This window comes from Geotrypetes seraphini, chromosome 2, assembly GCF_902459505.1.
Source record: "Geotrypetes seraphini chromosome 2, aGeoSer1.1, whole genome shotgun sequence".
Lineage (NCBI taxonomy): Eukaryota > Metazoa > Chordata > Amphibia > Gymnophiona > Dermophiidae > Geotrypetes > Geotrypetes seraphini.
Window position 1 is genome coordinate 476,704,735 of NC_047085.1, and position 72,089 is coordinate 476,776,823.

The following is a 72,089-nucleotide window of genomic DNA, read 5'->3' on the forward strand; positions in this document are numbered from 1 at the left end:
CATGGTTTACCTTTTTATCTTGATCAACTTTATTGTAATGTTTGTACTTTTATTCTGATCAATTTTATTGAAATGTATGCATTTCTTTTTATTGAATTTTATCGTGATTTTCATTGAAAATCTATATATATAAAATCGGAGGTATGTATGTGTGTATGTATGTATGTGTGTATGTGCCGCGATCACGCAAAAACGGCTTGACCGGAACGAAACTTGGTATACAGATCCCTCACTACCTGGGATGATATGTTCTGGGGGTCTCGCGGCCCACCTGCACACGTGGGCGGAGCTACAAACATAAATTCAGATTTCACCCATTCATGTCAATGGAAAAAATGTAAAAAGCTGCCATTCTCACAGTAATTCAAAAACGGCTTGACCGATTTGAACGAAACTTGGTATGCAGATCCCTCACTACCTGGGGTGATATGTTCTGGGGGTCTCGCGGCCCACCTGCACACGTGGGCGGACCTACAAACAGAAAATCAGATTTCACCCATTCATGTCAATGGAAAAAATGTAAAAAGCTGCCATTCTCACTGTAATTCAAAAACGGCTTGACCGATTTGAACAAAACTTGGTATGCAGATCCCTCACTACCTGGGGTGATATGTTCTGGGGGTCACGCGGCCCACCTGCACACGTGGGCGGAGCTACAAACAGAAAATCAGATTTCACCCATTCATGTCAATGGAAAAAAATGTAAAAAGCTGCCATTCTCACAGTAATTCAAAAACGGCTTGACCGATTTGAACGAAACTTGGTATGCAGATCCCTCACTACCTGGGGTGATATGCTCTGGGGGTCTCGCGGCCCACCTGCACACGTGGGCGGAGCAAAAAACATAAAATCCGATTTCACCCATTCATGTCAATGGAAAAAATGTAAAAAGCTGCCATTCTCACAGTAATTCAAAAACGGCTTGACCGATTTGAACAAAACTTGGTATGCAGACCACTCACTACCTGGGGTGATATGTTCTGGGGGTCTCGCGGCCCACCTGCACACGTGGGCGGACCTACAAACAGAAAATCAGATTTCACCCATTCATGTCAATGGAAAAAATGTAAAAAGCTGCCATTCTCACTGTAATTCAAAAACGGCTTGACCGATTTGAACAAAACTTGGTATGCAGATCCCTCACTACCTGGGGTGATATGTTCTGGGGGTCACGTGGCCCACCTGCACACGTGGGCGGAGCTACAAACAGAAAATCAGATTTCACCCATTCATGTCAATGGAAAAAAAATGTAAAAAGCTGCCATTCTCACAGTAATTCAAAAACGGCTTGACCGATTTGAACGAAACTTGGTATGCAGATACCTCACTACCTGGGGTGATATGTTCTGGGGGTCTCGCGGCCCACCTGCACACGTGGGCGGAGCTACAAACAGAAAATCAGATTTCACCCATTCATGTCAATGGAAAAAATGTAAAAAGCTGCCATTCTCACTGTAATTCAAAAACGGCTTGACCGATTTGAACGAACCTTGGTATGCAGATCCCTCACTACCTGGGGTGATATGTTCTGGGGGTCTCGTGGCCCACCTGCATACGTGGGCGGAGCTACAAACATAAATTCAGATTTCACCCATTCATGTCAATGGAAAAAATGTAAAAAGCTGCCATTCTCACAGTAATTCAAAAACGGCTTGACCGATTTGAACGAAACTTGGTATGCAGATCCCTCACTACCTGGGGTGATATGTTCTGGGGGTCTCGCGGCCCACCTGCAGACGTGGGCGGAGCAAAAAACATAAAATCCGATTTCACCCATTCATGTCAATGGAAAAAATGTAAAAAGCTGCCATTCTCACAGTAATTCAAAAACGGCTTGACCGATTTGAACAAAACTTGGTATGCAGACCACTCACTACCTGGGGTGATATGTTCTGGGGGTCTCGCGGCCCACCTGCACACGTGGGCGGACCTACAAACAGAAAATCAGATTTCACCCATTCATGTCAATGGAAAAAATGTAAAAAGCTGCCATTCTCACTGTAATTCAAAAACGGCTTGACCGATTTGAACAAAACTTGGTATGCAGATCCCTCACTACCTGGGGTGATATGTTCTGGGGGTCACGCGGCCCACCTGCACACGTGGGCGGAGCTACAAACAGAAAATCAGATTTCACCCATTCATGTCAATGGAAAAAAATGTAAAAAGCTGCCATTCTCACAGTAATTCAAAAACGGCTTGACCGATTTGAACGAAACTTGGTATGCAGATACCTCACTACCTGGGGTGAAATGTTCTGGGGGTCTCGCGGCCCACCTGCACACGTGGGCGGAGCTACAAACAGAAAATCAGATTTCACCCATTCATGTCAATGGAAAAAATGTAAAAAGCTGCCATTCTCACTGTAATTCAAAAACGGCTTGACCGATTTGAACGAACCTTGGTATGCAGATCCCTCACTACCTGGGGTGATATGTTCTGGGGGTCTCGCGGCCCACCTGCATACGTGGGCGGAGCTACAAACAGAAAATCAGATTTCACCCATTCATGTCAATGGAAAAAATGTAACAAGCTGCCATTCTCACTGTAATTCAAAAACGGCTTGACCGATTTGAACGAAACTTGGTATGCAGATCCCTCACTACCTGGGGTGAGATGTTCTGGGGGTCTCGCGGCCCACCTGCACACGTGGGCGGAGCTACAAACAGAAAATCAGATTTCACCCATTCATGTCAATGGAAAAAATGTAAAAAGCTGCCATTCTCACTGTAATTCAAAAACGGCTTGACCGATTTGAACGAACCTTGGTATGCAGATCCCTCACTACCTGGGGTGATATGTTCTGGGGGTCTCGCGGCCCACCTGCATACGTGGGCGGAGCTACAAACATAAATTCAGATTTCACCCATTCATGTCAATGGAAAAAATGTAAAAAGCTGCCATTCTCACAGTAATTCAAAAACGGCTTGACCGATTTGAACGAAACTTGGTATGCAGATCCCTCACTACCTGGGGTGATATGTTCTGGGGGTCTCGCGGCCCACCTGCAGACGTGGGCGGAGCAAAAAACATAAAATCCGATTTCACCCATTCATGTCAATGGAAAAAATGTAAAAAGCTGCCATTCTCACAGTAATTCAAAAACGGCTTGACCGATTTGAACAAAACTTGGTATGCAGACCACTCACTACCTGGGGTGATATGTTCTGGGGGTCTCGCGGCCCACCTGCACACGTGGGCGGACCTACAAACAGAAAATCAGATTTCACCCATTCATGTCAATGGAAAAAATGTAAAAAGCTGCCATTCTCACTGTAATTCAAAAACGGCTTGACCGATTTGAACAAAACTTGGTATGCAGATCCCTCACTACCTGGGGTGATATGTTCTGGGGGTCACGCGGCCCACCTGCACACGTGGGCGGAGCTACAAACAGAAAATCAGATTTCACCCATTCATGTCAATGGAAAAAAATGTAAAAAGCTGCCATTCTCACAGTAATTCAAAAACGGCTTGACCGATTTGAACGAAACTTGGTATGCAGATACCTCACTACCTGGGGTGAAATGTTCTGGGGGTCTCGCGGCCCACCTGCACACGTGGGCGGAGCTACAAACAGAAAATCAGATTTCACCCATTCATGTCAATGGAAAAAATGTAAAAAGCTGCCATTCTCACTGTAATTCAAAAACGGCTTGACCGATTTGAACGAACCTTGGTATGCAGATCCCTCACTACCTGGGGTGATATGTTCTGGGGGTCTCGCGGCCCACCTGCATACGTGGGCGGAGCTACAAACAGAAAATCAGATTTCACCCATTCATGTCAATGGAAAAAATGTAACAAGCTACCATTCTCACTGTAATTCAAAAACGGCTTGACCGATTTGAACGAAACTTGGTATGCAGATCCCTCACTACCTGGGGTGAGATGTTCTGGGGGTCTCGCAGCCCACCTGCACACGTGGGCGGAGCTACAAACAGAAAATCAGATTTCACCCATTCATGTCAATGGAAAAAATGTAAAAAGCTGCCATTCTCACTGTAATTCAAAAACGGCTTGACCGATTTGAACGAACCTTGGTATGCAGATCCCTCACTACCTGGGGTGATATGTTCTGGGGGTCTCGCGGCCCACCTGCACACGTGGGCGGAGCTACAAACAGAAAATCAGATTTCACCCATTCATGTCAATGGAAAAAATGTAAAAAGCTGCCATTCTCACTGTAATTCAAAAACGGCTTGACCGATTTGAACGAAACTTGGTATGCAGATCCCTCACTACCTGGGGTGATATGTTCTGGGGGTCTCGCGGCCCACCTGCATACGTGGGCGGAGCTACAAACAGAAAATCAGATTTCACCCATTCATGTCAATGGAAAAAATGTAACAAGCTGCCATTCTCACTGTAATTCAAAAACGGCTTGACCGATTTGAACGAACCTTGGTATGCAGATCCCTCACTACCTGGGGTGATATGTTCTGGGGGTCTCGCGGCCCACCTGCACACGTGGGCGGAGCTACAAACAGAAAATCAGATTTCACCCATTCATGTCAATGGAAAATATGTAAAAAGCTGCCATTCTCACAGTAATTCAAAAACGGCTTGACCGATTTGAATGAAACTTGGTATGCAGATCCCTCACTACATGGGGTGATATGTTCTGGGGGTCTCGCGGCCCACAACTCTATGTTGCTTGCTCAAGGGTGGGTTCACCCACTTGGTATGCAGATCCCTCACTACCTGGAGTGATATGTTCTGGGGGTCTCGTGGCCCACAACTCTATGTTGCTTGCTCAAGGGTGGGTTCACCCACTTGGTATGCAGATCCCTCACTACCTGGGGTGATATGTTCTGGGGGTCTCGTGGCCCACAACTCTATGTTGCTTGCTCAAGGGTGGGTTCACCCACTTGGTATGCAGATCCCTCACTACCTGGAGTGATATGTTCTGGGGGTCTCGTGGCCCACAACTCTATGTTGCTTGCTCAAGGGTGGGTTCACCCACTTGGTATGCAGATCCCTCACTACCTGGGGTGATATGTTCTGGGGGTCTCGTGGCCCACAACTCTATGTTGCTTGCTCAAGGGTGGGTTCACCCAAGAATTTATATGTTCTTGCTCCAGGAGGTGAAACTAAAATTGTTGTTTATAATCACGTTTTGCGTTAGTTGTATTGTATTCATTTTGTCAAATATTTCACATTATGATTTGAATATTGTATTTTTTATTAAGCTGTAAAAAAATAATTTCATTCACCACTATAAAGTATCTTTATTTGAATCCATTTACAGTGTTATTGCTATAATTAAATACCCGTGCAACGCCGGGGCATCAGCTAGTGTATGTATGTATTGTTTTTCTCATGCTGTGAGCCGCTTAGAACCTCCCCGGTATGGTGGCATATAAATAAATTATTATTATTATCATTTATTGCATCACTTTAGATGTCCTGCACCTTTTCTTTATAGTTGATTTCCCTACGCATCCAGGATGGGACAAAGCATTATTATTTAGTGAAATTATATATGTGTTTCTACTTTTATCGGTGAAAGAGAGGGGGGGAGAAAATGATTGTTTTAAAAATGTTTGTATATTTAAAGTGCTTTTCCTGATTGGTTTATGTTTAAATTCTTTGTAATGCACTGATAATATTTTACATAATTCTGAATTTATGTAAATCGCATTGGATTTGGATTATGTGAATTAATCAAAGAAATTAAATAAACTTGAAACTTGAAAAATAATAAAGATTTAAAAAAAAGCCACGTGAAGGGTACATTTGCAGAATAGCATATAGATGTGCTCATACACATATTAAGGGGCTGATTCTACAAACCCAGTTGTAGGTGGCATTAGGTGTCCTACCAGCCAATCATGATGCATGTTTTTAAAAAAATACAGGTGGGGAAGGACGCCTACATTGTAGGCCTATGTCACACGTCTACAGAGACATCTAGAGACGCTTATGGAAGCCTAAAGCATGGTGTGAGCACGGACTCCACCGGAAATGGCTTGGGGCGTCCGTAAGCGTCCCTATGTGTCTCCATAGGCGCGAGACGGATGCCTTAAATATAGGCATGTAAAATCTTGGCCTATATTTAAGGCGCCTGTTAGTAAAAGTAGATGCGATTCTCTACGGGACACTGACGTGTGATTGACCTGCGATCGTTGGTCACGTCATAGGCGGCTACCGAGATCAGAGAATCAGGCCCTAAGGGTGTAATATTCTGAACATTTGATAGGAAGGTCTAGGTTCTAGAGTACAAGATTAGCCCTAATGGTTAGTGCTGTAGTCGGAAAGCTGAGGAAACTGGGTTTAATTCCCAATGCCGCTCCTTAGACAATAGAAGGTAGAGTGGCATTCAGTGTTGTTTAAAGTACTAGATCAAAGTGCTTAAGTAAAGGTGAATGCAGATTTTGATAATAAAGTATAATAAAAAAGAAATTAAAAATGTACTCGAGTAAAAAGAGCCTAAAATAATACTTTGTGAGTAAAAAGTAAAGGTACCGCAAGTTCAATGTCTGTTCATCAAGAATTGGTACCAGCTTCAGCTTCATCTCCGCTTTAAAGTGACCCAACTTATCAAATGCAGGCAACTCCACTGTCCTTACACACTGCATTCACTGAACGGCAAAATTTAAGATGAAACGATCCACTGTTTGCACAAAAGCCTGCTCCCAGTTTTGATGTTTCACTTGGTTTGCTGAGGAATTGTCATTTATATCTCCCTTTCATTTTTTTTTTAACTTTTATTTGCAAGCATCAAATGTAACTAGGTAAAAACAGTAAAATGGGCTACAGAAAGGTTACTCTGACCTTGATTTTGAGACAATTAATGTAAACTCTGCAAACTGAAAGGCCGCGTGCAATCCAGATGGTCGCAGGATCTATGCCAGCATGGGCTTTTATCAGAGGGAGAGTGTGTCAAATGAATCACATAGATTTCTTTCGATTGGGCACTAGAGAAGGGGGGGGGGGTGCTCTAAATGTGCTTTGCTTGGATTTCAACAAGGCATTTGATATGCATCCAAACAGGAGGCTTATTAATAAGGTGAACAGCCAGGGGACGGCTTCCAAAGTGGTGGGCTAGATTAGACCCTGGTGGAGTGATAGAAAACGGAAGTAAATAGAATTAATTCAGAGGAGAGAAAAGCGATTACTTTTTTCCCCCATTTAAATTGTTTATTAATTTTATAAAAACACATCTTACAGTAAGTGTAACAGGTTATTCATAGATAGCATTCTTGAAAAACACTTATGGACTATACATGAATACAAAATAAAACAATCCCCTCCCTTCCCCCCTTTCTGGATTTGTATGTAGAATATGAAATCTTTAATATGGTAGGTACACAGTATTATTAAAGTTGTTTAACATAAGAATCTAATGGACCCCAGACTCCTATAAACCTTTGTGATTCATTTATTTTTTTTTCTGCAAGCATTTTCTCATATTGATAATACAGACGTGATAGGGGGTTCATAGACAACCTCCTCGAAAGACAAAGGTGCGCGCCGACAACTGAGCGCAAGACGGAGGCGCGCCCCGAAGAAAATTACAGTTTTTAGGGGCTCCGACGGGGGGTTTTGTTGGTGAGCCCCCCCCAGTTTACTTAATAGAGATCCCGCCGGCGTTGTGGGGGGTTTGGGGGGTTGTAACCCTCCACATGTAAACTTAACTTTTTCCCTAAAAACAGGGAAAAAGTGAAGTTTTCAGTAAAATGTGGGGGGTTACAACCCCCCAAACCCCCCACAACACCCCACAACGCGGCGCGATCTCTATTAAGTAAAGTGGGGGGTTCCCCCCCACACACCCCCTGTCAGAGCCCTAAAAATAGTAATTTTCTGCAGCGCGCACCTCCGCGCTGCGCTCAATTGTCTGCGCGCGCCTTTGTCCCGGCGCGCTTTTGACCTGACACCGTGATAGGGTCTCCCACCAAAATGGCATATTCAACCTATCCCATTGTTTCCAGTTCCTAGGGCTCCTTTTACTAAGGTGCGCTAGCGTTTTTAGCGCACGCAGGAAATTACTGCGCGCTACACCACGCGCTACGCGGCTAGAGCTAACGCCAGCTCAATGCTGGCGTTAAGGTCTAGCATGCGCGGCAATGTAGCGTGCGCTATTCCCCGCGTTAAAGCCCTAACGCGGCTTAGTAAAAGGAGCCCTCTAGTAATCATTTGCAAAGCCACACCTGTCCTGATGAGAAGAAGTTTGTCTTTGGAACTATTTAGCGGGCTTTCTTTCATAACCCAGGGTCCAAACGTTATATAATTCCATGTGATAATGGAATTGGGACTTCAAGAATCGAGATTATTTTATTCCATATGGAGACCTCCAGAATCCGAATATTAAAGGACAGTGAAATGCAAGATGAGAAAAGCGATTACTGATAAATGTACGGCGTTGCGTTTGCCTTTCAGCACCATAGAAATGATAAACAGTAGTGGCGGTAGTAGAGAGAATCAAATTTCTCTAATAATTGCAAGAGACAAGGTACCGAAGCATCAGGATTAGAAATATATAATAGAAAATCATCTGTGTAGGCAGAAAATTTGATCGAGTTTCCTTTATGGCTCTGAGCAGAGGTTCTTAAGTTGAAATCAATAATCATGGGGATAAAGGGCAGTCTTGCCTGGCGCCTCTCTACGAGTCGGAATGGCTTTCTCAGAGTGGAGTTTATGTATCCTCTGGATGTGAGAGAAGAGTATAAAACAGAAGCCGTGCCTAGAATGTTGCCATTCGATGTAATCAAAAGCTGTTTGGCATAAGATCTTTTGTAATGTGAAGAATATGACGGAAGACCTTAGTTTGTCGCTAATTGACCTTGTAGAAAGACGCTTTGTTGATGTTGATGTGACGACTGTAGATAAGCAGTCAGTTAAACATTTGGCGTATATTCTGAGATGTAAAGTAGGTCACTATCCCCCCCTTCCTTTTACTAAATTGCGATAGCGGTTATTAGCGCAGGGCGCCGCACTGAATGCGCCACCTTTCTCCCTGCGCTAATGGGGGGGGGGGCGTTGTTAGTTGACTTAGGGTTCCTTTTATTAAGGCGCGCTAACCGATATAGCACGCAGTAAATGTTAAGGTATCCATTATATTCTATGGCCGCCCTAGCATTTAGCGCGCTATATCAGTTAGCGCGCCTTAATAAAAGGACCCCTTAAGTTTTGTCAGAAACAGAATAAAGATCGCAAGATCAGAAGGGGGGGAGGGGCCTCCCAACAGAGGTGGTAGAGACCATTATGGAAGTACATTTTGGGCATGATGGAGAGGATATGGAGTGACAGGTTAGGGATGACAAGTTGGGTTAATGACGTGAGGAGAAGAAGAATTTGGGCAGGAACTCATCTGCACATCCACACATGTGTGTGGGGGAACTGGGCAGACTGGATGGACCAGTTTGTTTGTTTTTTTTATGCGCCATAACTCATTACATTATTATTCCTGTGTTAGTATCTGACAGCTTCAATATTACCAAGTATAAAGAACTGGTTTACGAGGGAGCCGACTGTCGAAAATCCGACACGTCAGACTGGAATTAAAAACGACCACGAAATACAGTTTCCGCTCTGAAGGTGTCCCGAGCAGCGCAGCGTTTCATATAATGTCTAGGGCGGTGCATTCAGCCAAAGGTGCTTTTGGTTCGTTTGGGCACCTAAGGATTTTAAGTGTATGCTAATCCTTATATTGCACATATCTATGAATTAACATGTGTACAATCAGTTTGTATCTTTAAGAAAGTTCTTGCTTGTATACTTTGCAGACCCAAGAGATGAGTAAGCCATGTCCAATTTTTCTTAGCCCCTGGCAAGATTTCAACCATTCTGTCCTCATTAAAAAGTGAATCTCTATTTTGGGGAAAGTGTCTGTAACAAAGAGCAGATCCAAATAAGCATACGGATAAAATCTTTTGTTCTAAGAAGTCCTTAAAAGTACCCGACATGGACTACATTTTGTCCTCATATGGGCTGCATCAGGGGCAGTGACGCAGTAAGGGCATCTTGGTGGTGGCACTGGCACATCTTCTACTCTCCGCCCCCCACCCCGGTCCTTACACGTGCCTTCCCTTCCCCCGTGCCTCTAACTCATCACCAGCACGAGCAGCCGCTCCGAACTGCTGTTCGAGCCGGCCTCGGCTCTCCCTCTGAAGTCGCGGGACCAGGAGGTGACATCAGAGGGAGAGCTGAGGCCGGCGCAGGCGGCAGGTCGGCGATGCTGCTCACGCCGGTGAAGTTGAAGAGGTATGGGGGGAAGGGAAGGGGGCGCATGTGGCGAAGGGGCGGGAAAGGAGCAGGGCCTCCCATCCTCGCTACACCTCCGATCTGTACCACATGTGCTAATCTTCAACACTACTGTGTGTTATGCTGCGGCTGTGAGAAGAGAAAGTCAACTAGAGGTAATGCTGAACATTAGCACATGTGTAGGGTTAGCATATGGCTCCAGAAAAAGGAGGACGGATTGAGACATCCAGGTTTTGCTTCCACAGAAAACAATGGAAGTCAGGAGGACAGATTGAGATATCTGGGTTTTGCTTCCACAGAAAACAATGGAAGTCAGGAGGACAGATTGAGACATCTGGGTTGTACTTCAGTTGAAAGCAATGGAAGGAAAACCTGGCTGTCTCAATCCGTCTTCCTTTTTCTGGAGCCATATGCTAACCCTACACATGTGGTAGAGTGGGTGTCATTGACACTCATCCTTGTGTATATTAACCCTGGTGCAGCCCATGTGAGGGTGAAACGGGGTCCAGGTCAGGTAGCTTTAAGGACTTCCTAAGATTGAATGAAAGAATTTTATCCATACGTTCATTTGGGATCTGCTCTTTTTTGTGCCTGCATTGCTTCGGATTTACTAGGTCTCTGTGGACTTTGTGCTTTTTGGGCAAACGTGACAAGGTAGTCACTAATTAGTGCTTGCGTCTTACTGGTATCTCACTCTCCTGCTGAAGGAGGGAAGCAGAGGGGTATGAAACACACTCTTCTCTTTGGTAATTTTTTCTTCTTAGCTATTTCTGGGCAAGAATCCAAAGCTTTACCCGGTACTGTGCTTGGGTTCCAACTGCCAAAATCTCTGTTAAGACTTACTCCAGCCCATCTACACCCTCCCAGCCATTGAAGCCCTCCCCAGCCCATCCTCCACCAAAGGCCATATACAGACACAGACCGTGCAAGTCTGCCCAGTACTGGCCTTAGTTCAATATTTAATATTATTTTCTAATTCTAGATCCTCTGTGTTCATCCCACACTTCTTTGAACTCAGTCACAGTTTTACTCTCCACCACCTCTCTCGGGAGCGCATTCCAGGCATCCACTACCCTCTCCGTAAAGTAGAATTTCCTAACATTGCCCCTGAATCTACCACCCCTCAACCTCAAATTATGTCCTCTGGTACTTTCCATTCTGTCTATTTATTTATTATGTCAATGGATAATTCCACCAGGCCTGCTCCATTCTCAAGAACGGAGATACAAGTTCTCTGTATGTATGTGTTGTTCTTGGAACGTAATGCCTAACTTGTGGTCTGGCTCCTGCTCCTGCTCCTAGGGAGGATCTTTGTTACTGTAAACTTTACAAAATTATAATAAAATACTCACCAATCAATGCCCCCAATGCCAACTCTCACCCATTAAAGCCTCCCCAGAGGAAAAACCCTGTGGCACACACACTCATTCTGCCAGTATAGGCCCCCATGACACACCAACAAGCCCTCTACGGCAGACTCCCCTGACAGCATACAACACCCCCTCCCAGTATAACCCAGCCTCTCCACTGTAGCCCTCCAGGAGGGGAAGCCCTATATGTGTGCAAGAGGCTGGCATGAGGCACAAACTCTTTAACCAGAACTCCCTTCAGAAGGCCTCCCCACCCTCCTACACCAGAGGCTAGAGGTTTTGGTGGCCATTTTGGATGGCTTGAGACAGAAGGTGGGAGTAAGTGGGCATCGCTCCCAAACCACTAAACACCAGGGATCTGTGGTAAGCCAAGGAAATAGGTCTGGGTCGGAGGACGGGGTGGGACATCTGGTGGAAGAGCTTGCCTGTTGGAGGGGGTGAACATAGGGGAGGCTGCCACATATCACGTTGCCTCACTTTGGAACTTTCGGTGGGGTTGGTACAGGGGCTTTTGGTTTGCCACAGGGGGAAGGATTTATACCAAAAAAGATTGTTGGTCTGAAGCATGGGGGTCTATACTGGGAGGCAGAATGTATGTACCATAGGGGGGCTTTAGTAGGAAGAAAGCTGTCATTGTTGGGGGTTCACCTATAGGGCTACCATGCTGGGATCAGGGTTCCTTAAAGAGGGAGCAGCAATTTTAGAAAACTGTTCCCATGTGTGTGTGCGTGTGTGTTGGTGGTAGTGGGTGGTTTTTACATTTGGTTTTCTCTCCTTGGCTTTCTAAAATCACTGCTCCCTCTGTTCATGTAGGGATTTTAATGTGTGGTCCTACACCTGTTTTATGAGAGGTTGTACATTTGGCAGTATGGGAATTCCTCATTTCCTGTCTTGGATGTGAGTTCCCCTCTCCACGTCTCCACGTTCTATGTAAAATTTGCCTCTTCACTTGAAAGTTTATGAGATGTGAAGAGAGAAAGAGCAAAGAATGTAGAAAAAGAGGGCCTGGAGTGAAAATACTCACAAAACTGCCATCATGTTGGCAGTTTTTTGTGTTTCAGAATTTTTTGTGCTTCATTCTGTGAAATCATAACATAACATAAAAATCAACTTATAGACCACATAACCGTGAAGATCTATGAGGTTTACACAAAATTAATCTAGGTCACAATGGGAATTTGAGGGAATTAGTTAGCCCAAAATTTGGAGAATAATTAAGTCTTCAATTGTTTTCTAACGTCTGGATAAGACGTAGATAGAAAAAATAGTTGTTTAAAGTCTTTATCCCAGAGGGCAGCCTGATAGGACAATGTACGTTCATTATATTTTTTAAACCTACATCCCTTAACTCAGGGGTGTCAAACTCCCTCCTCAAGGGCCGCAATTCAGTCGGGTTTTCAGGATTTCCCCAATGAATATGCATGAGATCTATTAGCATACAATGAAAGCAGTGCACGCAAATAGATCTCATGCATATTCATTGGGGAAATCCTGAAAACCCGACTGGATTGCGGCCCTCGAGGAGGGACTTTGACACCCCTGCCTTAACTGAAGGGTAAACGAAAAAAGCACACGTAATGTGAGAGTTTTTCTGGATTAGAAAATATCTCTAACAGGTATGTTTTGTCTTTAAACGAGCCTTTACTCTGACTAGTTTTGCAAGGTATGGGAAGATTAGGTCGCTGATTTGTCATTAATTCTATACTATAGGTCAGTGGTTCGCAAACGTGTCCTGGGGGACCCCCAGCCAGTCGGGTTTTCAAGATATCCCTAATGAATATGCATGAGAGAGATTTGCATACCTGTCACTTTCATTATATGCAAATCTCTCTCATGCATATTCATTAGGGATATCTTGAAAACCTGACTGGCTGGGGGGTCCCCTAGGACAGGTTTGGGAACCACTGCTATAGGTTTTCTCAAGAAAACATATGCGGAGCCGCTGAAAAGTTCTCAGCCCAACCAATAAAGTTGGGGCAGACTCCGTCAAGGTCTATACACTTAGGGCTTGTTTTACAAAGCCGCGCAGCAACAGCCCCGAAGCCCTTTAAATCTCTATGGGCTTCGGGGTCGTTACGCGCTGCAGTCGCTATCGCAGCTTTTTAAAACAGGCCCTTTGTTCAGTGATTTTCCACTTTTTTCATTCCGCATTTTTCCAATGGAACAAAAAAAAAAAGTGGAAAATCGCAGGACTAAGGCCCTCTTTTACGAAGATGCGCTAACTGATTAGCACACGCTAAACACTAATGCGTGCACGTTACTCTATAGACATAACATTTAGCGTACCTTCGTAAAAGAGGGGGTAAGTGTATAACCCTCGATGGAGACTGCCCCAACTTTGTTAATTGGGCTGAGAACTTTCCAGCGACCCCTCGCACATGCCTTAATATTGGCCCCTACCAATAATTAATCTTAGATAGCGGTAGGAATGTGAAATGAGAATGGTGAGGGCTAAATTTGCAAATTAGTTTTGGTTTAGTTATCATAATATTTCTTAAATAAGCAGGTTTTCACAAATAAAAAAAACATACCTCTTCACCTAACTCCCCCGCCCATGACTGATGGATTACAAAGAAAGTATGTTAGAAACATAGAAGATGACGGCAGATAAGCTCATAGCCCATCAGGTCTGCCCACTCTACTGACCCATCCCCAAGTCTACTATCCTAGGGATCCCACTCCTGGTGACAGGTTCCCTTGGCTTAACCCTCTAAGGCAGGGGTGTCCAATGTCGGTCCTCGAGGGCCGCAATCCAGTCGAGTTTTCAGGTTTTCCCCAATGAATATGCATGAGATCTATGTGCATGCACTGCTTTCAATCTATATTCATTGGGGAAATCCTGAAAACCCGACTGGATTGCGGCCCTCGAGGACCGACATTGGACACCCCTGCTCTAAGGGATCCCACATGGGCATCCCATTTGCTCTTAAATTCTTGCACGCTGTTTGCCTCGATCACCTGCACTGGGAGCTCGTTCCAAGGATCAACCACTCTCTCGGTGAAGAAATATTTCCTGGTGTCGCCATGAAATTTCCCGCCCCTGAGTTTGAGCGGATGCCCTCTTGTGGCTGAGGGTCCTTTGAGAAAGAGAATCTCTTCTTCCATCTCGATACGGCCGGTAATATACTTAAACATCTCGATCATGTCTCCTCTCTCCCTACGTTCCTCGAGTGAGTACAGCCGCAAATTTTTCAGCCTTTCCTCGTACGATAGATCCTTGAGCCCCGAGACCATCCTGGTGGCCATCCGTTGCACCGACTCTACTCTCAGCACATCTTTTCGGTAGTGTGGCCTCCAGAATTGCACACAGTATTCCAAATGAGGCCTCACCATGGTTCTGTATAATGGCATTATGACTTCAGGCTTCTGGCTGACGAAACTCCTGCGGATGCAACCTAACAACTGTCTTGCCTTAGATGAAGCCTTCTCCACATGATCAGCAGTTTTTATGTCTGCGCTGATGATCACTCCCAAGTCTCGTTCTGTTGAAGTTCTAGCTAAGGTCTCACCATTCAAGGTGAGACCTTAGCTAGAACTTAGCTAGTTCTGCACGGATTTCTGCTATGTTGGTACTAGATCCCGGTATGTGTCGCGTTAGAACAAAAACTCAAAAAATCTTCGACTGTAACTATGGCAAATTTAACCTGCAAACTGTACATTATAGATCCCTAGTGTGTTAAGATAAAGACTTGTATTAAAAAAAGCTTTGCACTATAATGATGACTATATCATTATACATCTGCATCATCAAATTGTAACCTGTTAACTGTATATTATATATGTTTACCTGTAACCCGTTCTCAGCTCTTTGGGGTTAACGGGCTAGAAAATGAAATAAATAAATAATTGGCAAAAACCACAGATAATCTGACTTCAGTTTGACCTCTCAAGGGAGAGAACTTCATAGTTCTGCTCCCTTTCCGAGGAGAGTTGCAGAAGGTTAATGCGGAAGGACTTACTGACTCTTATTGGGGAGAAACTGTGCGCCAATGGCATAGCGAGGGGGTGGCGGGGAAAGCAGGCCATCCCGGGCTCCGCCTTTCCTCCTCTCTGCACACCCGTCTGCCTCTATGAAATGACTGCCGGCAGCAAGCGGTATCTCTGACCTGCTGGCCTCGGCTCTCTCCCTGACATCACTTTCGGGTGGAGGGGAGGGGCGGCTGTGGGGGGGAAGAGTGTGGGGGGGGATGCACGGCGCTGTGATTGCTGGGCCCCACCACCCCAGGCGCCTCCTTCCCTCATGACGCTGCTGTGTGCACCTGTGCTAATCTTGAGTTAATATAAAAAACACTTCCCACTTATGATTGAGTGCAAAATCTGATCTTTATACAGGAGGCGGCCTCAGTAATGGAGCCTACGCGTAATCGTATTCAATGACTGGGGTATTCAGCGTAGTTGTTTTAGCTCCTTTTTCTCCAATCATTGGCCATACTCCAGTATGAAGCCTTTTATAAATAAAACCATACTAGTAGAAGCCTTTTATAAATAAAACGGGTTGAATTAAATGGTTTAAAATAAAAGATACTGGAGTATGGCCAATGATTGGAGAAAAAGGAGCTAAAACAACTACGCTGAATACCCCAGTCATTGAATACGACTACGCGTAGGCTCCATTACTGAGGCCGCCTCCTGTATATAGATCAGATTTTGCACTCAATCATAAGTGGGAAGTGTTTGATTTATATTATTTTGTGAAGTTTTCCCACTAGGGAATTTCAATTTAGTGTGTTAACTTAATCTTGAGTTAACCAGTTAGCGCATGCTCATTCTAAAATGCTAACCGGTTAACACTTCCACGCCCCACTCTCTACCCGTGACATACCCCCCCTCCAAAAATATCTTGGAAAAGCAGATAATGCACAAGTTACTAGATACATTAAATAGATTGTGAGCCTGCCGGAACAGACAGAGAAAAATGCATAAGTACCGAATAAATTAATGTTAACCGTTCTGAGCTCCCCTGGGAGAACAGTATAGAAAAAATTGAAGAAATAATTAAATAAAGTGCGAAGAGGCAAAATACCACAAAACATTTTAACACATTTTTGTAGTAGCCTGTTGGCATGAGCTAACCATGTAAAAGGGCTCTTAAGTTCCTTTAGTAAAAGGGCTCTTAAGTTCTTTCCATGCAAAGTTTAATTGCTGACGCCAGGGACTTGCTGAATTCAATGAAGAAGTATCTACCACTTTTTAAAAAATCTTGAAAGATTTATTGCAACACAGAAAGGGTGTTTTAAGAAATTTCAAGATGTGTGGGAGCCATTAACAAAATATTGTACTGATTAGAGGACATTTTTTCCCTTGAATTTACAAGTTCAATTGCGAGGGGGGGAGAGGGGGGTAATTTATTATTACAAATCATACAAGGTATTTGATTATATGATAAGAAAGGGAAGGGTGGGAGCTAAGAGCATATCATGTGTACCATTGATGATTATTAAGTGATATATTTATTGTTAATTTGTTTGAATATATTGTCACACTTATTGTAAGTTTGAAAATGAATAAAGGTTTAAAAAGAAAAATCTTTGACTAGGTGACTAAAAATTTTTGCATGCCTTTCGGTTTCCTGTTCTACATTACTCATACAACAAGAAACTTTGCCCCAGATGTTTCTACGAATTTTTGTGTGGTTTGAAAAGTTCCTGTGACTAGGCAGGTTTGCCAGAGTTGATTTGAATACCTTAGAGACAGTGGAGTAGTCACAAATTCAGAAATCAGGTACTCTCTGTGACATCGATCTCCATTCTGCTAGCCGTGCTTGCCCTTACAGTCAAGCCTATCTCTGTAGCCGCATTCTCAACTTATGGCTACGGGCAATAACACTCGGAGATCTGCTTACAAAAGGGCAAAGTTCTCGCTGCGTGTGAAATGTCATGAGCTTAGTCTTCTTGACTGGCAACCACTGTGCATTGTTTGAGCCCTGATAAGGTTCTGTGACATTTTCTGCCACCACTGACCAGGAGACCTACAATATGTAAGAAAAGTTATTTTGTTTTGAACTTAGAAACATAATGGCAGATACAGGCCAAATGGCCCATCCGGTCTGTCCATCCGCAGTAACCATTAACTCTCCCACATGCCTATCCCAGACTTTCTTGAAATCAGATCCGGTCTCTGTCTCCACCACCTCTACCGGGAGACTGTTCCACGCATCTACCACCCTTTCTATAAAAAAGTATTTCCTTAGATTACGCCTGAGCCTATCACCTCTTAACTTCATCCTATGCCCTCTCATTCCAAAGCTTCCTTTCAATGAAAGAGACTCGACTCATGTGCATTTACAGCATGTAGTTATTTAAACGTCTCTATCATATCTCCCCTCGCCTGCCTTTCCTCCAAAGTATGCAGATTGAGATCTTTAAGTCTGTCCCCATACGCCTTATGACGAAGACCACGCACCATTTTAGTATCCGTCCCCTGGACCGACTCCATCCTTTTTAAGCCACCAGAATTGAACACAGTATTCTAAATGAGGTCTCACCAGAGTCTTCTACAGTGACATCAATTCCTCCTTTTTCCTATTGGCCATACCTCTCCCTATGCACCCTAGCTTTTGCCGTCACCTAGAAGGATGCATAGGGAGAGGTATGACCAGTAGGAAAAAGGAGGTATTGATGTCCCTGTATAAGGCTCTGGTGAGACCTCAATAGATACCACATAATCTCAGGCAAGTGGTAGGAAATGACAGGTGTGAGATAGGAAAAAGGATTTGAATGATCTAGTATAAAGTAAAAATAAAAGCTGAACATAGGAAAAAGAAAGCCCTGTTGCCTGATAAATTCCCTGATGCAGCAGGAGTACATAAGAACATAAGAATTGACGCTGCTGGGTCAGACCAGTGTTCCATCGTGCCCAGCAGGTCAAAGACCAGTACCTTAACTGAGACTAGCCTTACCTCCGTACGTTCTGGTTCAGCAGGAACTTGCCTAACTTTGTCTTGAATCCCTGGAAGGTGTTTTCCCTATAACAGCCTCTGGAAAAGCATTCCAGATTTCTACCACTCTCTGGGTGAAGAAGAACTTATTTACGTTTGTACGGAATCTATCCCCTCTTGTTCTCCATACCTTTGAGATGGTGAACAACCTGTCTTTATCTACTAAGTCTATTCCCTTCATTATCTTGAATGCTTCGCTCATGTCCCTTCTCAGTCTCCTCTTTTCAAGGGAGAAGAGGCCCAGTTTCTCTAATGTCTCGCTGTACGGCAACTCCTCCAGCTCCTTTACCATTTTAGTCACTCTTCTCTGGACCCTTTTGAGTAGTACTCCAGGTGAGGGCGCACCATGGCCCGGTACAGCAGCATGATAACCTTCTCCGATCTGTTCGTAATCCCCTTCTTTATAATTCGTAGCATTTTGTTTGCCCTTTTCGCCGCGGCCGCGCATTTCATGGATGGCTTCATTGACTTGTCGATCAGAACTCCCAAGTCTCTTTCCTGGGAGGTCTTTCCAAGAACCGCCCCAGATATCCTGTATTCGTGCATGAGATTTTTGTTACCGACATACATCACTTTACACTTATCCACGTTGAACCTCATTTGCCATGTCGATGCCCATTTCTCAAGCTTCATTATGTCACATTGCAGATCTTCGCAATCCCCCTGTGTCTTCACTACTCTGAATAACTTCGTATCATCCGCAAATTTAATCACCTCACTCGTCATATCAATGTCCAGATCGTTTATAAAGATGAAGAGCACGGGTCCAAGCACCGAGCCCTGCGGCACCCCACTGGTGACGCTCTTCCAGTCCGAGTATTGTCCATTTACCCCCCACTCTCTGATTCCTATGCTCCAGCCAGTTTTTAATCCACGTGAGTATTTCACCCTCGATTCCATGGCTTGCAATTTTCAGAAGTAGTCGTTCATGTGGAACCTTGTCAAACGCCTTCTGAAAATCCAGATATACAATGTTGATTGGGTCGCCCTTGTCTAACTGCCTGTTTACTCCCTTGTCAAACAAGATCTGCCTTTGCTGAAACGCAGGCCATGTCGGTTGATGATAATGGAGCAGCAGGTTACTGCTAAGTAGCAGTGACATATTCGAAGTGAGCTGGTCGATGACAATGCAATAGTAGCTATAAGAAATAACTGAGGAAATTATCAATAGGCCACAAGATAAGTACTACGCTTTTCTGCTATTAAAGAATCGATCCCAATGATTGAATTCTGAAGGACTTACAAAGCTATAAAGTAGAGAATGACATGGGGATACATTTTTTTCCTGTCCCTGCGGGAACTCATTTTCCGGTCTCGTCCCCACGAACACTTTTCCAGTCCCTGCCCCATTCCTGCAAGCTCCGTCCTCATCGGCACAAGCATCAAACACTTTAAAATCATAAGTGTTCGAGGCTTGTGCGGTTAAGGCAGAGCTTACAGGATCGGAACAGGGACAGCGACAAAACTCACAGGGATGGGGAAATGGAACAGTAAGCTCAAGACTTATTTTAGATGCAGGTCAGACTCTGAATTAACAGATCTATAATGAAGGAAATAAGAAATGGAGGAAAGGACTTTCATGACAGCTTGAAAGTTTGTTGCTACTTTGGTGAAATCAGTGTTCAAATCCAAGCTAAAGGCCCACTTTGTTTAAACTGCTTTCAAGTCTTACCTCCCACTCACTGCTGTCAGATACCTACACCCACTATAATCTCCCCAACCCTGAAACGTCCTGTCTAAGTTAGATTGTAAGCTCTTCTGAGAAGGGACTGACTATTGTGTGTTAGAATGTTCAGCGCTGTGTACGCTTTTCAGTGCTATAGAAATAATAAATAGTTGTAGTAGGAGCTTAGGAGGTTTGGATAATTTCATAAAACAGAAATGTATAGCCCAGTGGTTCCCAACCCTGTCCTGGAGGAACACCAGGCCAATTGGGTTTTCAGGCTAGCCCTAATGAATATGCATGAAGCAAATTTGCATGCCTATCACTTCCATCATATGCAAATCTCTCTCATGCATATTCATTAGGGCTAGCCTGAAAACCCGATTGGCCTGGTGTTCCTCCAGGACAGGGTTGGGAACCACTGGTATAGCCCACTTAAAACCTAAGCGGGTTCCAAATATACCTAAAACATAAAATCAACATTAAACTTATTTCACTAAACAATAAAACAAATAAAACACACATTCTGTATCCAGTGTCCTGCAGAATAAGCATCCTCGTCCTTCTACAAATAAAGCATAAACTTTGGGAAATCCAGTGCTTATTTCTAGACCAGTGGTTCCCAACCCTCTCCTGGAGGACCACCAGGCCAGTCGGGTTTTCAGGCTAGCCCTAATGAATATGCATGAGAGAGATCTTCATATAATGGAGGTTGCCAGGCATGCAAATCTACTCCATGCATATTCATTAGGGCTATCCTGAAAACCCGACTGGCCTGGTGGTCCTCCAGGACAGGGTTGGGAACCACTGTTCTAGGATAAGAAGAATGAAGTCCGTTTTTCTCCTTGGGATCTTGCCAGGTACTTGGGACCTGGATTGGATGCAGGAAACTGGGCTTGATCGACTTTCGGCCTGTTCCAATAGCGACTCTTATGTTCTTATGATTTGCTGGCCACAGCGTTACTGTGGGAGGGTAGCTCAGAGGAAGGGCTGTGGTTTTCAAGTAGAGTATCTGCTATACAAGTAGAAGGGCACAAAATCAGTCCCCCAAAACTCCGGGAAGGCAGGGTATAGAACGTGAGGACAGGAAGTGATGTCAGAGAGAAAGCCAGCGAGAGCGGCAGGCTGGAGAAGCTGCTGACGCTGGCAAAGATTTTAAGAGGTACTGATTGACGCCAATTTGCAACTGCGCACACAACTGGCTACACGCTGTTCTATAAAGATACGTGCATGCATTTCACAATGCACAAACAAAAACAGCACGCAACTTTTCTGAGTGCCCATCCCTATTGGTGTCAGGTCAAAAGCGCGCCGGGACAAAGGCGCGCCCAGGCAATTGAGCGCAGTGTGGGGGTGTGCGTCGCACAAAATTACTGTTTTTAGGGCTCCGACGGGGGGGGCATGGGGGAGAACCCCCCCACTTTACTTAATAGAGATCGCGCCGCGTTGTGGGGGCGTTGTGGGGGGTTTGGGGGGTTGTAACCCCCCACATTTTACTGAAAACTTCACTTTTTCCCTGTTTTTAGGGAAAAAGTTAAGTTTACAGTAAAATGTGGACGGTTACAACCCCCCAAACCCCCCATAACGCCCCCACAACGCGGCGCGATCTCTATTAAGTAAACTGGGGGGGCTCCCCAACAAAACCCCCCGTCGGATCCCCTAAAAACTGTAATTTTCTTCGGCGCGCACCTCCATCTTGCGCTCAGTTGTCGGCGCGCGCCTTTGTCTTTTGCGGGGTTGTCTATGAACCTCCCTAGTACACAGGTCCCTACAGCTTGGTTCTGGCACCTCCTGTAACTTGGTCGCTTTATTTTTGTTTTCATTTTGAGGACTCGATTTCTGCATTCAGGCTTAAATATTCCTCCCCTTCTGTCTTCACCGACTCTGGCTGATGTTTATCTAACCCTTCTCCCATTCTTTTTTCATTTGCTTCCCTCCCCTTCTGAAATATCTCCCATGCTCTTGAATCGAATGCCGGCTCTGATACTGCTTGAGTCACTGAGTTTTGTTTACAACTTCTGAGGACTCGTGTGATTGATGTAGTTAGTACATAAGGGATATCACAACCCACAGGTGTGTAAAAGCTTCAGAATCTGCTTTGCCCAGCATTCCTTATTATTAGAAGGGGCTTCAGTGGACGAAGCTTCAAACACTTGCTTGTCAAAACAAACAGGAGCGTTGTTAAGACTAACACTCATAACAGGTGTGACCCTATGAGAAATTTCAGAAAATCACAGTTTCAGGCTGTAAAATATATCTCGTGATGAGTAGCACAGAGAGGGGTAGAGCACACCAAACACAATACAGCAAAAAAAAACAAAAAAACCCCACAATGGACCTCAACGAACAGAGACTTGTCTTTAGTGACCCAACACTGAGCTTTTGGGTTTTTTTTTTAAAACTTTCACTTTCCTGCTGAATTAACACAGGACTAACTGGGGGAGGCACAAAACCTACCGATTGCGTCCCGATCATCGCTAAACCGGTTTGACCAGTTTAGCAATCAATCGGATCGTTGGGGGCTCATTGGGAAGGGCCTGCGGCAGCGGTGGACATCCCTCCTGCCATTTTGTCGGGGGTCATCAGGTCGGGGGGGGGGGGGTAGACGGCAGCTCGGAAAGCCGGCGGCTTGGGGTGCTGGCGCAGGGTGGGAGGGCATGGCGTGGGGGAGGGATTTTTTTTTAATGGTACAGGCTGTGTTTAACATATGCACAACATCTGTGCCATTAACAACAAAACAAAACCAGGAGCCCTAACAGCAGAGACAGGAGGCTGCTTTCCCTGTCACCGCTGTTAGGGCTTTGCGCATGTGTCAATCACTCACTGAGCAATTGAATCGCTCGCATTTGCATGCAAATGATTTGCACCTCAGTGCAAATCATTTTCATACAAACTTGTTAGTGCTTCTTAGCTGGTTTTAAGAAAGGTTTGGACAAGTTCCTGGAGGAAAAGTCCATAGTCTGTTATTGAGAAAGACATGGGGGAAGCTACTGCTTGCTCTGGATTGGCAGTATGGAATGTTGCTACTCTGTGGGTTTTGGCCAGGTACTAGGATTGGCCACTGTGAGAACGGGCTACTTGGCTTGATGGACCATTGGTCTGACCCAGTAAGGCTATTTTATGTTCTTATGTTCGATGGCTGTTGGGGAATCGGCCAGCAGCAATCCAGTCAGTAATACCGACTGACTTTTGTCCATCTAGGAGTTTGAGACTGCTCTCTGTGCCCTGGTTTTAGGACCGATTTTGATCCCCAAAGTTTGGTAATCGCATTATGCTCATTGGCCGACACTTGATGCAGGTGCTGTACGCCAAAGCACGGCTTGTGTTGGGCCAGTAAAGACAAGTCCCTGTTCATTGAGGTCTTTTGTGTGCTTTTTTTTGCTGAAATATATCTTGTGTGCCAAATAAACAGGACAGACCCATTTAAAATTCTAAACTTTTCAAAACAGGAAATTTACAGAGTTAGAAATACAAATCCACTGTACTATAATACCTAAACGAAGCAATTGATTTTTCAATATCTATTGGGTTCTTGGATAGTTTCACTGTGATACAACTTTGCAATTGCTTTGTTTAGGGGCAACAATGCTGTCTGTGGCGGGCGCCAAGCTCTGGAATGCGCTGCCTGGTATTCTGCGATTCCGTGATGGGAGATTGAACTTTAAGAAAATGCTGAAAACGCAATTATTTGCCAATGCCTTCCTGTGCTAAAGCTATTCTCTGTTAATGCTTTCCTGTCCTGTAAATGATTTTATGGGATCTTGTGTTTCCATCTTGTAGGATGAATTTAAAAGAAGATTTTAATAATGATACCGTTAGTTATTGTCTTCTTGGGTTTGTCTTGCCGAAACATGTTTAGCGTTTCTTAAATATGTATGCATGTAATTTTGTAAACCGCATAGTTATTATGCGGTATATAAATTTTTAAAATAAATAGGTATTATAGTACAGTAGCATAGGTGAGAGACTTAGGTGTTCCTGGCACTTCTTTTTGGGCTCCTTTTACAAAGGCGCGCTAGCGTTTTTAGCGCACGCACAAGATTAGCACACGCTAGCCGAAAAATTACCACCTGGCTTAAAAGGAGGCGGTAGCAGCTAGCGCGCGGGGCACTTTAGCGAGCGCTAAAACCACTAGCGCACCTTTGTAAAAGGAGCCCTTTGTCGTTCTTACGATTTTGCATTTTTGATCTTTTCTTTTCTCCCTTCTTTCTTTAGCTTTCTCCTTTTATGTTTTCCTTGATGTATCATGGCCTTATCTTCCCTAAGAATATTGCATGAATGTAATTGTTGAATTATGCCGTATGTATTTTGTTATTGTGTTTTCCTGAAAATCAATTAAAAAAAGCTTTCTTGAACTAAAAAAAAAAAAAAAGAAGAAATACAAATCCACTGTTCTCACCACTCGAGTTGACATTTTCTAACAATGGGGATCTTTTACCAAGCTGCGGTAAGCGGTAGCACGTGCTTGCCACAAGTTAAAAAAAACCACCACCACAGAGCAAGCTCCTGTGGTAGTTTGGGCATCTGGATCTGCCTCCCATTTCCTAATTACTTTTTTAGCACTGGATTCGTGTCAGCGGCCGCCTTAAAAGTGGCCATCCGATCGCGTGCCAATCATGTAACAGCACTGCGGAGGAGTTCACTTATCCTTATGGTTCTCCTCAATGTGGGTTTAACTCTGAAGAAGGAGTGTGTTTTTGAAACGCAGACCGTGTCGGGTCCCGGTTTTCCACATAATTGGACCATATTTGGATACAAACTGTTCAGTGTTTTAAGAATTGCGATTAAAGTTGTGTTTTTTTTTTTTTATTAAGAACTTGGCATCTTGTACATCATGGCTGCAGTGGTGGATGCCTGGAATGCGCTCCCTAGGGAGGTGGTGGAGATGAAAACGGTGACGGAGTTCAAAAAAGCATGGGATGAACTCAGAGGATCTAGAATCAGAAAAGAATAGTAAATATTGAAGAACTATGGGCAGTACTGGGCAGGCTTGCACGGTCTGTGTCTGCATATGGCCATTTGGTGGAGGATGGGCTGGGGAGGGCTTCAAAGGCTGGGAAGGTGTAGCTCAGTGGTCTCAAACTCGTGGCCTGGGGGCCACATGCGGCCCGCTAGGTACTATTTTGAGGCCCTCGGTATGTTTATCATAATCACAAAAGTAAAATAAAACAGTTTCTTGATCATATATCTCTTTCGCTATAAATTACAATATAATTATTAAGACTTAGCCAAAAGGAAAGATTTATAAACTATAAAGAATTTTACCTTATGCAAAATTGTCATTTTTTTAACAAGACATTAACTATTTTTTTCTGAGGCCCTCCAAGTACCGACAAATCCAAAATGTGGCCCTGCAACGGGTTTAAGTTTGAGACCACTGGTGTAGATGGACTGGAGTGAGCTTAGACGGAGACTTCAGTAGTGCGGGCAGTGTGCCAAGTTGCAGAAGCAGAGAGAAAAAGGAGGAGTGAACAGCAGTGGCGTTTATTGTGGAAGGGGGTGCGGCTTCAGCCTCCCTGACGAGTGTTACAGTTTTTGTTTTAACTGAGTTTTTGTATTTATGTTTATTTATTGCTGGGAGGGAGGGGGGGTTTCTAGTCATTTTGTGTACAGGGTTTGGGGCTGTTTAGTTTCATATGTACAGGTTTGGTGTGGGGATAGTGAAATGTCAGTTTATGTTTGTATGATATTTGCTGCTGTCACTTTGTAATGTATTGAATTGTAATGCTTTTTTGGTGTAAGTCTATATAATAAAAAGAATTTTTCAGTAGTGCGGGCAGTGTGCCAAGTTGCAGAAGCAGAGAGAAAAAGGAGGAGTGAACAGCAGTGGCGTTTATTGTGGAAGGGGGTGCGGCTTCAGCCTCCCTGACGAGTGTTACAGTTTTTGTTTTAACTGAGTTTTTGTATTTATGTTTATTTATTGCTGGGAGGGAGGGGGGGTTTCTAGTCATTTTGTGTACAGGGTTTGGGGCTGTTTAGTTTCATATGTACAGGTTTGGTGTGGGGATAGTGAAATGTCAGTTTATGTTTGTATTATTTGTATGATATTTGCTGCTGTCACTTTGTAATGTATTGAATTGTAATGCTTTTTTGGTGTAAGTCTATATAATAAAAAGAATTTTTCAGTAGTGCGGGCAGTGTGCCAAGTTGCAGAAGCAGAGAGAAAAAGGAGGAGTGAACAGCAGTGGCGTTTATTGTGGAAGGGGGTGCGGCTTCAGCCTCCCTGACGAGTGTTACAGTTTTTGTTTTAACTGAGTTTTTGTATTTATGTTTATTTATTGCTGGGAGGGAGGGGGGTTTCTAGTCATTTTGTGTACAGGGTTTGGGGCTGTTTAGTTTCATATGTACAGGTTTGGTGTGGGGATAGTGAAGTGTCAGTTTATGTTTGTATTATTTGTATGATATTTGCTGCTGTGACTTTGTAATGTATTGAATTGTAATGCTTTTTTGGTGTAAGTCTATATAATAAAAAGAATTTTTCAGTAGTGCGGGCAGTGTGCCAAGTTGCAGAAGCAGAGAGAAAAAGGAGGAGTGAACAGCAGTGGCGTTTATTGTGGAAGGGGGTGCGGCTTCAGCCTCCCTGACGAGTGTTACAGTTTTTGTTTTAACTGAGTTTTTGTATTTATGTTTATTTATTGCTGGGAGGGAGGGGGGGTTTCTAGTCATTTTGTGTACAGGGTTTGGGGCTGTTTAGTTTCATATGTACAGGTTTGGTGTGGGGATAGTGAAATGTCAGTTTATGTTTGTATTATTTGTATGATATTTGCTGCTGTCACTTTGTAATGTATTGAATTGTAATGCTTTTTTGGTGTAAGTCTATATAATAAAAAGAATTTTTCAGTAGTGCGGGCAGTGTGCCAAGTTGCAGAAGCAGAGAGAAAAAGGAGGAGTGAACAGCAGTGGCGTTTATTGTGGAAGGGGGTGCGGCTTCAGCCTCCCTGACGAGTGTTACAGTTTTTGTTTTAACTGAGTTTTTGTATTTATGTTTATTTATTGCTGGGAGGGAGGGGGGGTTTCTAGTCATTTTGTGTACAGGGTTTGGGGCTGTTTAGTTTCATATGTACAGGTTTGGTGTGGGGATAGTGAAGTGTCAGTTTATGTTTGTATTATTTGTATGATATTTGCTGCTGTGACTTTGTAATGTGTTGAATTGTAATGCTTTTTTGGTGTAAGTCTATATAATAAACAAGAACTTTTCAGTAGTTGGAACCTAAGAACAGTACTGGGCAGAGCTTTGGATTCTTGCCCAGAAATAGCTAAGAAGAAGAAGAAAAAAACCCCCAACAAATTTTTAGATTGAATCAGGTTGGGCAGACTAGATGGACCATTCAGGTTTTTATCTGCCGTCATCTACTATGTTACTATGTATCCTTTTTTTGTTTGTTGCTTGACATTTTTTTTACTGCAGTTTTGTTGGATTTTTCTTGCTCGTGTTTGCAATCGTGTGACAGCGCCAGTTACAGAATTGCACCTGATTCAGCTAAGATAGGCGGCCAAAATGTAGGCCCAGAAAAGCCTGGCCTACATTTCAGCCGCCTATCTATACCAGCAGGATCCTAAAGCCAGCCCGCAGCTGCCTTAAGCTGTTCCCAGCAGGGGGATTTATCCCTGATCAGCTGAGCCGGCAGGACTCCCCGAAACCGCGAAATTGTCTGTTAATCATTGTTCGTTTTACACTCTAGAATAACATTTTCAACATTTTGGAGCAGTTATGTTTTTGAAGACAGATTAAGCACTTCCCCTGATGAAGCCGTTCTGAAGTGAAACGGACTGGCTGATGTTCCATTGGAAGCAAGTTAAGTGCTTTTTGTATTTATTTATTTTTTTGCTGTTCAATGTTCATTTCCATGTTACTGCACTTGGTTACGCAAACAGGCAGAAGAGCCCCTCACTTGGTTATACCAGTGGCGTAGTTAAGGGGGAGGAGGAGGGGGGGTCGGTACACCTCTGGCACCAGCACCCCCTCCGCCTCTTCCCACATCTCCCCTTGCCGCATTCATGCCCCCTTCCCCCATGCCTCTAGTTGTTCACTTCCGCGAGGAACAACTTCAATGTGTTCCTCCTGACCGCGTCAGCTCTCCCGCTGAATAACTTCTGGGTGCCGTGTATAGGGAGAGATTAGCATACCTGTCACTTCCATTATATGCAATTTTCTCTCACTGCAAAGCTACAGCCCAGTGTACCCCCGAATAACATCTCTCCACTCCAAAGCTCCCCCAGTGACATATCTCCGAAGACTCAAGTTCAAGTTTCAAGTTTATTTTGGCTTGATATACCGCTTTAATTACCAAAGCGGTTTACATCTTACAGAATTATATATTTAAAAAAAATTGATTAAAAGTCAGGGGGAGAACAAAGATACTAAGAATTTATATTAAACAAACATTGAACAGACGGAAATGGGTGAGGAAGCAATATATAAAAGAAAAGGAAAAGGTAAAAGAAAAACCATCAGGGAAGTGGAGTTATCTGGAATGAACCTTTTATCTAGATCTCATAAGCGTCTTTTAAAGAGAAAGGTTTTAAGGTAGGACTTAAAGTTATTTAGATTAGTTTCTCCCAAATCTCACAATGCCCCATCCCAAATCATTCATTGGTTCCCTTGGGCCTACCTGGCAACTTTCAGAACAGGAACAATTGCTTCTGTCCCTTCCAGTGCCGGGTTCAAAAGGGCATTGATGACCCCCCCCCTTAACATTGTTACATAGAAACTGGTGGCCTGGACAAAATAATCACTGGCATGGTCTTCATATCCTCACTCTTCCTGTTTCTCCTAAATTCAAGCTAAAACCTCTGTTCCCAAAGCTTGCAGACGCCAAGGGCTGTGCAGATAATGCAGTCAGAGATTGTGCAAGAGGTCACAGCTGGAAGAACTCCAGCCCTGGCTCACCTGCAGACCTCAGCAAAACTCAAACAACAAAGCCAGGTAGTTGTTGCCAAAAAAGATCCAAGGGTGTTACTGTGCTTGAAAGCACATACTTTCATTCCTAATTTCATCATTTGTGATCCTGAAAGCATTGGGCTGAAGAATTTATCACCAACACATAGAAACATAGAAATAGACGGCAGATAAGGGCCCACGGCCCATCTAGTCTGCCCACCTTAATGTCCCTCCCCTACTTTTGCCCTGTGAATAGATCCCATGTGCCGATCCCATTTGGCCTTAACACCTGCAGATATAAAAAGTTTGCAAATTAATAATAATAATCTTTATTCTTGTATACTGCCCAACCATAAGTTCCAGGCAGTTCACATCAAAGAAGGACTGTACAATCAGTGAAACATACAAATAAGCAGAGATACAATAATAATCAAATTAAGTTAGAAACTTATCAAACGGATAAGATTTTAATAACTTCCTAAAAGCATAATATGATTGTGCTTGTGGAATCAGAGTACTTAACCAGGAATTAATTTTTCCTAACTGAAATGCAAAAGTCTTGTCCAGAAATCTCTAGTAGTGACAAGTTTTTAAAGATGGATACATAAACAAACAATTATTTTGAGTATTTTTATTTGACTTATGTAGCTTAAATTGGGAGGATAGGCATCCTGGAGCCAGACCGAATAGTGCTTTAAAACAAATGCAACCAAATTTAAACAGAGTTTGTGCTTCAAATGGCAACCAATGAAGTTGGTAAAAAGGGCTCACATGATCACCTTTTTTTATCCCAAATTAGACCGCATATAGCAGGGGTGCCCAACGCGTCGATCGCGATCGACCAGTAGCTCAGGAAGGCAACGCGAGTCGATCGCGGAGCCCATCCCAGGCTCTGTGATAGACTCGTGTTGCCGTCCTGATCTACGGGCCGATCAGCCTTCCTCTCCAGTGTTTTCCCTAGGCCTTTTAGCTGGGCGGTCCGCCCAGCTGTCATCTGCCGCTGCTGAACATTTAAAAAAACCCCAAAAAACCGGCTTGGAGTTTTCAGCCCGTAGCGAACTTATGCTCCGGGCTCTAACGTGTGCGTGCCGGCTTCTCTTCTCTTCCCTCCGAAACCGGAAGTTATGTTCGGGGGAGGGGGGGGGGAGAAGGGAAGCCGGCACGCACATGTTGAGAGCCCTGAAGCAAGCGTTCGCTATGGGCTAATGCGGGAGACAGGTTAGTGAAGCATTTGTTCTTCTTCCTGCCGGGTCCTGCCTACTTTCTGTTTCCGCGAAGGCAGGACCCGGCAGCATTTCCCCCAATAGGTTGATCACGATCTTGGGCTGATCAGCCTTCCTCTTCCCGACGGCAGAATTGACGTCGGGGAGAGGAATGCTGGTTGGCCGAAGCAGGGAGAGCTTGGGGCCTGTTATTGGTGGCGTTTGGGTCCTGGTCCCCGATGGTAATGACAGTGGCAGTGGCTTGGGGGAGGGCAGGGAGAAAGAAAGAAAAAGGGCAGGCAGTGAGACAGAAGGAAAGAAGAGAAACAGAAAAAAATGAAAGGGAGGCAGAGAGAAAGAAAGGGCAGGGAAGAGGAAGGAAAAGTTGGGGGAAGGAATGAGGTCTGGAGGAGAGGAAGCATACAGGCTAAAAGAAGGGAAGAAAGATTGTATGCACAGTCAGAAGAAGAAAGTGCAACCAGAAACTCATGAAATCACCAGACAAGGTAGGGAAAATGATTTTATTTTAAATTTAGTGATCAAAATGTGTCTGAATTTATATCTGCTGTCTATATTTTACACTAAGGTCCCCTTTTACTAAACCGCAATAGAGGTTTTTAGCGCAGGGAGCCTATGAGTGTCGAGAGCAGCGCTGGGCATTCAGCGCAGCTCCCTGCGCTAAAAACTGCTATCGTGGTTTAGTAAAAAGGGAGGGGGGGTTATTTGTCTATTTTTGTATGGTTGTTACTGAGGTGATAGTGCATAGAGTCATCTGCTTTGACCTCTTTGAAAAACCCTGGAATAGGAATGATGATTAACATTTTCTATGCGTACAGTGTGCTTTGTGGTTTTTTTAATTTTATTGTTGGTAGATCATTTTGACTTGGTCATTTAAAAAGTAGCTCGCAAGCCCAAAAAGTGTGGGCACCCCTGGCATATAGCAAAGGAAGAATGCACCTGTGCCTAGGGTTGGTGCGTCCATTAGGTGAACAAGGCAGCTGCCTGGAACATTGGCATCATGGGACATCAAAGGAGCAGTGAGCAAGTTTTAAAAATTGATCAGGGACTTGGCTTCTGAAGCAGGGCTGCCTCAAGGGACTGTGGTGCCCTAAGCCAACTTTTACACTGTACTCCCTTCCTCCCACCTGCAGTCTGGTAGCTCTCTCTCCACTCTAGCCCCCACTTGTGATCCAGTATTTCCCACTCTGTCTCAGCCCTCCCCCCACACCAAATGCTGGACCAGGTAAGGCACTGGTTCAGAGTGACTGTGATAAAGGGTGCCAAAATCCCAGTCTAGCATCTGTCCCTTTCAGGAATTTGAAGATAAGCCGAACTGGGATTTTGGCCTCCTTTATCACCAATGCCCTGGAAGTTACATCATAAGGAGGAACTCGACGGCAAGAAGGTTCTGGTCCTAAAAGCCCTGTGTGCAGGAAACTTCCGTTCCAACAGGCTGGTATGCCCGGCTCAAGAGGTGTGAAGGGGCCGACCCAGGAATCGCACTGACAAGTTTGTTTGTTTTTTGGGTGTTTTTGCTGCCCGCCATTGGGAGGGAGGGTGCGAGGGTTGGGGGACAGTTGGACCAGCGATTGGGAGGGAGGGAGTCTGCTGGATTCGCAAGGGGGAGGCTGCTACTGCACCCTTGAAGGGGGAAGGGAGTTGCTTGGGTTTCTGGACGTGGACTGGCTGGAGATGAAGGAAAGGGAGACAGTTACTGGATCTAGTCTGGGGATTGGGAGAAGGGAAACAGGTGTTGGGCCCATATGGTGGGAGGAGCTGTAGGGAAAGGAGAGGTGTCAGACCCATACCTGGGCACTGTAGGGAGTGGATAGAGGTGTTGGACTCATGGGAAGGGGGCTAGAGGGAAGGGAGAGAGGTGTAGGACTTGTACGGAGGAAGAGAGAGAAGGAAAGGGAAAAAGAAAAACTGAACCAAGGAAGAATGAGTAAAATATTGAACATAGCAGAGGGAGGGAGGAAAGAGAGACTGTTAGAGACACATTGGTGTAAGGGAGTAAGAGAGGGGAGAAGCTGGACACAGAGAGATATACAAAAAGAGGGAAGATGGTGGTACAAAAAGGGGAATGCTGCATATGGATGGGGGTGGTATATGGACAGAGGGGTAATGCTAGACATGGAAGGGTATATGGACACAAAGAGAAGATGTCTAGACATGGGGGAGAATAAGATGCTGGACAGGCTGGACATAGTGATATAGAGGAGTGATACTGTGCACAGGAGGAGGGGATTAAGGAATGGTGAGATGATGAAGGCAGGGAGATAGGTACAGGGGAAATACTAGATAGGGAAGTATAGGAGACAGAGAAGGGAGATGCGTGCTGAATATGGGGAAAAAAACATACAGAGATGGAAGATGAATTGTGAGCATGGGGGCGGTTCCGTTTAGGGATTTGAATAAGTCACCCATGTAATGTAATGTAAGAAGAGGGCACTCGGAGAAACTGGAAGGGGACAAGTTTAGAACCAATGCAAGGAGGTTCTTCTTCACACAGAGGGTTGTGGACACATGGAACGCGCTCCCGGAGGAAGTGGTCGGGCAGAGTACGCTACGGGGATTCAAAGAGGGATTGGATGGATTCCTGAAGGATAGGGAGATTGAGGGATACAGATAAGGGTAGATAAGAGTATGGAAAGAGTAAAGATAAAAACAAGGGGCTATAGGGCTAAATCAAATTAACATGACAGGTCATGGACCTGATGGGACGCTGCAGGTGCGGACTGCTGGGCGCGATGGACCTCTGGTCTGACCCAGCGGAGACAAATTCTTATGCTCTTATGTTCTTAATTGTCTTCAAGCTTCTTTGCCTGACTTTCAAAGCTCTTCACAACTTGCCCCTCCCCCTGCTTATATCCTCTTTGTTGCAGTGAAACCAGCCTACCAAGGCATTATGTTCCCTTGATGATCTTCTTCTAGAAGTTCCTTTTGATTAGTCCGACTAGAAACTTACAGAAGGTCTCTCTTCAAGCGTCGTAGGACCTAAGAACATAAGCAATGCCTCTGCTGGGTCAGACCAGAGGTCCATCATGCCCAGCAGTCCGCTCACACGGCAGCCCATCATGTCCATCAGGTATACTCTATCTATACCCTTCTGTCCCCTTTTCGTTCAGGAAATCATCTAATCTCCTCTTGAACCCCAATACTGTACTCTGTCCTATCACACCCTCTGGAAGCGCATTCCAGGTGTCCACCACCCTTTGGGTAAAGAAGAACTTCCTAGCATTAATTCTGAATCTGTCCCCTCTCAATTTTTCCGAATGCCCTCTCGTTCTTGTAGTTTTCAAAAGTTTGAAGAATCTGTCCCTCCCTTCATGATCTTGTAAGTCTCTATCATGTCCCCTCTAAGTCTCCGCTTTTCCAGGGAAAAGAGCCCCGGTTTCTCTAATCTTTCAGCATATGAAAGGTTTTCCATACCTTTTATTAATCGTGTCGCTCTTTTCTGAACCCTCTCGAGTATCGCCATATCCTTCTTAAGGTACGGCGACTAATACTGGACACAGTACTCCAGATGCGGGCGCACCATCGCCCAATACAATGGCAGGATAACTTCTTTCATGTTGGTTGTAATACCTTTCTTGATAATACCTAGCATTCTATTTGCCTTCTTAGAGGCCGCTGCGCATTGTGCCGATGGCTTCATTGTCTTGTCCACTATTACCCCCAAGTCCTTTTCTAGGGTACTTTCACCCATTACCAGCCCTTCCATCGTATAGCTGTACTTCGGGTTTCTGTTTCCTACATGTAAGACTTTACATTTCTCTACATTAAACTTCATCTGCCATCTCTTCGCCCACTCTTTTAATTTGTTCAGATCCCTTTGTAAATCCTCACAGTCCTCTTTAGTCCCAACTCCACTAAATAGTTTGGTGTCGTCTGCGAATTTTATTACTTCGCACTTTGTACCTGTTTCTAGATCATTTATAAATACATTGAACAGCAGCGGTCTGAGTACCGACCCCTGTGGAACACCACTCGTGACCCTCCTCCAGTCAGAATAGTGGCCCTTCACTCCTACCCTTTGCTTCCTACTTGCCAAACAATTTTTAATCCATCTATGTACGTCTCCTTCAACCCCATGGTTCTTCAGTTTCCGTAGTAGGCGTTCATAGGGTACCTTGTCAAAGGCTTTTTGGAAATCTAAGTATACGATGTCTATGGGGTCCCCTTTGTTCATTCGTTTGTTAATTCCTTCGAAGAAGTGCAATAAGTTCGTTGGCTTGTTTTCATCAGTTTATTCCTTTCTAGATGCTCATCGATGCTGTCTTTTATCAGCGCTTCTGCCAAGTTCCCCGGGTCACCTCTCGATCCTTTTTTAAAGATGGGCATAACATATGGGATCACGCCTGTTTTCAGGGATAGATTGCAAACCTGCTGTAGTAGTTCTGCTATTTCCTCCTTTAGTTCTTTCAATACCCTAAGGTGGATTCCGTCCAGGCCCAGAGATTTGTCGGTTTTTAATCTATCTATCTGCTTATGTACGTCCTCAAGGCTTACCTCCATGGATGTTAATTTTTCTGCTTGATCTCCTTTGAAGATTTTTTTCATGTTCCGGCACATTGGATGTGTCCTCTTTTGTAAATAATAATAATAATAATAATAACTTTATTTTTGTATACCGCAATACCACAAGCAGTTCAGAGCGGTTTACAGAGGAAGAGACTGTACATATACAGCGATGTTACAGGAAGAATTGTCAAGTACATTGGAATAAATTTAAATTACATTAGTGGGCCGAGAGAGGTTGGGTATAACCGGAAATATGTCAGAGATACAGTAGGTATTTCAATGATGTAACAAGGTAGGAAGGGGTCAGAGAAATTTATCAAAGAGTTAGGTTTTAATTGATTTCCTGAAGGATTGGTAGGAGGGTGCACTAGAAATGAGGGTGGTTAGACATTTATTCCATTTGCCAGCTTGGAATGACAGTGGGAGGGGAAGGCAAACAGATAGGCACTACTTGTGCAATGGCGCGACAGGTAAATCGGGGATGAACCCGTTAAGGTTTTGAAGCAAAGGCAGGCGAACTTGAAGATGACCCTTGCCTCCATTGGCAACCAGTGAAGTTTTCTGTAGAATGGACTTACATGGTTTTAATTGATTTCCTGAAGAACATGTTTAGTCTATCCGCCACTTCTTTTTCTTCCTTCGCCACTCCTTTTCTGTTTCCGTCATCCAGCAGTCCCACCTCCTCCCATGCCGGCTGCTTCCCTTTAACATAGCTGAAGAACGGTTTGAAATTTCGTGCTTCCCTAGCTAGCCTCTCTTCATATTCTCTTTTTGCTCTTCTAACCACGTGGTGACATTCTTTTTGATGCTTCCTGTGTTTTTTTCCAGTTCTCCCCGGTTTGGTTCTTTTTCCATTTCCGGAATGAATTTTTCTTATCGCTTTCTTCACTTCTTTAGTTATCCACACCGGGTCTTTTGTTCGGCTCTTTTTGCATCCTTTTCTAAATCTGGGGATATACAGTTTTTGTGCCTCGCTCACCGTGTCCTTGAATAAAGACCAGGCTTGCTATACAGTCTGTGATTTCTTTGAGCTGTGCCTAAGTTTCTTCCTTACCATTACTCTCATTGCTTCGTAGTTTCCGTTCTTGAAGTTAAAAGTTGTCGCTGTGGTTCTCTTTCCCTTCAATATTCCTACTTCAACTTTGAACTTGATCATATTGTGATTGCTGTTTCCCAACGGTTCCATTACTTCCACCTCCTTTGCAGGTCCTCTTAGCCCATTAAGGATTAGATCCAGAGTGGTATCCCTCTCATTGGTTCCCTGACAAGCTGCTCCATGAAACAGTCCGGTATAGCCTCCAAGAATCCGGTTTCCCTAGCGCATTGTGAGTTTCCAAGACTCAAGTCTATCCCAGGATAATTGAAGTCTCCCATAACAATCGTGTTACCTCTTTTGCATTCTCGCTTCATCTCGGCTTTCATATCTTCATCATTTGCTTCGGTTTGCCCAGGTGGACGATAGTATAGGCCCATCTTTATCTCAGGCCCTTTCCTTCCCGGTATTTTAACCCATAGTGATTCCAATTTGTTGGTCGTCGCTGCTGTGTCCACTCTGGTGAAGTGTATGTTTTCCTTTATGTATAGGGGGCTATTCCTCCTCCTTTCTGATCTGACCTGTCTTTGCGATAGAGTTTGTATCCCGGCAGTGCTATGTCCTATTTGTTTTCTTCATTCCACCATGTTTCAGAGACCCCAATGATGTCCAGGTTCTCTTTTTTGGCCTTGACTTCTAATTCTCCCATTTTATTCCTTAGGCTCCTTGCATTAGTATACATGCAGTTTAAGTCCTGGTATTTTTTTGTCTTCATTTTTTTTTATCCTGTGCTACAATCTTTATTTTCTTTTCCTGTGTTATGATCTTCTTATCATCCTCTTCTTGATCTGTCAACTCTTGTTTTTTGCCCGTTGTGTCTTCCCAGCATTTTTCCCACTCAGTATTCTCTCGGGATACCTTCTTCCAAATCATCGACACTTGGTCGTCTGTCGGCTTTCCCCTTCTTCTTAGTTTAAAGTCTGCTCTATTCCTCTCCTGACGCTGTTTGCTAGAAGTCTAGTTCCCGCCGCACTCAGGTGCAGTCCATCTCTCCTGAAGAGCTTGCTCTTGCCCCAAAACATTGTCCAGTTCCTCACGAAGTGGAACCCCTCTTCCTCACACCATCTCCTCATCCATGCGTTTATTTACTGTAGTTCCATCTGCCTCTTTACATCTGCCCTCGGCACTGGTATGATCTCTGAAAACGCTATCTTCTGAGTCCTCATCTTCAGCTTCCTTCCCAGAATCTTGAACTGTTCGAACAGTGTATTTCTACTGTAGTCTCTCCTGCTAATATCATTTGTCCCGATGTGGATCATCACTGTAATCTCTTCCGTCTCTGCTCCTTCTAGGATCTTTTCAATTTTGTCAATGACATCTTTTGCTCTCGCTCCTGGGAGGCAGGTCACTAGTCGATCCTCTCTTCCTCCTGCTATGTGGCTATCTACTTGCCTTAGGATTGAGTCTCCCACTAGGATCGCAGACTTTCTCTTCTTCAGTTTTCACTCCGGTCGCAGGTCTATGTCCTAGGTGTGCTTCGCTGCTTCTTCTTCTAGGTATCGGCAAGACCTTGCCTCCCCTTCCTGTAGGATTCCTCTGTGGGTTTCTTCCTTGGAGTCATCTTCCTCTTGCTCTTCATTCCATGTGGTTGTATCTTCATCTTTCCTCTGGTGTTCGTGTTCTTCCACCCTCCTCCGGTAGGCCTCCTCATTGAACTCCTCGAGCTCCCTGACTTCCTCCTCAATGTGTCTCTCTCTCATGAAGTCCTCAGCTGTCCTGATTGGATTTTCTGTGATGTAAAGTCCTTCCAGTTCCTGTATCCTGTCCTTCAGTTGCCTAATTTCCTCCTTCAAGCTTTTCAGCTCCTGACACCGACTACATACATATGACTGCCTCCCCGAGCGGAGGTAGTCATACATATGGCAGACTGTGCAGAACACTGGAAAGCTCATCTTCTGGATTCCCTCTGCTTCCATTGCTGTCCGCCTTTTTGGAGTACTCTCTGTTATTAGACTAGTAACTTTTTGCTTGTGTGTGTGTGTGTTCTCTTCTGTGCCTGCTGCTTGTTGCTTTCCTATTCCTTAGTTATATGTTTCCCCTGTATGCAATCCTAATGTGAAGCGTTTGACTAGTGTTGACTGGTGTTGTGGTGTTCTGTGTTGGTTAGTGCTGGTGTTCTTAACTTCAAATCAGCAGTTTGTGTGCGTCCTGCTGTTGTTTCGTATGTATATATGTTTGTGCCCTTCGCTTTTGCTGTGTTTTTGCTTTAATTATTTAGCTGTGTTACTTGTTGGCATCCTTACCTTGCTGTCCTTCCTTGGTGTCCTTAACTGTAATGCCTCCGCCCTTCTTAAGGCCTTTCTTAAGGTGCTCTCGCTAAGGCGAGCGCCTTTGCCACTCGCCGAATGGCTGCATGCCGTTGGCTCCGCCCCTTTTAAAGGGGAACCCGGGTGGTGACTCTGTCGACGCAGTGGGGGGTAGGCAGAGCTTGCTTTCGCCACTGCCCCCAGTTCTCTCTTTGCTCCCTCTCCCCTTCCGTTGCTCCTTTCTGCTCGCCGGTCTGAGCCTTTAGTTATCCATTGGCTCCGCCCCTTTTAAGGGGAGCCTGGGTTGTGACTCTGCCGACACAGTAGGGGTAGGCGGAGCTTACTCTCGCCGCTGCCCCTAGTTCTCTCTCTGCTCCCTCTGCCCTTCCGCTGCTCCTTCTTCCTGCTCGCTGGCCCGAACCTAAACTTTGGAACACTTCCAGTGATGTTAATATTTACTAATTTAGATGTTATTTTCTCTTTAAAAAAATTATTTCTAATATTTAAATGCATTTTTTATATTTACCTTTTTATTGATGTATACCGCCTTGAAGCCTGATTAGGTGGTATAATAAATTTTAAATAAACTTGAAACTTCTAATCTTCATACTTGGTCCAGATTTGGCTATAAACTATTCTTTTCCTCCGTGCCTATGGAGTCTTCATGAGGGTATCCTCCTTCTAAACATCCTAAATAGATTTTGACTTGTTAATTGCTGTCTTATAATGCTGTGTATGTTTGATGTAATCTGCCTAGACGTTTGGATAGTGTGGAATAGAAATGTAAAAAATTAATAAGTCGAGACCCCCATTTCCCCCCCAACCCAAAAGGAGGAAAAATGGTTGACTCGAATATAAGTCAGGCAGCTTAATATTCAAGTTCCCTGCCCTGCCAGGCTCTGCACCCAGCCCCCTTCCCTCCATCCCTCACCTGTCAGGCTTTGTACCCAGCCCCCTTCCTTCGCTCCCTCTCATGTTAGACTCTGCATTTGTGGGAGCCACTGAGCGCCAAGCATCAGCGCCAAAGCACGCTCCTGCTCGGCGCCGCTCAGCGGCTGAAGAAACCAGAACTTGTGGCAGCCACCGACCGACCGAATTAGCATTGGGGCAGGAGTGTGGAAAGCTCGCTCCTGCCCGCTCCACCTCTGGATCACCAGGGATCGGCAGAGGAGGTACGACCGACAGGGCAGGGAGGGGGGCATGGTGCAAAGCCTGGTGGCAGCCTGCAATAAGTCTGGGAGGGGGGCGCTGGTCCGAATATAAATCAGGACCCCTATCAGGACCCCTCACTGAAATCATGTCATCTTAAAAGATTCCTTGAACGAACCTTTTCTTTTCAAGCGGCCAAACTAAACTCTTGGCTCGCCCAAATTATACTTGACGCCTCTTCATACCTCCACTTTAGAAAAAAGCTCAAAACTCTACTTTTCAATGGACCAAATCCTTAATGCTCCCCTCTTCCGCCTTAACGCTCCCCCTCTCCACATTAGAAAACAGATCGAACACTCCTCTTTGCATCAGACCAAATCCTTAACTCTCCCCTCCCCCCCTCAACACGGCCCACCTTTCTTTACTTTTTCCTCCTCCTCCTCCCCCTTCCAAGATCCCTGCCCCCTCCCTCTCATATAATATGCTTTGTTCCCCCCTCTCATAAATTCAATTGTACTCTCTTACAGTACATACCATATGTGCTCTGTATTACCCTTCCTTCACTTAAATTGTCAATATAAACTAGTTTGACCCTTCGATTGCCTTGTTATGTTCTTCTTTTTTCAATTTGCACTGTATGTAACTCATCTATTTGTTGTGAACCGCCTAGAACTCCCTGGGTATGGCGGTATACAAAAATAAATTATTATTATTATTTTTGGGTCAAATTTTGGGCCCCAAAACCCCAGTTTATATTTGAGTATATACGGTATATAAGATATCCTTGCCAAGGCTCTGCTTATATTGGAAAATCCTACAATTATGTGTGGCTGTCAGACTATTGTGGAGGTTTCCTGTTGATCAATGTCTTTCTTCTTATGTATATTGGATTTTGTTTGCTAATCATGAGTCACCTGTTTCATGCAGTTACTTCCCAGCAGTTTTTTGGCTTAGATCAGTGGACTCAAACTCAAGCCCTTTGCAGGGCCACATTTTGGATTTGTAGATACTTAGAGGGCCTAAAAAAAAAAGAAGTTAATACCTTATTAAAGAAATGACAATTGTGCATGAGGTAAAACTCTTTATAGTTTATAAATCTTTCCTTTTGGCTAAGTCTTAATAATAATATTGTCAGTTATAGCTAAAGAGACAAATGATCAAGAAACTCTTTTATTTTACTTTTGTGATTATGATAAACATAGTACCTGGCGGGTCGCGAGTTTTTGACCACTGGCTTAGATGATAACAAAGTACTGGCAGAGCCATGACAAGGAGGAGTCTAGCATGGTATGGTGCCTACAAGTCAAAGGATCATAGTGCAAAAGCAGCTGCACCGAGGGATTTACGCTCAGAATCAGACAGTGAATACATCCATTGTACCACTTCTGCACGCCTTCAACTGCAAGATCAGCTCTATGCAACACCATTCATCAAAACAGACACAGGAAAGGAGGCCTAGCACAGACTGATAAAAGAGGCAACTTTCAACCGATAGGGAGATTCCTAGACATAAGCAAAGAGCCGCTTTGGTTTTATAATTTAACCCATGCCAGGATAAGGTGGCCTCTCTTGGCATAGCTTTGAAAGAATTAATGAAACAAGAAAATATTTTATGATCGACTCCTTCTATTTAACACGTAAGAAAGCAAACACTGTTTTTGAGCAGCTACGAGCAGTAAGCTGTTGAAGAACATATTTCTGGCCCTCTAGAATTTCCTGGGTTGAGTTTCAGGTACACAGGTGGTGCTGTGGTGATTATGAGATACCGTCATTCTGAGAGAGATCCAGTCATTTTGGGCTACTTTTCTGTTTCATTCTGCGGCGAAGGAAAGAAAAACAACCTAGTTGCTAGCTACTGAGAATTGTGGTTATGCAAATTTCTCTAAAGTGCCGTTAGCACAGATGAGGTGACTCTAAGACTGAAATTAAGGCTGGTAGAACTCCAAAAGCCACTAGCTGAAGGGCTATTAGTGTGGCTTGGTAGCTAAAACGCATGTCTAAAGAACTTAGGCCCAAATTCCATAACCGGCGCCAAATGTTACGCACCTATTTTGGAGGCACCCATCTGGATAGGTGCCTATCTAAATCGAGTAACAAGCTCAATTAAGCTCTTTAATCAGCACTAATTGAAACATAGGCGCCTACCAAAAAAGAGCGATTCTGCAACAAGGTGCCTCTAAAAATTTAGGCGGCCTTCAAAAAAAAAATAGGTGCTTTGCACGCTAGGCGTGGGCGTGGCTATGTGTTAGGCGCCTTGTTGCAGAATCGCTGCTCTTAAGCGTGCTTAAGCGCTCAGCTAGGCGCCTGACTTTAAGTTGTGCCTAGAGCTGGCCTATTTCATGGGCGCCTCCAAAATAGGTTCCGTTCAGCGTGATTCATTAAACAGCACCCAATTTTACTAGAATCGCGCTGAACAGTGCCTAATTAGGCGCCTAACTTTTTGGGCGCTTCTTATAGAATTTGCTCTTCAATGACCAAAGATCAAATCGTACCTGCAGCCATTCGTTCGACCTTGTTGTGCTCAGAAACAGCACCAAACATCCTTTGAAATGGGGTCCAAATTAGCAAGGATGCAAAAAAACCCCCCCAAAAACCCACAAAACAGTGGAATCAAAGCACACAGTACCCAGCTGAATACAGGAGTCCCAAATTTATTTATTAACATTTATTAAAAATCCAAGAGCAACTAGGTGGCTGTACTCAGTTGGAGGCAGTGTGCAATGGAATATTAGAACCCGACACAGTCCAAGCTTCAGCAATACTAGCCATCCTCAGTAGAGAATGGCACAGCGACAGAATTTTTCCCTGTTCTCATCCCCACGGATAACTACGGGAATCCATCTCCGCGTCATTCTTTAAGGAGAGAGGGAAGAATCAGAGTATGAATGGGCATAGCCACAGAGCCTCAAGTCTCGCATTGAAGAATGCTGGTGTAGAAGGACTGAGGTTGAGATAGACACTAAAGAATGACAAGGGATGGTTTCCCACAGTTATCCGCAGGTGTCAGGGACAAATTCTGTCTCCGTGTCATTCTCTACTCAGGAGTCCATATATCCCCAAAATACATTGACTACATACAAAGCTTCAATGGGTTTAGGTACAAAATATGAGGAAGGTTTGGTTTTCTTTTTGCAGATGATACCAAGATTTATAACAGAGTACACACCGAAGAGGGAGCGGAAAATATGAAAAAGGATCTGCAAAAGTTAGAGGAATCTGGCAACTAAAATTCAATGCAAAGAAATGCAGAGTAATGCATTTGGGGATTAATAATCGGAAGGAACCGTATATGCTGGGAGGTGAGAAGCTGATATGCATGGACATGGAGAGGGACCTTGGGGTGTTAGTGTCTGAAGATCTAAAGGCGAAAAAACAGTGTGACAAGGCGGTGGCTGCTGCCGGAAGAATGCCAGTAGAAGGAAGAAGGTATTGATGCCCCTGTACAGGTCGTTGGTGAGGCCCCACTTGGAGTATTGTGTTCAGTTTTGGAGACCGTATCTGGCGAAGGACGTAAGAAGACTTGAAGCGGTCCAGAAGAGGGCAACGAAAATGATAGGAGGTTTGCGCCAAAAGATGTATGAGGAGAGACTGGAAGCCCTGAATATGTATACCCTAGAGGAAAGGAGGGACAGGGGAGATATGAGTCAGACATTCAAATACTTTAAAGGTATTAATGTAGAACAAAATCTTTTCCAGAGAAAGGAAAATGGTAAAACCAGAGGACATAATTTGAGGTAGATTCAAGAGCAATGTTAGGAAATTTTACTTTATGGAGAGGGTGGTGGATGCCTGGAATGTTCTCCTGAGAGAGGTGGTGGAGAGGAAAATGGTGACGGAGTTCAAAGTAGCATGGGATGGACACAGAGGATCTAAAATCAGAAAATAATAGTAAATATTGAAGAACTAAGGCCAGTACTGGGCAGACTTGCACGGTATGTGTCTGTATATGGCATTTTGGTTGAGGATGGGCTGGGGAGGGCTTCAATGGCTGGGATGATGTAGATGGGCTGGAGTGAGCTTTGAAGGAAACTTCAGCAGTTACTTGGAACCCAACCACATTACCAGGTAGAGCTTTGGATTCTTGCCCAGAAATAGTTAAGAAGAAAAAGATTTTTAAAAAATTTAAATTGAATCAGGTTGGGCAGACTGGATGGACCATTCGGGACTTTATATCTGCCGTCGTCTACTATGTTACTATGTTAACAGGATTCCCCTTCATAGTCTGCCCTTCTTTATTGAGTCCCACGTACCATGCTTGCCCCGACACCTGCTGGTGGTACAGTGTGGAAGAATAAATAGCATAGTAATCCTCAAATATGGAGCCTTTGAATTTGTATTCAGGTGTAACAATATCTTTTTATTCCAGTTCTGACGACTAAGCCTCAGGCATTCCCTACTGCAAAGACCATCCTTCTGTTCTCCCATTTCTTAATAGCAGTCATTGATATGTGACAAAGTTTGCTAAATATGCTCCTTTGATGGCAAATTCCTGAGCTGTTCCTTAGCATGATTCGGTCTTCTGTGAAAAAAAAAAAAAAAAAAGCCCAAAACATTTTGTGGGTTCTACAGTATTGCAGTGGGGAGAGAAAAATGACAGTCTACATGGGTTTCAAAACCCATCATATGCAATCATATTTTATGTTTCTATGACTCTATGGAAACAAATGATAAATATCATTTACAGTAAAACCTTGGATTGCAAGTAACATGGTGTGCAAGTGTTTTGCAACATGAGCAAAACGTTTTATTAAATTTTAACTTGATGAACAAGCGAGGTCTTGCAATATGAGTACGTACAGTATACTGTATACGCATCACATCATCACAACTTAGCCAATGATTCTCTTTCTGACGCTGTGGGTGTTTAGTGACTGTTCTAAATGAACGAGGTCTTGCAATACAAGTACATACAGTATACATGTGTCACGTCATCACAACTGAGCTGATGGTTCTTCTCTCTCTGTCGCTGTGAGAGTGTAGTGACTGTTCTGTACAGTATTTTGTATTAAAGTTTTTGGGCTGTGGAACGCATCGTCTGAGTTTCCATTATTTCATATGGGGAAATTTGCTTTGATATACGAGTGTTTTGGATGACAAGTTTCAAGTTTTATTTTGATTTGATGAATCGCTTATTCAAATTTGCTTGAGAGGGTGCAGAGACGAGCCACGAAGCTAGTAAAGAGTATGGAGAATTTGAGCTACAAAGAATGCCTCGAAAAACTGGAATTGTTCACCCTCGAGAAAAGAAGACTGCGCGGGGATATGATGGAGACTTTTAAAATACTGAAAGGTTTCGACAAAATTGAGCAAGAAACATCGGTATTCACATTGTCAAATGTGACTCGGACACGAGGTCATAGACTGAAACTGAGGGGCAACAGGTCCAGGACAAATATCAGGAAGTTCTTTTTCACACAGCGAGTGGTGAACACTTGGAATGCTCTCCCAGAGGAGGTTGTGACGGAAACCACCATTCTGGGATTCAAGGGCAAGTTGGATGCACACCTTCTTGCAAATCACATTGCGGGATACGGGTCTTCAACAGGCAACACCTAGCTTAGCCGCCGCGTGTGCGGGTCGCCGGACTAGATGGACCTAGAGTCTGATCTGGTGAAGGCATTTCTTATGTTCTTATGCTAAGCGAGTTACAATAAAAAGATAAACATACATTTAGACATACTATTTTAACATTTAAAATGATGGGTTGACCAACAGACTTACATACTAATCGATACACAAGGGATGGAGGAATGAAGTTACAATTCAGTGTTTCAAAGTAGAAAAAAGAACCATAGATGGAAAAAACATTAGGGAGGGGGGGTAGTATAAACCTGGAGGATAACTACTTTAAGATTTAACTATAATTTAAAGATTAAAAGCATCTTTAAAAAGATCATTTTCCTCTCTTATATATTGAGGCAAAGTGTTCCAAAGTTGGGGCGCCATCACTGAAAACATATCATGTCATCGAGTTCCGATAACTTTCATGGAGGGGACTACTATGAGCTTTTGGTTAGTAGACAGGAGAGAGCGCGGTGTTTTATAAGGCAGTGTTCTTCAACCACCGGTCCATGGACCAGTGCTGGTCCACAGAAATTTCCTGCCGGTCCACAGGCCCAAAACAGTGTTCTTCAACCGCCGGTCCACGGTGCGATCGATGCGGCGTTATCTTCGAGCCAGCTCCCTCTTCCTAACTGATTCGGTGCACAAAACCACGGGCAGTGGCTCCTACGGGCATCCTGCGCCTGAACCGGAAGCCTTCTCTTTGACATTGCAACGTCAGAGAGAAGGCTTCCAGATGAGGCACGGGACGTGCAAGGTGCAATTAGTACTATTATGGGGGCGGGGTCTGGGGTGGAGATTGGGTAGAGATGGGCAGGGTCTGGCCCACGACTTAGCTCAGTGTTCTTAAACCGCCTGTCCACGGACCGATGCCGGTCCACAGAATAATTATTTTATTTCTGCCGGTCCATAGGTGTAAAAAGGTTGAAAAACACTGTTATAAGGAATAAGCATTCTATTAATAAATTGTGGTTCATTGGTGGAAAGGGTTTTAAATACTAAGAGTAATGCTTTAAAGGTGATACGGTGGCATGTTTCCCGAATGAATTATGCTTGCAAACCAAAATTTTACTGTATTCATAACCTTGCTGAAAATCTGAGCATTTAAGACAAAACAGATTATCCTCCTCTTTTACTAAGGTGCGCTAATCGATTAGCATACACTAATCGAATTAGCATGTGCTAAATTCTAACACATCCACAGACTAACATGCACACGTTAGCAATTAGCGCGCACTAATCCGTTAGCGAGCACTTAGTAAAAGAGGGCCTTTGTCTCTCCTCCCTTCCCGAGTCAGACTAGAGATCAAAACTTCATGCATCATTCACTGTATACTTTATGGAAACTCCACAGCTCCTCTCATCAGGGCAGGATTAATTTTTTGAGGGCCCCCTAGGCACCCAAGTATACTGGGCGTATAGAGATGAAAGATGATATCTTCAGTCTTACAGGGCCCTCGATTACCAGAGGACACTCGCTGAAAATCAGGGGAGGGAAATTTCAAGGTGATGCTAGAAAGTACTTCTTCACCGAAAGGGTGGTCGATCATTGGAACGAGCTGCCTCAACAGGTGATTGAGGCCAACAGCGTGTCAGATTTTAAGAGAAAATGGGATATTCACATGGGATCAATAGGGGAGTAAAAGTCAGGGAGTGGGTCATTGGCATGGGCAGACTCGATGGGCTATAGCCCTTTTCTGCCGTCAATTTCTATGTTTCTATGTTTCTAAGCTAAGGAAGAGGGCACTGAGAGTATCTCAGGGGGACCTAAAACCCACTTCCATCAAGGTCTACCTAAGTGCAATCACGGCATACCACGCTGGCCTAGACAGCAAACCAGTGTCGAGGCATCCAGTAATCACAAAATTTCATGAAGGGACTGTCCAATCTGCACCCACCGGCCAGACCACCACCGCCCGGATGGGACCTCAACTTGGTGCCGCATCATCTCACCTCGAGCCCTTCAAACCTTTGGGGGAGGCAGATCCCGTATTCCTGGCTGGGAAAACCCTGACCATCATGTCTACCGACACACTCCCTCATGAGAACAGGGTGATACCCAGAACCCACCCCCGATTCTTGCCGAAGGTGGCTTCACCGTGCCTCCCGGCACTCTACATCTCCCCACAGGGAGGCACACTGCCACCTCAGCAACACCTCCTGGACTGTGTGCGGGCCCTGACTATGCAGCAGATTAGGCAAGCCTCAATTGTTCGTCTCCTACGACCAAAACAGACCAGGACTTCCGGCCACCAAACGCAGGCGCTCGCGCTGGATATAAGAGTGCATCCCCTTCACCTATAGAAAAGCGCAGCATCAACCGCAGGTGGGAGCCAACGCCCACCAGCGCAGAACCATAGCCAACACAACGGCACTTCTGCACCACACACCAATAGGGGACATCTGCGATGCAGCCACTTGGTCCTCCATGCACACCTTCACCAAGCACTACTGCCTCGACTTAGCATTCCACGCTCCAAATGCATTCGGCCGAGCAGTCTTGGAAGTGGCTCGTCCCTCCCGGGAGGGACAGCAACCACTAGCACAGCCTTGACAAACACTGATCAAGTAGGGGGTTATAAATATCGACAAACACTGTTCAAGTAGGGTGTTATAGATATTGATTAAGTAGGTCTTCCAGCACTCCTTCCTAGACTGAATGTGGAATAGGCAAGTATGAATTCTCACATGCAAGTACGATTTGTCACTGTTGACCAGTTGGTTTCTCACTGTTCATTGATTGTCATTGACCAATTTCACTGTTCTGTGAGTTAAGTAGGTCTTCCAGCAATCCTGTCTAGTCTGAATGTGGAATAGGCAAGTATGAATTCTCATATGCAAGTACGAATTGTCACTATTGACCAGTTATGAATTGTCACCGTTGACCAGTTGGTTTTCTCACTGTTCATTGATTGTCATTGACCAGTTTTCGCTGTTCTGTGAGTTAAGTAGGTCTTCCAGCACTCCTGTCTAGACTGAACGTGGAATAGGCAAGTATGAATTCTCACATGCAAGTACGAATGGTCACTGTTGACCAGTTGGTTTCTCACTGTTCATTGATTGTCATTGACCAGTTCATTGTTCTGTGAGTATTATTGCTCAGTTAACACAGCACTTTATCTAAAACCTTGTTTCCACAACTTTACCTGCTTTGCCTGATTACCCTGCCCGGCTCGGCCTCCACAGCCAGGCGAGGATGCACAAAGCGCTAAGGCGCAGGTCCAGTCGGTACATCCCTCAGCTAGGGAGTCACCCATATGTGGCTGACTCATCCTGCTTGTCCTAGGAGAAAGTGTAGTTACTTACCTTTAACGTAGGTTCTCCGTGGACAGCAGGATAGTCAGCCACACAACCCACCCGCCTCCCCATACGGCCGACCCGGCCACAGCTAGGAACATCCTGGGGATTAGGGGGAAGCAGGGGGAAATGGGTAGGGCTCGGGCATGCCCAGTGGGGCCCGGGCACTGCACGTGCTCAGAGAAAAAAAAAAAAAAAATCTCTCTGAGCTATTGGAGAGCTTATCCGCAAATTGGGAGGTGTTGGGACAACACCCATATGTGGCTGACTATCCTGCTGTCCACGGAGAACCTACGTTACAGGTAAGTAACTACACTTTTTCTTCCATGCAACCCCCAAACATCTCTGAACAAATCCCCCTTCCTTCCCTTCCCACCTACTTACCCAGGACTTTAACTCTGAACCCTTTTCATGCATATATAAAAGTGTTCAAATATTTGTAAAGGAGTAATACTATCTGAAATATAAGTCTATATTAATAACCAAGTTTACAACGCCTCTCAACTGCCTCACTCTGCATCAACCAACTGTAACCCATATGTATAAACAACCAAATCTGTAACTCCTCTAGTACGTTCCACTCCATGTATGTTAACTTGCAACGAAACAACAAGGCAAGCAGTCCACCAAAGAATCCAACATGAAACAAAAGAAGATTGGCAGAAAATAAGGAGATTCAAATCAGGTTAATTCAAGGAGCTCCCAAGAACCATACCTGATGCATTTCGCCAAACAAGGCTAGTCAATGCTAACAAAAAACCATGTCTTTCATACAAACAGAACACAGAAAACACCTTCGCCTAGTATGGAATATGTAATCACAAACTAACCTCTCCCCTTTTACAAAACTGTAGTATGGTTTTTAGCCACGGCCAGCGCTAAAAATTGCTCTACAGTTTTGTAAAAGGGGGGATAAAATAGAAATACGTAGACAAAGGTTAAATAAAACCACCAAGAAGCTGGACTCTGCATACAATGCAACACCACAGAAACAGCGATGCATGTCTCCTAAAGCAAAAATAAATAAATAAATTTTTTTCTACCTTTGTCTTCTCTGGTTTCTGCTCTCCTCATCTTCTTGTCACTCTCTTCCTTTCATCTTCTGTCCTTCTGTGCTTCTTCTAGAAATTGTCTGCCTCTCCCTTCCATCTCTTCTTACCCCCCCATTGGTGTGGCATCCATCATGTTCCCTTCCCTCCTCCTATGGTCTGGCATCTCTCTCCTCTTCTCCCCTTCCCTGCATTTCACTCTCTCCTCTCCCTTCCTCCCATTTCCATCAGCATTTGCCCCCTTTCTCTCCCTCCAACCCAATTCCATCCAGGATCCTTCCCCTTATATCTCTCCTTTTCCCCTGCACACCAATTCCATCAGCCCCTTTCCTTCCACCACCCTTCCATACCACCATGCCCCTTTCTCTTCCTCCACCACCCTTCCATACCATCCTTCTCACAACCCTTCCATACCACCCTGTCCCCTTTCTCTCCCTTCACCACCCTTCCATGCTCCTTTCTCTCTCCCCCTCCAAACATTGCAGCTGCTGGTTCTGTCCGCTGAGCTCCTTTGCCCATAAGCAGCATTAGAAGAGCTGACGGCAACGGGTTACCCCCCACGGCAACGGCCTCCCCGCCATAGCAACAGCAACGCAGCCGAATCTGTTACAGGAAGGTTCCGCGATGACTGCTTTTGCCGGTCCATCCCCCTCCGACGTCATTTCTTCCAGAGCAAGTAAGTGAAGTCGGAGGGGTATTCACCGGCAGAAGCAGTCATCGTGGAATCTTCATGTAACATATCTGGCCACGTTGCCATTGCTGTGTGTGTGTGTGGGGGGGGACCGTCCATTGCCGTTGCTGTGGGGGGGGGGGGCCGTTGCTGTGTGTGTGGGGGGGGCTGTTGCCATTGATGCCGGGAGGGGGCCATTGTTGTTTAAAAAAATGGCAAGTTGAGTTGTCCTCCTTCAGCAGGCCCCCCTCACAGTTTCAGGCCCTAGGCATGTGCCTATTGGGCCTATTGATTAATCCAGCCCTGCCTCTCATCCAGCTCTTCTCCAAGGCATGGCCTACTTCCCGCAGAACCCTCAACAGAATAATTCTAAATCTCCCTTCCACAAAAAAATCTACAATACAAGCATGTTTTCCACTCCAAGTTCACCTTTCTAGACGTAAAAACTTGTAATGACCGTACTGAAATGACCAGGACGGAACCTAACCACACCAATTTCCAGAAGAAATTGAAAACTCATCTATTTAGCACTTAATCACTTGTATCCTCTTCTCCTCCTCTATCTTCCTCCCTCCATTGTCCTCCCTACCCTCTTCTAACCCCTTCCTCTGTAATTTTGCAAAATTATTTAAAAGTGCTCAGATCATCAGCCTTAGTGTTTAATAACAGTAACAAACATAGGTTGTCATCGTAGCACTTTCAAAGGTCTCTGGCGCCACCAAATTAAGCCAATGATTTAAATGCACCTGTTGTCATTATGCACAAACTTCACTTGTCTTATTGTATCTTATCTTCATAATGGCGGTGTTGTTCCTTGACTTCCTCCTCCTGCACCTTCGCCATTTTAAGATCAACTCGAGTCTCCCTCTACTCGAGTTTTACACGAAACTGCTTTGTCAGGAGGGGACGTTGGCTGCACTTGTTAAGGAAGACCCACAAAACCACTGACAATTATAGTATGCCATTTTGAATGTTGCTTGTGGAAAACGCATTTGGGAGCCAAATTAACTGCTTTCAGAGCTGTTGCATGTTCCACTAAAACCTCTTTCACTGGAGCTAAAAGGAATTACTGTTTTTCTATGATACACCGTGTTACTTGCTCGTCCAAGTTCTATAGGATTGTGTATTAACTTGCAAGATTTTCTTTTGCTCTCTCGCCTCCAACACCTCTCAGTGCTGATGACATCGCAATAATCTTGCAATATATGCATTTACCTTTCCATTTCTTTCCCTCTCCAGAAACTCACTGCAGGTACAGATTGACAGCGTTCTGGGGTCTCGAGCAATAAAGGCCATGGGCCCCTATCCACCTATCAAAAGTGCTTAAATTATATGGAAGCTAACGGAGAGTGGGTCTGCTACTGATGTGGGTCCTCCGGCACTGCCCTTTTGTTTCAATGGTCAGTCTGCCTCAATCCACTGTGTCATGCCCTTCCCTTCCCCTCTCCTCCCCTAACCTCCAGTAGTGGATTTTCCACCTTCAAGCCTCTATCAAATTTGAAGTATGAAAGACCATACTGTGTCTGAGCTCTTCTTCTTCAGTTATTGACTCAATCCCTATCTTTGTACCTAAGCATTTTTTTCCCTTATCTATATCGCATAGTCCTAACTCGTTTTTGAAAGTGCAAGCTTGCACCAGATGGGAAGGAGGCTATCATTTTTTCTCACTTTGACCCTAAGGCAGACTGGACAGATCCTCCAAATTATCGTGCTATCTCAAATTTACTATTTGTTTTATAGCTTGGGGAAAAGATGATTGCATCACAGCTATCTTCTTATCTAGACCGGGTTAATGGTATGCACCCATGACAGACAAGTTTCAAGTTTAAGTTTATTAAAAAAAAATTTAGACCGCTTATTCAGATTTCTAAGCGGTTTACAATATAAAACTACATAAAAGCACATAAAAACAAGAGATACTAGATAACGTCCAAACTTAACAAAAGGTTTCCATACCCATTATAGCTCCTTCCTGAGCTGGTTGATTATTTTCAGATGGGCCTTTACTGTCTCAATGAGGTCTTCTTGTTCTCCCTCAATCTTACAGTCGCATTCAACCTGCTAAGTCATTTCTGTCTTTCTTACCAGGTTATCTGAACTTGGAGTGGTTCCACTCCTGCTTTGATGCTAGTCCCAAACCACTTCAAGTAAATAGTCTTTCCAGTGGTATGCCCCAGGGGTCTATACTTAGCCCCATTCTTTAAATCTTCTTAGTACCCCTTGCTCAATTCATAGAGTCCTTAGGCTTTGTATTTTTTTTTTTTTTGTCAATGCAGACAACATGCTATTGTTACCTGTCCAAGATGTGATTAGTGCTTCCTCTCTTGTGGCTTATGTCTTATAAAATTGAAGAGATTGTGAAATGGCATGCAAATAAAGGGTTGAAATGCAAACTTGTAAAAATGGTAGTAGGGCAGTTCTGCAGAAGAGACTCTTTCCCTAAGTCCAATGCTTCTAAATTTATTTATTTAAAAAACCTTTGTATGCCGCCTGGAGTCGCAGCGGTTTCCATATAAACATACATAAGGCAAAAACAGTACATATCACTCTTAAAACAATATAAAAACACATTAAAAAATAAATAAAATATACATTCTTCAATACACATATGAGGGTTACATGTTATCAAGATACCCAAACATTTTCAGGAAAGACAAATCAGAAGAATGCCTCTACAAGCAACTTGGTTTTCAACATCTTCTTAAAGCTATTATGATCTGCGCATAGGCCCTCTTTTACAAAGGCATGCTAAGTGTTTTAGCGTGGATTTAGCATGTGCTAAATCTACATGCGCGCTAACCGCTAACGTGTCCATAGGACAACCTGCACGCATCAGCATTTAGCATGCGCTAAAAAGCTTAGCGCACCTTTGTAAAAGAGGGGGATAGTGTCAGTTGCCCAGTAGGCCTATTCCAATGTGACATCCCAGCCATTTTAAGATGAGTTGCCCCATATCTCACATAGGGGTCCTTTCAGTAAGGCACGCTAACCAATTTAGCGTGGGCTAATCGATGTAGTACTCAATGCTAAGGCGCCCATAGAAGATAATGGGCACCTGAGCATTTAGCGTGCACCAAGTATTAGCGTGCGCCAAATCGGTTAGTGTGCCTTAGTAAAAGGACCCCATTGTTAATTGACAATGCTACCAATTTCATGGCTCCCTCAGAACGCAATGCTCTAGAGCAGTGGTCTCAAACTCGTGGCCCGGGGGCCACATGCGGGCCCGCCAGGTCCTATTTTGAGGCCCTCGGTATGTTTATCATAATCACAAAAGTAAAATAAAACAGTTTCTTGATCATATGTCTCTTTAGCTATAAAATACAATATTGTTATTAAGACTTAGCCAAAAGGAAAGATTTATAAACTATAAAGAGTTTTTACCTCATGTAAAATTGTTATTTCTTTAATAAGACATTGACTCAGTTTGGCTGAGGGGGTAGGAGTCATGATTGTTGAGAGCCGAGTGCTAGTCACGGAGGTTTTCAATGGTCTAGTTTGTCTCATTTAGCATAAAGATGCTTTTCATTGCGGCATCTTGTGTGCCTTATTTATTTTACATTTTTTTGATGTAGGATAGGATTGGTTAGTATGTTTTATGCAATCTGATTTTATATGTATGTATGTAGTTGTGATAGTGTTGGTCTTGATGTGTTTTGTACAATAAATGTTGCGTTTTATTTTTTATGTTAACATGTAACTCGCCTGGATAAGGGCGGGCAATAAATAAACAACCAAAAAAACTATTTTTTTTCTGTGGCCCTCCAAGCACCTACAAATTCAAAATGTGGCCCTGCAAAGGGTTTGAATTTGAGACCACTGCTCTAGAAGGTTTATCAACCTATAAATGGGGTTATGATTTCCTTTCAAAACTCTGTGAAAGTACTAGGTGCTATCTTGGACAGTATCTTATCTATGGACTTATATGTTTCTTCTATGATGAAGAAATCCTTTTGTGCCTTTCAGCAAATATGGTCCCTCACTCCTTCCTGGATTAAAAATCTATACATATGCTTTTGTAGTCATTGATGCTTGCCAGACTTGACTATTGTATTGACATTGCTATGGGGGTACTAAACCTTCAGACATACATAGACTACAGCTGATACGAAATGCAGCTGTGAAACTCCTTTATGGTGCAAAGAAATCTGACCATGTTAACCTTTTCTGTGTGGTGAACCTTGGCTTCCTGTTTCCTATCAGGTTTCTTTTTAATCACTTACCATCATCCACCACTCTGTTTAGCCTTCCTTTCTTTCCAGATGCCTCATTTCCTACTCTTCCTTCAGATCTCTTCACTCCTGCACCCAGAAATCTGGTTATCCCTTCACAGCATCCCATCGATCACGACTACACAAATACATTTTAGCATAGTTGCACCCTCATTTTGGAATGATTTACCTATGCACGCTCATCTTGAACTGTCATTCTTGAAACTTAAAATGACCCTTAAAACCTATTATTTTAATTTGGCATTTCCTCTAACATGATTTAAGGTTTTCCAGAGAAGATGTAGGTTGCCACTGCTAAAGTAACTGGCTTTCTCACTGGGCCTTAGGTTTAGACTATTGTGTCCACCCTAGACCCCTTGGCACTGTTCCCTCTAAGTTGAGTAGGAGTCCTCCAATTGCATTGCTGCCAGTGGGGGGCAGTGCTTCAATATTGTGTTTTCAATCACTAGGGACAGGCAAGCTTCCTGGAGTCCTGCAGTGTTTGCCTGTCCCTCATTATTGAAAATGTGATAGTGGACAGCACCCCCTACTGGCAGGACTATAGGTGGAGGACTTCTGCTTAGCTTAGATGAAGCAGTGAACCTTGGTGTTATAAGACTTTATGGGTGATTTTTAAAAAATGTCTATCCTGTCTTGCTGTACATATTTCTTCCCCTCATTGTAATAGTAAACTGCACAGATGTCTTCATTTGGTTTAGCGGTATATCAAATAAAGGTGATATCTGAACAGTTTGCAATAAATAGGAAATTAGATAATGTAGCAGCACTGCTGATCATAGGGTTGCTCTGTTCCTGGTTTTTGAACCCTAGTCTGGTTGAAGCGAATTTTATAAAGACCACCAAGTCCAACTACGAAGCAAGTCATCCAAATATCAAAGCAGCAGAGAAAAGAAGAACCAGTAACAGCTTCAAAAGCTTTATTCATAACAAATATATAAATGGAAGTCTACAAAATCCTGAGTGGTATAGAACAGGTACAAGTGGATTGATTTTTTTTTTACTGCAACAAGATTTACAAAGATTAGGGGGAAATATTTTTTTCACTCAGAGAATAGTTAAGCTCTGGTTAATGTAGCTGGTTTTAAAAAAGTTCCTGGAGGAAAAGTCCATAGTCTGCTAATGAGAAGGACATGGGGGAAGCCAACGCTTTCCCTGGATCAGTGGCATGGGATGCTGCTACTATTTGGGTTTTTGCCAGGTACTAGTGACCTGGATTGACTTCCGTGAAGACGGGATACAGGGCTGGATGGACCACTGATCTGACCCAGTAAGGCTATTCTTATGTTCTTAAAACAGGTGGTAAAAGAACAAGAAATTCAGTAGTGCTGACAATTCCATCAAAAGCCCTTTATGTTTCAACACTATCACTTGAGTCAGGGGTACTTAAATAGTTCTGGATGTTTAGAAGCTTTATGACTTTATGACCTTTTATCAAGCTGCGCTGGAGGTTTTTAGTTATTTTTAAAATATCTATACCGTTTTTATCCAAAACGGTTCACAAGGGGTTACATACATAAAATGTTAAAAGTCTATACAAAATAAGAAGATAAAATAAAAATTTTGCGGACTGGGGTGTCGGAGCACTTACCTCGCCAACTAGCGCTAAAAATCTCTAGCGCAGCTTGATGAAAGGGGGTTTTTGTTTTAAAGGGCTCTTTGAATTGTAGATATATTTGACCTATTGGCATTTTCACACTTGTGGACCTATGCTCAGCTCATGCACTATCTCCATGTCATATAGAGTAAATTTGAAGACAGCTGGACACAGCATTCTTGATCAAAAGCTTTTGACAACCCAGGTATTGCATAATTACATAGGCCTTGGTGCCTTGGGTTTTTTGACCTGTTCCTGGGATTATTTGGGGCGCTCATCCAGAAAGTTGCATTGGATAGACCACATCAGCACTAGTTTCTTAGATATAGTTGAATTTATTAAATTGTTTTACTGCTATTTAAAAAAATCTCTTCTGCAGAACTGGGATGTCATAACAAGCTTTCTCTTTTGAATGGCAAATTTCTGTATTTAAATTACTCACTTTTTGGCGTATAATGACCTTTGTTTCACAACCACTATATACGTATAAAGCTAGGACTGATGAAACAATTTGTAAAGGCTTTGAATAAAGACGGTTCGTGCATTGAATATGTGGATGGGCATAATCAAAAGATACGTCTAAGTCCGATTTGGAAGTATGGCACTAGACGTCCAAAGTCGGCAGTAGGAACATGTCCATTCTCGAAAAATATGTCTAAAATATATACTATTTTTGAGAATCGTCTATCTGGACATCCAGGCTATTGTTCTTCCAGACCGCCAGGTCGTCTCTCTTTATACCACATTCTTAACCAAAATTTTGTCCAAGTTCCAAATGCCCAGAACAAGGTCTTTTGGATGTGGGAGGGGCCAGCATTGTAATGGACTAGCCACCCAGACATTGCAACAGAGCAGTGGGGTACCTTACAGGGCAATGCTGTGAACTTCACAAAAAGGATGCCACATAAACAGCTCACCAGAACTCCCTTATAGGTTATGGTGAGCCCCTCAAAACTCCCCCAAAACCCACTATACCCTCCCTGTCTATAACCCCAGTAGCCCTTATGGCTGCAGGTGCCACCTATATGGCAGTACAGTAGGGTTTTGGGGAATTTTGGTGGGTGCATATGTTTCACCTACATGTAGTGGTTAGAGTGGCTTATGGGTCTGGGTCCTCCTCTCTATGGTTCACTAGCCTTCCCCCTCTAGACTATTTAAGAGACCTACTAGGCTTTCCTATACTAGGTGCTGATGTTCTAGAGACAGGTATGTATGTTTTTATTTCGATACTTGTGGGGGGGGGGGGGGGGTGAGGGTGTCAGTGAATACTGGGGGAATGTGTGTGGGTCTTTACGTTGTCTCTGCAATGGTTATCTGGTCATTTTGGATACTTTTGAGGCACTTATACCTGTTTTTACATTGTCTAACTCACAACGTATAAGTTCCGTCCAGGAAGTCTAGTAAACATTCAATTATCTCTGCAGGACAACTAAGTTTAGGTTGAGAGCTAACATCATGTTTAACCAGAGACTAATGTCTTCAAGTGGTATAGTGGAAAGTGAATAGTCTGTCTTTCTCTACTAATTCTATTCCCTTCAGTATTTTGAATGTTTCGATCATGTCCCCTCGCAGTCTCCTCTTCTCAAGGGAGAAGAGGCCCAGTTTCTCTAATCTCTTGCTGTACAGCAACTCCTCCAGCCCCTTAACCATTTTAGTCGCTCTTCTCTGGACCCTTTCGAGTAGTACCGTGTCCTTCTTCATGTACGGCGACCATATCTGAATCTTAAAATAATAAATATGGCATTCCACAAGGATCCATTCTTTCACCACTCCTCTTTAATATCTTTTTATCACCACTTATGACCCTTTGCCAATCCATCAGATTCTCTGCTTTTGCTTATGCGGATGACTTCCAGTTTCTACATACCTTAGACTCCGAAAATGATAGTGAATTAGCCATTATTAATCAAAAACTTGAAGACATTAGTCTCTGGTTAAACATGATGTTAGCTCTCAACATAAACCCGACCCCTTCCTGCCCCAACCACTCCTCCAAATACACCCTTTTCAGCTTTGGGTGACAGCAGCATTCAGAGGCCTAAAAGGTCCCTGGATATGTCCAAAAAATAGGTTTGAATATCGGCACTTGGACGACCTTAGATCGCCCAAATACTGGCTTGGATGGGTTTTAGACATATTTAAGTTTTGATTATGAGCCCCATAGCACATATGTCTCCTGCTGTCAACACTGTACTCTCTCTCGGCACGACCCTCATTGTAAACCGCTTCGAACTTAGGGTATAGCGGTATATAAGAAATAAAATTATTATTATTATTATTATTTGTTACCTGGACTTACCATGGAAAAACTGAAGGCAGGAATTTTTGGTGGTCCACATTTCATACCATCAATGAATGAAATCGAATCATGTGCCTAGTCTTCATTTGTTCTTGTTGTGAAAGACCTTTCTTGGCAACATGAAGGCAAACAACTACACGCAATTAGTAGAGGATATGCTCTTTCATTTCAACAGGCTTGGCTGTAACATGAGTGTTAAAGTCCATTATCTGCACAGTCACTTAGATCGCTTTCCAGAGAACCTTGGTGACTTAAGCGAAGAGCAAGGTGAAAGATTTCACCAAGACATAAAAACAATGGAAGCCAGATGCCAAGGAAGATGGGATGTACACATGATGGCAGACTATTCTTGGAATCTTATGTGGGATTGTCTTGGCAGATTCCACTCTCAGAAGTCTTACAAAAGGAGCTTCTTGTGTGTCGAATGACTGGAAAGTTTGTGTCATAAACTTGTGCTTTTGGTATGAAATTTGTAAATTTTCATGTTGCATACTTTTTTTATTAATCTTTAACGTTTCGTTTATGATTTAAATATATTAATTTAAACACTACATTACAATATCCTGATTTTTTAATGGGTGAGCAGAGTGAAGAGTGGTAGAAACAGAGAAATATTATGGCAGATAAAGGCCAAATGGCCTATCCAGTCTGTTCATCCGCAGTAACCATTATTTCTTCCTCTCTCTCTCTCTCTCTAAGAGATCTCATATGCCTATCCCATGCTTTTTTGAATTCAGACACAGTCTTTGTCTCCACTACCTCTTCTGGGAGACTGTTTCATGCATCCACCACTCTTTCTGTAAAAATTATTTCCTTAGATTACTCCTGAGCCTATCACTTCTTAACTTTATCCTATGCCCTCTCATTTCAGAGCTTCCATTCAAATGAAAGAGACTCTACTCATGCGCATTTATGCCACATAAGTATTTAAACATTTCTATCATATCTCCCCTTTTCTACCTTTTCTCTAAAGTATACGTATTGAGATTCTTTAAGTCTGTCCCCATACGCCTTATGACAAAGGCCACGCACCATTTTAGTAGTCTTTCTATGGACAAACTCCATCCTTTTTATATCTTTTTGAAGGTGCGGCCTTCATAATTATACACAATATTCTAAATGAGGTATCTCCAAAGTCTTATACAGGGGCATCAATGCCTCCCTTATCCTACTGGTCATACTTCTGCCTATGCACCCTAGCATCCTTCCAGCTTTCGCCGTCACCTTTTCAATCTGTTTGGCCACCTTAAGATGATCACATACAATCACAACCAAGTCCCGTTCTTCTGTCGTGCACATAAGTTTTTCACCCCTAAACTGTACCATTCCCTCGGGTTTTTGCAGCTCAAATGCATGACCTTGCATTTCTTAGCATTAAATTTTAGCTGTCAAATTTCTGACTATTCTTCAAGCAATTTGCCTTCATAATAATAATCCATTCATTTATCCTAATGTTTTTATATTACCCATCTTGGCCTCCTGGCCCTTTCCCACTGCCTATTAGGATGTTTCATTGTGTTATACTGATCTATATCATTTGAACATTGTCTTGCCTTTTAAGGTGTTTAATTTGTCTTTTGCTGACATCACGAATATTATGAGTCATCGAAGTTGTATGAATGTTCTTGCATGGTGTCTATTATGGTATGTAGTGAACCTTGGCTTCACTATTTGTATTCCGCTGACATGTATCAAATTTTTGTTCTAAACATGATTTTACTGTGCTGTTTTAATATGTATGTTTCTGATACTATCAAGCTATTGCAATTACTTGGATTTCACTGGCCTTTCACATTTACCTCACTGATTATAATTTTGCATCGCTTCTCATGCGGAGCTCCTATGATTTTGTATTTTTGGACTGTTTAGCTTCTCCACGTATCTTCCGCCTTAGGATTAGCAGGGACCCCTGAGGAAGACTATTGTCGAAACACATACCGTGTAGGGTCCAATGCTCCCAGCAGACTAGGTCCTTAAGGTTGTTTACGTGGATTGCTATATTGATTTTTTGTTTCTTAATACTTTTAATAAAGTCCATCTCAGGAATATCGTCTCTCCATAGTGTTTCTTTGGTTTTTCTTGGATTTTTGCTCTCTGTAGACTTTCCAGGGTCAATTTCTTTGCTCTTTATGTCATTCTATTGCTATGCTGTTAACACAATGCAAATTATTAATTTCAAGCTTTACCTATTGAACACTGCCACATGCCAGTCTCTTCATAAAGGTTGTTAAGAAAGTCCAGTAAACAATAAATTGGGGTGTCCTACACTAACCACTTTCTCTCTCCTCTCATTTTCCTCTGCTTCCCCTTCTCTGCTGTAACCTGATACCCACTGCCAGGGAGCAATGACCAGGGGTTACTAAAGTGCTGAAGAGAGGTCAGTTGGTGGAAAAATAGACTTTTTTTTTTTTTTTTTGCCTTTCTCTGTAATTCAAATGTTTGCAGCTTTTGCTTTTGTTTTTTGTTTTTTTAATGCTCACTAGAATTTGCTTGTAGTGATAGTCTGAGCAAGTGACCCCAAAGTCAGCTTGGAAGGCTGTTATAGTCTTGTCACTGCTGCTAGGGTCACACAGCTGCTGCTCTGTGCAGGTTACCCTTGGTCATCCCCCATGACTTGTGATGTCAACTTGTGTATCATGCTTCTGCTATTCCTTTCCGCCATTTTGAAGTTAATTAGCATATTGTTGGTTGATATTCAAAGTGATTTGAACAAGAGAAGCATTTGGTGATTTAAAATGCCTGTATGGGGGTTATCCACTGATAGGGCCGGATTCTCTAAAAGCCACTGTTAGCGACAGCCAGTTAGAAAAGCGGCGCTGATCACATGTCAACCGCGATGGCACCATTTAGAGCTGTGGTCTGAAACCTGCGGCACGCCAGGTACTATTGTGAGGCCCTCGGTATGTTTATCATAATCACAGAAGTAAAATAAAACAGTTTCTTGATCATACGTCTCTTTAGCTATAAATTACAATATTATTATTAAGACTTGGCCAAAAGGAAAGATTTACCTCATGCAAAATTTTCATTTCTTTAATAAGACATTAACTCTTTTTTTCTGAGGCCCTTCAAGTACCTACAAATCCAAAATGTGGCCCTGGAAAGGGTTTGAGTTTGAGAGTAGACTGCTGATTTAGATTATTGCGACCACATTGGAAGTAGGCACCAGAAATGTTTTACAGGCCTACATTTCCGGCACCTTCTTTCAATGAGAATCACATCCATACAGGCACCTACCAACACCTATGTCTGCTTCCGGCATAAACCACACCTACTTTAGATGTAGGTGCCGGTAAGCGCTTCTGAGGACGAGAGTTGCACACCATTGTGTGTAGGCGTTTGCAAGCGCCTGCATTTTCTTTATTAGATTTTAATTGGTTTTAAACAATTACCACGCTGTTAATCACCAATTAAAATAATTAAGTTAGGTAGCGTTAGGACACCTTCTGTTGCCTAACTTAACGGCACAATAAAGAGAATTTGGGCCTTAGTGCCCTGAATATCAGCACTGACTGTTAAAGAGAAACCCAGCAGTTGGCACTTATGCAGTTAAGTGCTCGTATTCAGTGCTTAACCACCTATGTTAAGAGGCCAAATCAGGCCACATTAAACACAGTCCTATCGTTATGTTGTGTTTCTTAGGCACTAGGGTTCGGATTCTATAAATGGCACCTAACCTCCGGTAACTGGTTGAGTGCAATTGTCAGTCATCTGCTAGGTATCATTTACAGAATTACATCAAGGTGTGCTTAAGCTCTCATTTTTCACATATTTTGCCATTTTGATGAACCGCCTTTAGGGGTGGGAGTGAGAGGGCTGCGCTCCTGCCCCTCCATCACCTGCTGGATCACCATTGGGTGAGTTTGGGGGTGGGGGTGTCTCTGCCTGGGAGGGGGAAGGCAGAGAGGCATGTTCGGTGGGGGATTGCAGGTTCGGGCCCAATATTCAGTGCTGGCATCTGCATAGCGAAGTGGCCAAATTTAGGACAGCTTCTGAACGGGTGCCAGCCCTGAATATACTGGCACCCGCATAACCTGGGTGTTCTCCCCAGTGCTGCCCATGACCTGACCACTTTTTACTTGGACAGTCTGAGGGGATATTCAGCAGTACGCTCTGGTTAAGGGTTGCTGAATATCCTCATTTAGACACCATTGGCAAACGATTTAAGCAGGCAGGAGATCTAATAAATAAACTGAGTGTTCTCAGGATGGGCCCCAAAGTGACGGACTGGGTCAAGAACTAGTTGAGTGGAAGACGATGGAGGGTAATGGTCAATAAAGATCACTCTGAGGAAAGGGTAAGTTTTGTCTCTTTGCAGATGATACCAAATTCAGCAAACAGTAGACACCCCTGATGGTGTTAATAACATAATGAAAGACCTAGCAAAGCTTGAAGAATGGTTTAAAATTTGGCAGCTAAAATTTAATGCTAAGAAATACAAGGTCATGCATTTGGGCTGCAAAAACATGAAGGAACGGTACAGTTTAGGGGACGAAGAACTTATGTGCAAGACTTGGGACTTGGGTATGATTGAATGTGATGATCTTAAGGTGGCCAAACAGGTTGAAAAAAGTGACGGTGAAATATAGAAGGATGCTAGGGTGCATAGGGAGAGGCATGGCCAGTAGGAAAAAGGAGGTATTGATACCTCTGTATAAGACTCTGGTGAGACCTCATTTAGAATATTGTGTCCAATTCTGGAGGCTGCACCTTCAAAAAGATATGAAAAGGATGAAGTTGGTCCAGAGGAAGGCTACTAAAATGGTGTGTGGTCTTTGTCATAATGCGTATGGGGACAGGCTTAAAGATCTCAATCTGTATACTTTGGAGGAAAGACGGGAGAGGGGAGATATGACAGAGATGTTTAAATACCTAAATGGTGTACATGCGCATAAGTAAAGTCTCTTTCATTTGAAAGGAAGCTCTGGAATAAGAGGGCATAGGATGAAGTTAAGAGGTGATAGGCTCAGGAGTAATCTAAGGAAATTCTTTTTTACAGAAAGGGTGGTAGATGCATGGAATAGTCTCTCAGTAGAGGTGGTGGAGACAAAGACTATGTCTGAATTCAACAAAGCAAATGACAGGCATGTGGGATCTCTTAGGCAGAGGAGGAGATAGTGGATGCTGTGGATGGGCAAACTGGATGGGCCATTTGGCCTTTATCTGCCATCATGTTTCTCTGTTTCTATGATAGTGTGCAATTTTGGACACATAAATTTGTGTGCCATTTATAGAATATGGGCCTAGGTGCAGTGGCGTACTAAGGGGGGGGGGCGGTCCACCCCGGGTGTAAGCTCTGAGGGGGTGCTCCGGTGTCCGTTTTCCCCCCCACCCGACGTCCGGTTCTTCCCCTCTGGCCTCCCCGCAGCATTAAGAGTACCGAAGCAGCCTGCAGCAAGATCCCGATGTCAGCCATCTTGCGCTGCTTCGTGCTGTCCTCTGCCACGGACTTGCCCCCTCCACTGACGTCAGAGGAGGGGGCGGGTCCGTGGCGGAGGACAGCACAAGCAGCACAAGATCACTGACATCGCGATCTTGCTGCAGGCTGCTTCGGTACTCTTAATGGTGCAGGGAGGCCAGAGGGGAAGAACCGGACGTCGGGGGGAGGGCGGGGGGGCGAGCGGTCCTTCGGGATGGGGCGGGCAGGCAGGCCTTCAGGGGGAGATGCAGGCCTTAAAGGGGGGGTAAAGCCTTCATGGGGGGAGACAGGCTTTCGGGGGGGGGGGGACAGGCAGGCAGGCCTTCAAGGGGGGACAGGCAGGCAGGCCATTAAGGGGGGGGACAGGCCTACAAGGGGGGTGGGACAGGCCTTCAAGGGGGGACAGGCCTTTAAGGGGGGGGACAGGCCTTTAAGGGGGGGACAGGCCTACAAGGGGGTGGGACAGGCCTTCAAGGGGGTGCAGGCCTTTGGGGGGGTGCAGGCCTTCGGGAGGGGGTGCAGGCCTTCAAGGGGGGATGCAGGCCTTCAAGGGGGGGTGGACAGGCCTTCAGGGGTGAGATGCAGACCTTTAAGGGGGGGGGACAGGCCTTTGGGGGGGACCCTGGTGTAGAAGTACACGGAGGGAAGGGGGTGTTCAAAGAGACGTGCATATGCCAGACTTTGGGGGGGAAGAAATAATGGGTCTGAAAATAGAGGAGAGGGAGAGAGATGATAGACCAATGGATTTAGGGAGGGAAGGAACAGAAAGGGAGAGAAATTGGACACAAGGGATGGTGTGGAGGAGGGTAATTGGGAAAAGAAAGGGAGAGATGGTGGGCCCTGGGGTGGTGGAGAAGGAGGGAAAGATGCCGGATGAAAGGGTAGTTAAGAAAAGGTGGATCTGTGGAGGGAGATGAAAAAAAGGAAAGATACCAGACTTCCTGGGGAGGGAAGGGAAATGGAAAGGGAGGACAGAGATGGCAGATGGATGGTTAGCATGAAGAAAGAAGGAGACCCTGGCAAGCAAATTATCAGAAGACAACCAGAGCCTGGGACCAACAAGATTTCAAAAATAACCAGACAACAAAAGGTAGAAAAATTAATTTTATTTTCTGTGATTACAATATGTCAGATTTGAAATGTGTATCCTGCCAGAGCTGGTGTTAGATCGCAAACGTGAGCTAGGATTTAACAGAGAGAGGAAAAGTCCTTTTTGTTTCTTTATTTTATTTACACCACAGTGCCAGTGTGGTTAGGAGAAGCCAAAGGGGGTGAAAAAGCTATAAAACCCAGCAGGATTTTTGAAAAAAATCACCCAACTGGGCAGGAAAATCAAATCAAAAAACCAATTAAATAGGCTGAATCGAAATTTTTCTTCCTGAATCGGGCAGTTTGCGCTACTGTCTCAAACTTTAGGACCTGGGATTGGGGAGAGATGGCATCCTCAGTACTTTATAATGCAAGTGAAATGAGGATTTGGTCAGACTTTTGAAGGGTCTGCAGAAGAAAAATATTGTATAGGCCGGGGACATGAGACAGCAGGAAATGGGAACTTTTCTTCCTTCTATTTTTTGAATGGAAAGGCTGAGGATGTCAGAGAGTTCAGTTAAAATATGTGCTTTATAAAAAAATATAATAATGTCTTTTATAAAGTTTATAAGCATTGCTGGCCTACCCAATGAGGTATTCTTAGTGGTGGTGGTGGTGGTGGTGGCAGTGTGTCAATGTGTTGAGAGGAAGAGGTGGTCTGGGAAATTCTCCTGAGCAAACTCCGGGCCCATTTCAACCCCCCGGTTAGTCTACTCCACTCAACTGGTTCACACACTGAGTGGGTCTTTGGGTATTGTGCCTAGGTAATTGTTTTGGGATCTCTTCCAGTGGTTTGTCAGTATCTCCTTGTGGTCCAAGGAAGGAAACTTTGTTAACCTTAGCATTGACCTTTTGTAACAGTGCTGCTTGTGTGGCATTAGGCTATGTAGTGATCGAAAGAAAAAAACAGACCTTTGCACATTTTTGCACTATAGGTGGGTGTATGAGGAGATTCACATTTCCTGCACAGCTAAGTCCGTGTGAAGTTCCCTTGTGCTGTATTTGACATCTAGCAAGGTCTCTGTTTGGAAGGAAAGATCTAAGCTTAAAAATGAAGTGGCCAGAAGTTATGGTAAAAGCAGATAGCTTAGCTGGTTTTAAGAAAGATTTGGACAAATTCCTGGAGGAAAAGTCCATAGTCTGTTATTAAGATATGGGGGAAGTGTCTGCTTGCCCTGGATCGGTAGCATGGAATGTTGCTACTCTTTGGGTTTTGACCAGGTACTAGTGATCTGGATTGGCTACCATGAGAATGGGCTACTGGGCATGATGGACCATTGGTCTGACCCAGTTAGGCTATTCTTATGTTATGTTCTCATCTGTAGGGGCCTTTGTTTTCACTTCTTATTTTAATGTATTTTTTTTTCTGGGAACTTATCAGTGTTTTTTTATAATGGGAACAAAAATGGAAGAGAATTAATGTGTGTGGAATGGGGGGGGGGGGGTAACTAATTTCTTCAGCTAAATAATTAAATCCACCTCAACCAGACATAGGAGAACTCGCACACCATTCACACACCCTCCAACCAAAAACGTCAAAAGAAAAAACTGTTCGACAACCTCCTAGCCATTCAAGCTGCAACACTCGACCCCCAACTCTACAACCTATTGACCTCGACCACAGACTACAAAACCTTCAAAAAAGAAATAAAAACCCTTCTATTCAAGAAAACACATAAAACCGAACTAACACAATCAGAACTGTCCCAAGCATCACCTGCAACTACTCCATATGTACTTCTCATGTCATGACAATTCAGACATAATTTATGTTATGTTATGTTTGGAATAATGGTTACATATATGAGGTTCAATGAAAGAATATTTTCACTCCCTGTTTCTATTCTGACCATTTATACCGTTTCATGGTTATTACAAAAAATATTTTTTACATGGGGGTGCCAAAAAATGATGGGCCCCGGGTGCCACATACGCTAGGTACGCCACTGCCTAGGTGTATAGCTGCTGTTTAGTCATGCACCTTCTTAAAAGAAATCAAATTCTTCCAGCGTCATCACTCTCCGTGCTGCACTCTGCAACAAATGTGTCATGAGGAATGTAGTACATGTTTGTGCTGTGACGGGCACAGCATCACCTCAGCGGGAGTGGCAGAGCTAGAAGAACCTGCCAAAACCTTCACAACTGTTTTAACAATTCCACTTCTTAATAGTTGAATTATAAATCTGGGGAAAAAAACCCCCAGGGATGTGGAGGACTAAATAATGACTTCATATTTATTTAGCAACTTTCTTTTTAGGTGCAGAAATTTATGTTAATGATGTGCAAATTGTATATGTGAAATTAGTACTGTTTGTTCTACTGTCAGGCATGGCATTTCTTATCATATATCAGTGAGTGCCTGGGCCAGAACTAGTTGTTTTAAATTTGGCTATACTGTAGTTGATTTACTGTGGATAAATCATAGCCATGACTATTATGGAGGAGGATGTTTCACTGCCTGGGGTTGCGCTTCCCAAACTGTCCCCCTCCCTTACTAAAGCGTAGCGTGGTTTTTAGCGCCGGTAGCGTCGGAGCAGTTACCGCTGCTGCCGGTGCTATAACCTGCACTACGCATTAGTAAAGGAGGGGGCGTGTGTCGGAACCCCATTGGGGGGGGGGTCACAAAACCTGCCCAGGTGGGCTCTCCAAAGGCGTGTCACTATTTTACACCTTCGGGGGGCTCACAAAATTTTATTTGGCCACTATCACGGGGTCACAGCCTCAAAACAATCAGGAAGCAGCGTCCTAGGGTGTCATCTGCTAGCTTTGAGGATAGACTATCATTGTCCTTGGGCTAGATTCGCTAAACTTATCGATCCCTGCAACGATGATTGCAAAACCAGTTTTACTGGTTTTGCGATCGTTCCTGTTCCCCGACCCGAGACACTGAACTGCTGTCCGATGAATCTCCTATCCGATCTGATCGACCCATGCAAATGAGCAAAACCCCATGCAAAATAGCCAAGCGATTGATTCACCGCTGGGGGTTTTTTTTTTTTCATTTTTTAAAAAAACGGCACTGATATTTTGCGTGTATTACACACGTAAAATATCTGCCCAATTTATAAAAAAAAAAAAAAAAAAGAAAAAAATCCCCCCCCTGACAAAGTGCCCCCTCCCCCCAACCTAATCTTAAGCTTAAAAGGAATGATATGGGGACAGAGTATGTCTCTGTCCTCACGGGCTGTGCCCCCATCCCCATCCCCATCCCATGAGCTCTGTCCCCACCCCACCCCACCCCACCCCAGTTAACTGCAGGTACCCTTCCTTTGTCATTCTCTAGTGTCTAGGTCTCTTTCTAGAATAGACTCCTACCCCCTCCAAAATCACCTCATTGGCTAAAAACCTCCTCCCTAACCTAATGTTTTTGAAATTCTAAATAAGACAATCCCGCCTGAGCAAGATAAGTCAATGTTTCTTTTTTACTCATCAAATGGTCACACACAGTTTTCTATTTTTTGAAGTATTTAAATGTCAAGCAGCACAGGATAGTTAGGAGGTTTTTAGCTGATGAGTTGATTTTCCCTTTCTAGTGTGCTTCTTGAGTTTTGTACCTGTAGCAAACGGGGACCTGAAGACATTTTCCTCCTTTGATTAAATTTTTGAAGTATATGGAGTAAGTTTTCAAACAGTGAGCACTACGGCTCTGAGGATGTTGAATTATCCTTAAAATCAATATCTTGAAGAGAGGTATAATTTGGGGATTAAGTGACTTGCCCAGGGTCACAAAGAGCAGGATATTTAATATATTTGATCTTATTTCATATTACTGTTCATGTAGTTATTTGAATGTTTCCTAAATAAAAAAAAAAAATTGGAAAAAAAAAGAATAGACTCCTATCACACAGTCATAGGGCACATAAATGGAAGTGCCTGATTATATTTATTTATTTTAAAAAAATTTCTTACCCGCTTAAACCTAAGCAGCTTACAAAATGCAATCATAATCATAGGATAATATACACAGATACAAATATACCGGTACTCATAAAGATATCATTGCTTATTTAGTTAAAAGCCTCCATGAACAGAATTGTTTTCAATATCTTCTTAAATTTCGGAATATCCGAAAGTAATCTCAATGGTCCTGTCAAGTTATTCCACAGTGATGCCCCTGCTATTGAAATTACAGATGCTCTCATATTTTCATAATGTGCACGTAAGAACTCATTTGGGGATAATCGCATCGCTCCCTCTGACCTCAAAGATCTAAGAGGCTTGTAGAGTGTCATCACTTGTGTCAAATACCAAGGAATTTTATAATGGATCACTTTAAAGACCAACACAAGGATTTTAAAGACAATAGAAAAGTGCCCATTGTAAGAGGTGGTGGAAACGGAGACTGTGTGGGATAGGCACGTGGGATCTCTCGGAGAGAGAAGGAGATAATGGTTACTGTGGATGGGCAAACTAGATGGGCCATTTGGCCTTTATCTGCCGTCATGTTTCTATGTTTAGAGTGCTCTGTGGAGATGGACCATAGCGTTTTTTTGCTACTTCAGCTTGTCTGCGGTGTTCTTTGCTCACATGTTTAAAGACAATAGACTGTTTTCAGTCCAATTCTTTATATGTGAGTTTGCAAACCATTGGACCCCTGAGGAAGGCGTGTTCGCCGAAACACAGACCGTGTAGGGTCCGGTTGGATTTTTATCTCTGTATTTTTTATCATTGCAATTTTTAATTGAATTTTCATGTTTTTATCAAACGGATTGCACAAATGCGATTTCTGTCTGTTCCACCTGCAGAAATAAACTTGGTGCACAGAGTCGTGGCACTTCCTCTCATAACCTCACCCTGGGCACGCCTGTATCAGACTGCACTAACATTAGGGAGCAGGAGCGGTGACATCCAGATTTGTGATGAAACCCATAGCTGCTGATTGGCATGTGGAAAGTTTGCATTCCGCTTGGGCAGCTTTTTCCGACCATGCCAAAAGCCGAAACTTTCACGCCTTCCATGTTCCGTCCGTGGGGGCTCGTGGGCCAGCTGACTCGAAAATGTCTGCAGAATCTTCGCCAAAAGCAGCTAATTTTCATGATCAGACACAGTATGAAAGAAATGAGGACTGCTTTTAAAAAGGCGATGTTTTTTTTCCAGTCTATAATAGTGTTTTGGGATGCTCGGCTTCCTGTACCTTTGGGAGTCGTCATCAGGTTCCATTCTGTGCTTATGGGGTATGGGGAGGGTGGTTCTACCTTTCCTAAAGGAACGCGTATAGAAGCCAGTACTATTTTCTTCTCCCTCAATAAACTGCTATATTATAATTAGGTGCAGAAACTGCCCACGCTTATACAGTAAGACTGACTCATTTCTCACCTAGGCTCCTGCTGCTTTGATTCAAATGCCAACAAGGGGTGTGCAGAAGGTTGTTTCACTGACTTGCCAGCCAAGGTTTCTGATAACACTACTGCGCGGCTTCCACTGCCATTAACCCTACGTTTCCCCGAGCATTCATCCAGAGAATAATCTGTGCAGGGGTAACAGCTAGCTCGGGCTGGAAACCTGTACTGAGAATGCAAATAGACCTTTCTGTCAAGGGGTGATTAATGTTCCCGGTATCCAGTCACAAGGATGTGCTTGGCTTCGTTCAATATGAAGTTATTATGAACAGGACAACTTGTGCAGAGATGCTGCTAAGTGAACAATTTATGCAGCTGGCACTAGATCAGTGTGGTGAAAAACAGGTTTAGTAACTTAGCGTCAGGGTCTGCCTATCCATCTAGCTTGCAGAGCCTTGGGTGAAAATGCAGAGCTGACGGGTTTTTTTTTTTCTTATGTCTGATAAAGCCTGTTTGCTTTTATTAGCTGGATAAATAGCAAGCAGACCTTCAGATGGCAGCTGAAGTCCTGTGAATTTGTTTTATCAATGGCCGGGTTATGAAAATATAACTATGAAATTGGGCATGGGGGGGGATGCGGGGGCATCTGTTCCTGGTGTTTATGGCCCAAGTGAATAACCTGGGTCTCTTGGAAGAAATATCTGCTTCTCCAAAATCTTGTCCAACATTTTCTGCTCCTCACTGGTGTAGATCAGTATTTCCCCTCCCCCGTCACAAGTACTGCACTGCTCTATTGGATTCAAGGCTGGTGGAAAGTATTAGATGCCCTAGGCCAACTCTCAACCACTCATCCTCCACACCATCCCTCCTCCCAACCCCCCCCCTCCCCCGCAAGCACAATAACGTTGAAGGATATGAAGTATATTTAACGAGCTGGAAATGGGCAACGTAAAAGCAACGCCCACAGGTGCTTCCACTGAGTGAGTGCCTGGAGGTCTGTAGGTGTGAGTGATTACATCGCTAGTAAAGGGCTGGGGTGTTAGTGCGGTAGAGCGTGAATATGTGAGACATGTAGATCAGTGGTTCCCAACCCTGTCCTGGAGGAACACCAGGCCAATCGGGTTTTCAGGCTAGCCCTAATGAATATGCATGAAGCAAATTTGCATGCCTATCACTTCCATCATATGCAAATCTCTCTCATGCATATTCATTAGGGCTAGCCTGAAAACCCGATTGGCCTGGTGTTCCTCCAGGACAGGGTTGGGAATCACTGATGTAGATGCACGTGAGGGTGGGGTGTGTTGGGGGTGGAGAAGGGAAGAGAAGTGTGTGGATGTTTGTGTTTTGATGGGATGAGAGCATGGATGGGTGTATTTATTAATTAATTATTTAAAAATTTCTATACCATGAAAAATCTCAGCAGTTGCCAAGATTACATACCTAAAAATACACATACATTAAAACATAACAATCCTATAGCCATTGATACAGAAGGAGCCATTTAAATTGCTTTAAAAAATAATCATCCGCTTTAACTTAGCGAATAAGAGCAACTTCAGAAAAAAATATCATGCCATATTAAAAATATGCACCAACAAATACCGTAACTTTGTCTTAAGCAGTTTATTAAAAGCAACGTATTCTGCACAAAGCCTTATTTGACCGGATAACTTATTCCACAATGACATTCCAATGATCGTAAACATTTTCATTCCTGTAGATACATATAAGAACATAAGAAGTTGCCTCCACTGGGTCAGACCAGAGGTCCATCGCGCCCAGCGGTCCGCTCCCGCGGCAGACCATCAGGCCTATGACCTGTGAAGTGGTCCCTGACTATTCCTATAACCTATCTCTACTTCTATCTGTACCTCTCAATCCCCTTATCCTTTAGGAACCTATCTAAACCTTCCTTGAACCCCTGTAGCGTGCTCTGGCCTATCACAACCTCCGGAAGTAAATGATTGACATGCTATTTTCATATGATATGGTGGGAGGGGGTGAGCGGATAAGAAATGGCATGAAGTGAAGTGGGTGGGTATGTCTGGAAGAACTATAGTGAGGTGAACACAGTAACACGCAGTAAATGAGGGCAGATAAAGACCCATATAGTCCATCTGGTCTGCCCAACAAGGTGGTCAGAGCAGCACCCTCCCAACGTGCAGGTCTCTGTGTTTAAAAACACTGGTTGTCAACCATATAGCTGTAGTTCTGCTCATTGAAGTCGAACACGATGAAAAACAGCCGATCACGAAAACACACTTTCACAAAAACTGCTTGTAGGTTGGAGATGAAAACAGATATCAACAAACAGAAAAAAGGAGGTACTCA